The sequence below is a fragment of the Macaca fascicularis genome, chromosome 8, assembly GCF_037993035.2.
Source record: "Macaca fascicularis isolate 582-1 chromosome 8, T2T-MFA8v1.1".
In the NCBI taxonomy this organism is placed as follows: domain Eukaryota; kingdom Metazoa; phylum Chordata; class Mammalia; order Primates; family Cercopithecidae; genus Macaca; species Macaca fascicularis.
The window spans coordinates 84,615,496-84,687,584 of NC_088382.1; the positions used below are offsets into that span (position 1 = coordinate 84,615,496).

General features: G+C 36.3%; 1 protein-coding gene across 3 annotated transcripts; it reads left to right on the forward strand.

The window, feature by feature from the left end:
• Positions 1-10,994: 10,994 nt before the first annotated feature.
• Positions 10,995-40,544, forward strand: PI15 (peptidase inhibitor 15). 3 transcript variants are annotated; one of them, XM_005563567.5, is made up of 6 exons: positions 10,995-11,136; positions 11,651-11,991; positions 29,669-29,787; positions 30,794-30,926; positions 31,048-31,163; positions 34,587-40,544. In XM_005563567.5, the coding sequence occupies exons 2-6, from the start codon at positions 11,719-11,721 to the stop codon at positions 34,720-34,722; spliced, it is 777 nt and encodes a 258-aa protein (XP_005563624.1). In that variant the 5' UTR covers positions 10,995-11,136; positions 11,651-11,718; the 3' UTR covers positions 34,723-40,544. The 3 variants fall into 3 exon arrangements, with proteins under 3 accessions (XP_005563624.1, XP_005563625.1, XP_073856122.1); XM_005563568.5 differs by having other exon boundaries at positions 11,679-11,991; XM_074000021.1 differs by having other exon boundaries at positions 11,726-11,991; positions 34,587-37,387.
• Positions 40,545-72,089: the final 31,545 nt, after the last annotated feature.

Below are 72,089 nucleotides of genomic sequence, written 5' to 3' on the forward strand. Positions count from 1 at the left end.
GATTTCTTAAGATGAAATCCTCTCATGGGAAAGATGTGAATATTGTTGAAATGAAATCAAATAATTTACAATATTTCATAAACTTAGTTTATACAGCAGCATCAGGATTTGAGAGAATTGACATCAATTATAAAAGAAGTTCTACCATGAGTAACATGCTATCAAACAGTATTGCATGCTACAGAGAGAAATCTTTTGTGAAAGGAAGAGTCAACTGAGGGGACAAACTTTATTGTTGTCCTATTTTAAGAAATTGCCACAGTAACCCCAGACTTCAGCAACCACCACCCTGATCAATCAGCAACTGTCAACATTGACATAAGACCCTCCACCAAAATTTTTCCATGTCACTAAAGGCTTACATGGTAGGGAGCATTTTTTAGCAATGAAGTATTTTTAAATTAAGGTATGCATATTTTTAGGCATGATGCTATCGAACATTTAATATAATATAGTATAGTGTAAACATAACTTTTTACATGCACTGGGAAAACAAAAAATTCATGTGACTCGTTTTATTGTAATATCCACTTTAATGTGGTGATCTGAAACTGAATCTACAATATCTCAGTAGTATGCCTGTAGTCTATTCTGGTATTATTGAGTTTGAAGTTATCTCTTAGAAGGTAGTGTGGAGTATGAGGTTGGGATTTGAGTGAAAAGTTTAGTCTAAAGATAAAGACCTTTAGACGACTTTCTTAGAGAAGTACTGTTGAGAGATAAGGGACCCAAGGCCTGAGATTTAAGGCAGTGATCCCCAACCTTTTTGGCACCAGAGACTGGTTTCGTGCAAGACAATTTTTCCATGGACCAGGGAAGGGGTTGATTCAAGGACATATTGTACACTTTATTTCTGTTATTATTGCATTATAATATATAATGAAATAAGTATACAATTTACCATGATGTAGGATCAGTGGGAGCCCTGAGCCTGTTTTCCTGCAGCTAGATGGTCCCATCTGGGGTTGGCGGGAAACAGTGACAGATCATCAGGCATTGGATTCTCATAAGGAGTGTACAACCTAGATCCTTCGCATGCACAGTTAACAATAGGGTTCACGCTCCTATGAGAATCTAATGCTGCTGTTGATCTGACAGGAGGCAGGGCTCATGCAGTAATATAAGAGATGGTGAGCCATTGTAAATACACATGAAGCTTTGCCAGCTCGCCTGCCGTTCACCTCCTGCTGTGGGGCCCTGTTCCTAATGGGCCATGGACTGGATCCAGTGGGGGAACCCTGATTTAAGGCATACCAAAAGTTACAAGGTGAAAGTGAGGAGGGACAAATTAAACTTATTCAAAAACTGTTCTGAAATAAGTAGAACTTGTGAAAAATTTCAGTCAGGGAAAAGTAAAACTTGTAGAGAAAATATACTGAAAAGGCTGGAAAGGGAAGGAATACTTGTAGATGTGATATGCCTCATTGTGAATGAGATGCCTCCCTTCCACATTTATTTCTTCCAGAAATGCAGGAAATCAAGGTTGCAAGTTTGAAGATTTAATTTTAAGAGAAAAGAAGATGTATTTCTCTAAGAATGGGGATGAGGGATACTAAATTCGATATAGGCACACACACACACAAACCATGTTGTGAGACAGGAATGAGAGTAAATTTGTTCGTTTATTCATTAATTCAGCCCATGCTTATTATTGTGCTAGGTATGTGTCAGCCCAGGGGGAGTCCAGGGATAAATGAGACAGTCTTCTCCTTATCATATTATCTGGTGAAGGAGGTAAATGTGAAATTAACTGGTGACTCTCACTATAAACAACAACAATATTCTTCTAAGCCAGTTATTCTTGTGGTCCCCAGACCAGCAGTGTCACCAACAACTGAGAATAAGTTAGAAGAGCAAATTCTTGAGCCCACTCCAGTCCTACTAAATCAGAAACTCTAAACCAGTTAATGGTGTGTTAAGCCCTCCAGGTAATGCTGATAAATGCTCAAGTTTGATAGCCTCTGCTCTAAGAGAATTGAAAAGGTAAGGCTAATTACAAGGTGCGGGTGGAGTGGGGATTGAGAGGTCCTCGGGGAGCAAATCATGTATGGCTTTCAAGGTATATGTAGGAAGAATTTACTTATGGTATCTGTGTATGGATGGGAAAAAAAGGTGGAAAGTATCATAAATGCATTGTAATATTGGCCTTTTGTACACATTTGCATTGCATTTCTTGACTATGTCATGAGGGACTCTAAATTTGGGCATTGTCATTGGTGAAAAGGCAGGGAGGGAGGGGGTGAATAGTGGGGAGATTAGGTAGTAAGTAGAATCTTGAAATTTCTTCAAAACACATTACAATTAGTCACTATATATCCATGGATCACCAGCCTAACACAATGACATCTTCACAATATTCAAGGCCATTATTTCTAGGATATTATATTAAACAGCTTATTATACTATATTTATTTATTTTTATATATCTTTAAATGCAGATAAGGTAAAATGAAACATAATGAGTACGATCATAGTTGCAAAAATGCCAACATAGTTCCTTCTTTTTCTCTGTCATTCCTTCATTTATTTCCCCTGCTTTTCTTCTTACTTCCTAACTCCTTTCATTTTCCAAGGACTGTTCTCTGACCTATACATTTCTCTTTCTACCATCACTTCTTAAATGGCTAGTAGCTGTTCAAGAATTTTATGAGCCTTTAAATATTAGCTATTTTTATGTATAGTCTTTTAAGAGTATTTTTGAGGGTCTAATGCTCTTTATAATAATCATAGCTTCTGAAATCTCATAGGATGCAGTCTTTGCTTCCAAATGTACACACTTTTATTTAATCACTCCTCTATAGCTAGCAACATATGACTAGGGCCTCAGATGAGAGATTGTACATTCTGATTTTGCTTTTTGTCCTTTAGATTGATTTCCACTTCTTTCTCCCACCCATATAGACTTCTTACATTTTAAATCTGTTTCCTTGCCTGAGCTAAGAAGATGTACTTACTTATTCACATATTCATTAATGCTCTGGTGTTGACTGGTTTCTAGACAGAACCTGACCTTCAGTGTATTCTATGTGTTGGTCTCATCTGTCCCAGTGTAATAAATCCTGACCATTACTCAATTCCCAGTATAATGTCTCCAGCTCTGCAACTTGGTATTTCCAACTGGGTATCATTTTAAACTGAACACATGCAAATTAAGCTTCTCATTTTATTCTTCAGATTTATTACCCAAATTCTTGGTCAAATTTTGTTTCCAAGCATCTAGGCTTAGAACTTTTGATGCATTTAAACCTTCCTATCAATCTACTTAATAAATCCTGTTTCTTGGATATGCCCATCACTCTCCCCCTCAAAAACACTGTATTTTACTTTCGCCTCTGTGCTTAATTTCGAACTATTTCCTTTATGTGGAAGTCTCTGTCTTCACCTCCTTCAATTTTATTCTTAGGATCCTTCAGATTCAGATTCAGCTTAATTTTCATCTCCTGAGAAGAAATGCCCAGTTGACTTAATATTTGCAGATTTCACTTTAAAATTTTCAAATGACTTTCTTGTATGACTTAATACATGAACCACATATTTAGGTATAAATTCTCTTCTATGGTTTTTAACAGTTCACCATATATGTCTTATTTCCACAACTAATATATAAGACATTTAAGAACACAGGTGGATGGGTTATCATTATTATTATTGCTACTATTGTTGTTATATTTAGTGCTAAATGAATTAAAATAATTAAGTATCTATCATTGTTTAATAATTATTTATTTAATCATCACTTAAAAGGATTTTTAAGTGATTTTGCTTTGCTCCAAATTAATGGTATATATAGCAATAAGGAAATCAGGTTCTTCTCTTAGATACAGGTTTGCATCCCAGCTCAAGTATTTTCTAGCTTTGTGAATTTGAGTAAATTGCATAATCTCACTAAACCACAGTATTTTTATTAGTAAAAGTAGAAATGTATAGAAACTTTCTCAAAGGTTATGAGTTGTCATGAGGATGAAACTTTATCTTAGAAGAGTTTCTGTCATAGGAAGCCTCAACATGCCATGGCAGCTATTATTTGTATCATTATTTGCTGTCATTAAAGAATATTGAGTAACATATAAAAATAAATCAGAACAATATTAAAAGAAAAAGCAATAATTTAAAATCGGGACTAGTAAGAACACAAATAGACTGGGGGACATAAAATCTGAAGGAAATGTAGATATGCAATACTAGAGTGGCAGCTTATGGGACTTTCCCACTAAGTTCATCCAGTCCTTCTTCATAGTGAAATGACTGGAGAGAATTGATGATTCTGGCGAGAACGCACATGGCTTTTGGACAGCCTAAGTTTATCCTGGCTGTGTGCCCAGGGCTTGGATTAGAAAAAGGCCATGCTGATATAGCTTTTGTTTATTTATAAAATTTAACAAACATCTTTTGAATGCCTACTATAGGCAAAATCTGAAATGATGCCATGAATAAGTGCGTTAACATCTCTCAGTCTACTTGACTACTGAATAGACATCCTATTGGGCTTTATTTTGACATATTCTTGGCCTGTGGAAAACAAATACCCTATCCTTGTGTCACTATTGCTTTTCTTTTCTAGCATCGACTTTATCTTAAGCACAGGCCAGAGTAGAACTTTACAGCTTATCATTTCTGTAGGGTAACCACATAATTTCTGCATGATCCTAACATCCTAGTCTTTTCCCCTCCACCATATGACCAACAATCACACCCCAACTCCAACCATCTGCCCTTAAAGTGCCTTTGGTTTATTGTGGGTTTCACCAGATATAACCAATATTTCCTATCAGAATTGTCCACTGATACCATAACTCATCTACTCACTCTGAATGCGATTTTGCATATTTTCTAAGCCAGATGATTATAAATTCAATTATACAGTCTTTCAAACCTATTAAAGCCCAATGGTTCCACAATCATTTTAGTGGAGAACAGCATAGCTCTCCAACTGGCTGTTTTGCTGACAGCAACACAAATGCACTAGCTACTTGAAGAGTTCCTTGATGCTTATTCTTCTTCAGGGCTGGCAAAATCCAGATTCATCAAATTTAGTTCAGCTTTGAGATTCTGCTTGACTCACCAGACACTTTGCTCTTTTTAAGAGCCTTTGGTTTATTGCCCAGGCTTTCTGAAGGATGTCTAGTAAACAGAGAGAAAAAGATGTGTGCATTTTAAGTATTGATTAGAAAACTGAAGAGTGAAGGTTACCCCCTCTTTATCTGGGGCCATGCTACTGTACTGAGGAACAGCCATGTACATGCTAATTCAGGGCCTCATTTCCTCCATTGAACTGGAAGATAAAAGGATAGTCTCAAGCTCAGTAGAACAAGGAAGTTAGACAAGGATCATTTAAAACATTGAAGACGTTGAAGGGTTATTCTCAGAGTAAGGCGACTGAATTAAGATTAAAGCTCCAGCCAGTTAGAAACTTCTGTAACATAACCAAACCCAGTGAGAGAGATACCAGGCAAACTCAAATGTGGTTTCAGTTTTATCTACATCTCCAGTTCAGTTGTGTGTTTATTAGTTCATTAAACATACTTTAATCTGCACTGTTTACCAAATTAATTTCTATTAATTAGTAATTACCTTTTACATTAAAGTTGCAAATACATATATTTTTCAAAGTCAAATAGTTCTGTAAAGTTAAAATAAAAATTACGATAATCCCATGTTGCTCAATCCCATCTATATTTCTGCTTTCAGGAAGCAACCACTTTCACCTCTTTAAAAATTTTCTTATTGGTAGTTAACTCCATATTTCCAAGTAATATAGATATTTCTTTATTTTTTTAGATAGCTATTTTCATTAAAAAATACTTTCAAATTTTGTTTAGATTTGGGGGTACATGCGAGGGTTTTTTACATGGTTCTATTAAGTGATGTTGAGGTTGGGGTATGGATGATCCCATCACCCAGGTAGTGAGCACGTACCCAATTGGTAATTTTTCAGCCCATGGCTCCCTTTCTTCCTCCGTAGACTCTAGTGTCTATTATTCCTGTCTTCATGTTCATGTGAACTCCGTGTTTAGCTCCCACTTATAAGAGAGAACATGTGGTATTTGGTGTTCTGTTACTGTGTTAATTGGCTTAGGATAATGACCTGCAGCTGCATCCATGTTGCTGTAAAGGACATGATTTCATTCTTCTTATGCCTGGGTAGTATTTCATAGAGTATGCCTCGGTAGTATTTCATGGAGTATATGGACCACATTTTCTTTATCCAGTCCACCATTGTTGGGCATCTAGGTTGATTGCATATCTTTGCTATTGTAATAGTGCTGCAATGAACATATGAGTGCACGTGTGTTTTCTGTAGATTTTTGTTTTCCTTTGGGTATATATCCAGTAATGGGATCGCTGGGTTTAACTGTAGTTCTGTTTCAGCTATTTTCCAAAATTTCCTGTTGTCGCCAGCCTTCAAGATGACCCTCAAGAATTCTCAATTACTGGTTCATGGCTTTGTGTAGTACTCTCTCACATTGAATAGGTTCGAGTGACCCATGTTAACAATAAGATGTTGTGAAAATGCTGGTGTGTGACTTGTACAGGCCATACAACACTGTATCTTCTACCTTGCTCCCGCTTCACCCTGGAGGAAGCCAGCTTCAATGTGGTGAGGATGATCAAACAGCTCAATGGAGAGGTCTATGCGGTTGGGTCCATGTATGCTGCTTTCCTGCCAGAAGCACTCAGTTGCCGATTGTGTGGATGAGCCATCCTGGAAGTTAATCCTCCAGCCCCATTTATGCTGCATGCATAGTAATAGGTTGTAATACATATATATTTTATAAAATTTCTCAAATATTTTGGTAATACAGTATTTTGGCATTTTATAATTATATATCTATTATATAAATGTGTAATATATATAATATGTAAATATGTAATGATATATAATATATTTATACCCTAAAATATATAATGTGAATTACACAGAGCACTCAAAATTTAAAAATATGCTTTTGTGTTAATAGTCAAGGCTCTTGTAAGGCAGGTCAAGGCAGATGAACTTGGGCCTGTGGACAATGGAGAGCCAGTAGAGGGTTATATGTAGATGAGTTAAATGATTCAGCTTTTTTTATAGGAAGGTAGCTGAAAGCAGTGTGGATAATGGATAAGAGAGTCACTAGAGTGAGAAATATCAGCTAGAAGGTGATTATTCTAATTCTAGAAAAAGATAATGGCATTAACTTTAAGCAGTCACAATAATAATGATGATGATAAAAATAGTAGATTGGCAAAACAGGTCAGAGATAAAAATACACATGTTTTCCAGAGTTATTGATTGTATGAAACAAGGTGAGAGAGTGAGGAACAAAGGATGATTTGGGCCTTTGTCTTAGGGAGACCGAATAAAATAATAGTTTTTTTATTTATATGCCACATCACAGTTTATGAGTCCTTTCACATATACTGAATTTTGTTGTTTCAGCAATCTTGTGATGAATTAATCTGTATTAAATTAAAAATATGGCTTACATAGTAATCTTGCAAAGATTCTCACCACTGCTAAATAACTTCTTTGTAAGATGCTGTGTGTTCTTTTCCCGGTCTTTTTTTTTTTTTTTTTTTTTTTTTTTTGAGACTGAGTCTCCCTCTGTCACCCAGGCTGGAGTGCAGTGGCGCCATCTTGGCTTATCGCAACCTCTGCCTTCCAGGTTCAAGCAATTCTCCTTCCTCGGCCTCCCAAGTAGCTGGGACTACGGGCTCTGCCACCATACCTGGCTAATTTTTGTATTTTTAGTAGAGACCGGGTTTCACCACGTTGGTCAGGCTGGTCTTGAACTCCTGACCTCAGGTGATCCTCCCGCCTCAGCCTCCCAAAGTATTGGGATTACAGGAGTGAGCCACCGTGCCCAATCCATTTTTTTTCATATAAAATAAAGGTTGACTTGTGTTCTCTGCTTCAAAGACACTTGGGCATACTTCTATTGTCTTTAGTTCTCTCTATGTTGCTAGATAGATCGACTTTTCCAATAGCTAATGCAATGGGCATGTGTGTAGTAGATTGTGTCTCTGTGTCTCTGAAAGCAAAGTAATTTAGATAGTACTTCTCAAACCTTAATGTGCATATAAATCATCTGAGGTTCCTGATAAAATGAAGATTCTGATTTAGTAGGTCTTGGCTGGACCTGAAATTCTGCATTTCTAGCAAGTTTCCAGGTGATCTCAAGGGTACTAGTCCACAGAACATATTTCAATTAGAAAAGAATTAGACTAAAGTCAAATGCATATGTGGCACATACACACACACACAAACACACACATCAAAGTAGCTTTGCTTAAGCAGGTGTACCATTCTGGAATGCTTACATGTGATTTCCATTTTAAAATAACAACCACTCAACTACTTTCTCACAGGTTTCAAGATGCTGCCAAATGCATATGCATTTCTTCTCAGTAATATAACTAAATTCCATTTCTGTCTCTGTTGGCAAGCAGGACCTAAAGGTTTCAAAACATGTCAATGGTCTTTTTCAAGAAGAATCCTCATAAAAAACCACCTCATTGTTAGTTGTTCGTTAATAGTCCTCTTACTGACAACTTGGATGTATGCCTCTTAATTTTGCGAGGATTTTAAAATTAAAACTACTTCCAAAGCATTTCAAATAGTTCTTCTGGCAATAATGTCTGCTTGGAAGCAGAATTCTTAACTCTCCTCCCACAGGTCTTTTCTTTTATGATTCCATAGCCTTGTGGGTTTCCTTAATAGTCCGAAATTCCACAATATAATCCATGTGTGCTGAAAGACATCTGAAATCATTGACATGCCTCAGGGTCTCCGGATTAAGCAACTATCAGCTCTGCCCTTCTGTAATTGGACTCAGAGGTGATCTCCTGTTTAGATGTATCTCAGAAATTCCTTCTCCTCCTCCTCCATCCCACCACTTCCTGCACTTACAGGAAATCCATTTTTGGTTTAGACAAGTTTCTCAAGCATCACATTTTTATCCCTATGGAAATCTTTCAAGTCAAACCCCAAGAGGTAGACAATACCTCTTTGTGTGTATGACAAAGGGTGTAGTCTTAAATATAACTTTTGATTCTTATGAGGTTCTAAGCAAGAACTCAGTCACCCTGGAGAATGAAAGGCTCATGACTGCTGTTCAGGTATTAAAAGTCCTTTAGTTCCTCAGATAGCTGGGAAGCTGTATGAGATATGTAGAGAGTAAAGGCTAATGTGTGCTGCCACTAATTTCTCAAAAAGCCCACAGATCTTAGAGCTGGATGGCCTACAGAGAGTTTCTCATCCAACCTCTGATTTGATTCAGGAGTCCTTAATAAAGCATATTTGAGATTCATTTAAGGTGCCATGAATACTTTCTGAAGTGGTGTGACCCTAGTTGGACAGCTCCACTTGTTAAGATCTGCAGCTGTGAACAACCACGTGAATTTCCTCTAGTTGCTCCAATGTTTCATAATATCCTTGCTCACTTCCTGAGTTTATATTATCTGTGTATGCCTTTTCAATTTTAGTGTTAATTCCTTGTTTAAAGCTCTCAATATTTCACCTACGGTTCTCCTAAAATGATTTCACTTTAGTTAGGAGTTGAATAGTCATCAAAATGTGTCAAAACTTGAACTTTGGTACATATTATTGTAAAGTCTGTATCTCACTGTAGTTTGAATTTTAGTGACACTTCTGGTATACCTCACTGCCCTCTTAAAGTACTTGATGGTGTCTGTCTCACCACAGAACATGAATCTTTTCTCTCCCATTTTTAGGTGCACCAATGAAGAGTTAAACAGTATGCATTTGGCCACACATACTACTCGTGATCCAACTGGGAATATATCCTAGGAAACTTGGCTCCCTGTCCAGTGTGCCACATGACCATCATTTCTGATGACTGTAAATTCACATAGTATTTCTTCTGCTGAAACATGTGGGAGACAATCACATTAGCAAGCTGGAAAAAATCAGTGTAAGTTAAATAAGTTTCTAAACTGAAGAGTGTGTATTTTCCAGGATTCCTATTGCTACTGACTGTAAATGGTCCACATTTTGTTAATGAGATCATAAAGCATTTGGGGGAGGGTCCTTTCATTACAGAGCACCAATGTTCACATTCTTTTTGCTTTGTCGGACACAGATTTTTGCCCCTATGACATCCTCCTAACAAGGCACTTCTAATTGTTGGCAGCTGCTGCTGCTGTTAAAATTCTTCATGGCCTCTGTGTTGTGCCCTCTAATATGTTTCCTGAGAGGCTGAGCTATTCTTTGCTTAAAATTTCAGCTATATGCTTCTAAACCTGAAACAGATGTTATCTTGGCTGCTGTCATTTGCCATAAGCTTCTCTATTCACATTTTATACAAGGCAGGTAAAAGATTATACATTTTATACAAGGCAAGTAATTTCTGACTTCATTCTGTAGAGAAAGAAAAAAAGGGAGAGAAGGTAAAATGAGAGAGAAGAAGAAATCTATAGAGTACAGGAATGCAGCCGCATGGAAACAGAGAACACAGCCACTTGAGCATCTATTATCCTAATATCGTATGCTATAGTTTGGTTACTACTGATTTGCCTGGCATCCCTCTCAAATCATATTTGTGGCCACCCAGATTAACTATGTTAGCTGATCTCTTGATTTAATATCAGCTTGTTCTTTTTAGCTCCCATGTCATTTACTGTCTTAAAAAAATGTACTGCTTGTTACTCAACCGTCTGTGCTTTTATGAACCCACAGCCTTTTTTTTTTTTTCTTTGTTTCTTCTTTTTTGTATGGGAACCAGGAACTAGAAAGCATAAAATGAGAGAAATTACTCACAGCAAAGGTGGAAGCCCAGAGAAAAAGGGATTTGTCTTTTATGGCTTGTACTTTGTAAGCTGTGGGTGTGACTCAATTTCCTCACCACCCACATAAAAAGGTTGCCACCCAATCACTGTTTTTTTTCTACCCCAAACCCCTCCCCTTTGATTTTGGCTAAGAGAGACCCTTAGAAAGACTGCCCTTTCTGGACGTTGCAAACTGTGACATATAAAAGCTGTTAGCTGCTCCTGTAGCCAGCAGCATTCAAACCTTGCAGGGCTTTGCTCTCAGAGAGTTTGTAATAAGACACACTCCTCTTACAGGAGTTCATGCTACAACATAGCAAAGAACCTTAAATTTTTGGAAGAACCATATATTCATTTTGGCATTGTGCAGAGGTAAGCTATTTAGCTCAACAAGTTTCTACTGCATGCATTGATTTTAAAGTAGCTCACATTATTTTTAAAGAAATGAGATTGGAGTACTATGACTTTTTTGTATGTGTTCTATCACTTGTTGTGTCTGTATGTCTGGCAGACATTTTCAGCACATTCTCTGTTGTTACCTGTGATTGATTTATTCTTCACTCTCAAGGTGAATTTCAATTTCTGAAAATTTCCCACTGAAAATAAATATGCAGTAATGCATTTTGTGGTTCAGACATTGGAGACAAATGGTTCACATTCATTTCAGGGTTAATGGTCATGCTGTTTATTTTTCTCTGCTGTGCAAAGTTCCTCTTAGGGGTCTGCCTCATGACACTACACAAAATGAATAGAGATTCTACTGTAGGTTATCTCCTAAGCTTGAGTTCAACATTTGTTTGGATTTTTGGAGAAAGTCAAATCAAGCAATGCTCCCAAATGATGACTTTGTAAATTCATACCCTCTGGCCCTATTTTTTTTTCATAGACCCTAACTCTACCTTTCTGCTTTAAAGCAAAGTAAACTCGGTGGCCTCTTCTTCTCCACCCCTCAAAATGATAGCAATCTCTACCGTCAGCAGTGCACTCCTGTTCTCCCTTCTCTGTGAAGCAAGTACCGTCGTCCTACTCAATTCCACTGACTCATCCCCGCCAACCAATAATTTCACTGATATTGAAGCAGCTCTGAAAGCACAACTAGATTCGGCGGATATTCCCAAAGCCAGGCGGAAGCGCTACATTTCGCAGAATGACATGATCGCCATTCTTGATTATCATAATCAAGTTCGGGGCAAAGTGTTCCCACCGGCAGCAAATATGGAATATATGGTAAGAAGAATTCTTTTTATTTCTCTTTTAAGTTCTGAGGGAGGAAGTTTTATATTGTACATTAGCAGAATCTCAAACGACCATGAGTGTTTCTATGTCTGGGTATATGGACTTTTTACATATGTTAACCTAAGGTTCTTATGTGCCTAATAATGTTGAGTATTGTTGCATCATAGAATCAGAGAGACAGAGAGGTCCAGAGAGACAGAGACAAAGACAGAGACAGAGAGAGAGAGAGAGAGAGAGAGAGAGAGAGAGAGAGAGTCTACATAGACTTTCTTCTGTGAGTTCCATAGCTACTGGTGAATTGTATCTTATGTAAGAATCATACATAAAAAGTAGAGTATGTTGACTGATCAAATTTGGAAGGTCCACTTAAAAGAAAAGTCACATGAACTTTTTCTGTGCTTTCTTTATCTCATAGTCATATTATCAGCTATAACATTTCTTGAAAATACTTCTTTAAATTATAGGTTTCATATTCATGATGTATTCTCTGGGTAGGTGTCTTTTCCCTTTCTTGGACAAAGCTCTTACTGACGCTAATCTATTTGTATTCTAAGAGAACACGCTGACTTTTCCCTCCTTGTGATTTAATGCTTTGCCGTCCAGATAACAGTGAAGCCAGTTCACTTCCACACTGTTCCAACTTGCCGTGAACACATTCTTTGCTGTCTCTTAAAAATAGACAATGTTTAAATCATTTTACTTAAAAAGGAAAAAAAAAAGTTAGTATTGAAAGGAAAAAGTCTTGTTAAAGTTTGTATTTGGTTTTGAATTTATGCAAGGTTATGATTTAAAGTCCAGCGTCTTACAAGAGTACAACTTGGAGCCTGTTTAAGGCAATGAAGACCATGAATATGGTATTTCCAAACTGGGATGAGGGGAGGGGGTACCACTAACAGTTTTATACGTGCTGAATTAAAATTTGGGATTTTTATCATATTCTAGATTTACTTGTTTTATATAAATACGTTTTATATTAAAAAGTTTGGCTAGTTGCAGATGCCAACGTCACAGGAAAACTAACGACTTGCTAAATGATGTAAGAGAGTCATAGTTCATAGAAGTAAAATTTAGACTCCATGAAAATGCATTTTCCTAGAATTAATAAAGAAAGAGAAGACGTAATCAGTCCTGGTGTGTGAGGAGGAGTATAGTCTCATGATTAAGAATATGGGCTATGTAATCTAAATGCTTGGGTTTGAATCCTAGTCCTGAAGTATATGCTGAATGAACTCATTACCACACTGTTTCATTTTCATCATCTCTAATATGAAGATAAAGGTGGTATCTGCCACATAGCGTTGTTGTGATAAGTGTATGAGTTGGGGAGTAATCAGACCAGAACCTGTCACTAACTCGATGATCAACAAACATTAGTTTTGATGGTTTCTTTGAACGTCTTGTAAAAGGTGCCCGGTGAAAACTCATTCAAGATCTAAAGACAAAAGGTTACCCATACAGAAGAGATGTTTTTAGAAGGTGATGTAAATATGTAAAAAGTAGAGGAACAAATACATTTTTAAAATCACTAAAATGATGAAATAAATATGCCTAAGATACCACGCAAGCTCAGAAAGGTGTAATATCCCAACTATGAGTTTAGAGAATTTGTAGCAATCACATGACTCTAAAGTGAGAACCAAGACTGCCCAGCCAGCTTTGAAGGCAAGCTCATCTGGGTTCAAATCCTAACTCTGCTGCTTACTTTGTGGCCTTGCACAAGTTATTTAATGTGTCTAAGACCCAATTTATTTATCTGTAAAATGAGAATAACAGTACATGTAATAACCAATCAAAGAATGCAATTCACTATTTTTATCATATTGAGGTCACAGGGTTCACCATGAGGAAAGGCATAGTTAGGTAAACACAGTATAAGTAGGTTGAAAAAAGCCACATCTTTTTCTAGCTCAATTTTCCCTCACTTATCAAGAATTAATTCATTCCACATGCATTTATTTAATTGCTTCCGTATGCCAATGACTTGACTAATTGTTTCCATAGATGATCTCATCTGATAGCTCACATTCTCCGTGTGAGGTTAACATTGTGATCTTCATTTTACAAATGAAATCACTAAGACCCAGAGATGCTAACGACTAGGCCAAGGTGGTAAGGATAATGAATGGCACTGCCGGAATTAGAATTTAGGTCTGTGTACTTTCAAAGCCCATGCTTCTATTGGGGAGCATCTTCTCATTTGCTGCATTGAGGAAATGCTCCATGGTGGGACCCCTGAAGATGTCAAGGTAAAATGCTAGCTGAAGTCCTATAATATTCATACTCTATTTATTATTCCATTCTTCTTCTTATTTATTTTGTAAGAACTAGTTCCAGTGCTGATTACATAGTAGATGCTTTGTAAATCCTCCTTAATTCGGTAAGAGTGATGAGAACAGTAAGTGCTAGAAATTAAAATAGGGTTTGTTTCAAATACTCATGTAAATACTGTGCATATACTTCATTCACACCTGTATTTGTTAATTTAATATTTATTAAATATTTAATATTTGTTGAGCATTGACTATATGTTAGGCTACATAACTGAGGATACGTTCATGAGTAAAATAGACATCTTTGGCTCCCGGTGGGGGTGGGGAATCAGACAATAAGCCAGGTAAATAAATATGTTACATAGGATGTAAGATGATGAGGTTATGAAGAAAAATAAAGTGGTTTGTGGTGAGGGTTTGATTTTTAATAAATGGTCAAGGAGGAGCTCACTGAAAGGGCCTGGAGGCAGGCGAGGGAGTGAGCCACTCTCAAAGATGAGGGAAGAGAGACAGACTGAGGAGTCTTGGACAAAGGCCTGGAGGTGGGAGAACATCCATCAGTTCAGTTAGAAAAATGTGCTCAATTGAGTGAAATCATAAGTTAGAAGGACTCTTTGAGTAAATTGATCACTGGAAAGAGTTCATCTAAATCCCCCATGAAGACCCAGAGGAACTTGGAGGGAAGTACAGTATAGTAGGTAGCTTGGAGATTGAAGCAGGGACTGTAAGTGACTTGAATTCTCTAGGCTAGATAGAAAATGCAGATCTTAGTTTGACACTATTTCCTTTAGTTATACTTGTTCAACATTGATTTGGATTGTGAGCATGTGAAATATAGTAGAGTTCCTAACCTGTTCTATATACCTCAGAAACTTAGGACACCCCTCACTTGATATCTCACAAATATATGTGCTCTGATCACCAGCCATGTGTTGGCAAATTCTCCTCAGTGAGTGATATCACCCAAGAGAACTTAATAAAAGATGGTCTTTGGCTCAGGGCTTTGAATTGCACCAGCCTGGTTTGTAATTCCTTTCACCTACAACTCTTTGAGCCTTTTGCCACTCCATTTTCTCTCCCTCTAAAGTCTCTTCCTTAGTTTATTCCTTTATTTATAATACTACACTTCAAGCTTTTGATGTCAGAATGCTTCTAATATCCATGACCACAGATGATTTCTCCTAGTTTTGAGCTGGGGTAGCCCTTCATGTCTACTTTCATCATGTTTTGCTCTCATGAAGTGACTTACCGTTACTTCGTGCATTTCTTGCAAACTTTAATTTTGAGCTTTCTGGGTGCTGTGTCTATATTTATTCATTTTTGTATCTGTGTTTTCTTGGGCAATTTATTGTGTATAGAAAGTGATCAACCATTATCTGTCGAATTTAGTTGAAATCCTTGTGAATTGTTATATGTTTATAATTAGCATCAATTTTGATATTATAAATGCTTTAATAGAGTTTTTCTCATCATTTGTAATAATATTTGATTCTACACCTGAATTAAAAACTTTTTCTTAAATTCTAAAAGCAAAACATATAGATAGAACTTAAAATTTGTAAGTAAAACTTTTTTACTCTTGGCTTCTGTTTTACAATTAGTTTATTGACTAATTTCCAGAGCTCCTTGGACACCAGCTGTTTTTTATTCTTCCTGAGGGTAGCTTAAACCATGACTCTAAACCACAAACCACACTAGTTTCTTAGAATAAGTATTATCTCCAAAAGAATAAAATTGCAAGACCCACACGTAGAGTAAAATTTGTAGGATGTTCTCTGAATTCAAGTCAATTGAATAAATTAATTTGAAAAACTTTGAGGTCCCTCCATGAGAGAAAGAGATCCAAAGAAAACCAAAATTTTTGTCTTTAGAGTCTAAACAATGCGATAAAAACAAAACAAATGGAAAAAAAAATCCACTAAGGATATAATTCAGTATAATATACTGCTGTATAAGACTGATGTAATAAAAGAGGTACAGACAAATACCATGGAGGAGTTGAAGAAGGGAGTGATAATCTCTAGTTGGCAGATCATGAAAGGCTCCTTGGAGAAGGGGCATGTGAAATAGATGCCCAGGAAGGGTCAGGGTTGGCTGTTACAGCAGGCAAAGCAATGCATGAACAAAATCTCCAGCAGAGAAAAACCATGACACTTGAGCTGTGTTTTTGAGGAGTTTGAGAAAAGGTTGAGGATTCCTTACTCCAAAGGCAATTAGGAAGACTGTGAAGGTTTTAGAGAAGGATTAGGGATGCATTTTAGAAAGATGATCCTGGCAGTTGATGGAGCTGATATTGGCAGTGAAAGTGACCAGAGAGGTGATGACTCCTGAGTAAGCAATGCCAATCCTTCAGCCAAAGGTAAGGAAGAACCACACAGCTGCACCAACATAAAGCGGCAGGCAGGACAACTCCCTGAAGTGTCATGGGTGAGATGGCAGCCTTTACAGATGGTATGGAGTGGTGGAAAGGCAGATGAGGGGCAATGTGAATATAATGATGGAAATGAACTGATCACTTTAAAACTGAAAAAAAAATGTGTAATGTAATTTTAAGAAGCCAAAATAACTATATTGATAATACAGTATCTATATTATTTATTTGGTGCCCACAAATATTATTTGCAGAGCTATAGATATAAGGTTTCCTACAGTGTTTTGGAAAAAAGAAAAATACTGGATACCAAATCAGAGCAGGTAGTAAAGTTACAGAAAGCATGACTTAAATGAATGAATGGAGAACATATTAATCCATGCTTGAAAAGAGTCCGTGAACTATTTGCCTAGGATGATAATTTATGACTTGGGAATAAAGAAAAATGCTGATTTTCTTTATTTGGGCTTCATGTGGAAGAGAATGTGGATAAGGTAAACTACTTTTTGTTTTTCTTTCTTCAGTAGTTGATTGAACACTTGTAGTATCTATCTTTATATATACACGTATATATCTATTTTTTAACAAAGCCATATACCATCCCACATGGCACATTTCCTGTCTTTTGGGAAGGATAACTCAATTTTCTTGCTATAAACATGAGAATTTTAATGTGTATAATGTAAACCTCTCCAATGCATGCTTTCATGACCACTAGAAGGCCTCCTGAGAGCCTCTGCCAGCAGGCAATGTACTGAGAACAATTGCTGGCAGGAGGCATTTCTCCAGCACATTCAGAACTCTGCATTCCTGCTCTCCTGGATGCAAAACCTTTTCAATGTCTTGGCTTCAGAAAGAGACTGGGCACATTTTGTAGGAATTTTCTTCCAAGGTGCACGTTGCTTAGTATCACTTGGATACGCCTGAAGAAGGTAGTAACCTTAAAGGTTCTTTCCTTTTGTTCTGTTCTCTCCATAGGGAGCCAGCCGCTGAAGGTAAGAACATTTTGTTTGTCACCATTTTCAATATAGGCTCTAAAACATGCAAATGTAAAAGCAGTAACAGGATGTGATTTGAAACCTCAGCATCAAGAGGCAGGCAGAAAAGTTGTGAATCACATAGGTAGTGACTGTCCTTCCCAATATTGGACACAGTTTTTTGGTGGAAAATGATATTTGACCAAATGCAACAGCGTAGAAAAATAATTGTACTGTGTTTCTCCTGAATGTTTATAGAGCCTAGCATCATGTCGGCTCCACAGAGAATATGTAGTAACTACTCAGTAACTATTTGTGGAACAATTAAATGAGGTCCTTTAACTTTTTCTTGTTAGAGTGTAACTGTGGTGCTCTGGGGGGCAAGAGTTGTACAACATTCAATCACTCACTCCATAATTTTTACTCATATGTCTGGCACTGTGTGCTGAGGGAGTCAGTGGGGAGCAAAGGGACTCTCTTTGGGAGGAAGTACTGTGAACAGACAAGTCAGGTGCAAGGCAGCATGCTAAATGCTGAACTAGGATAGATACAGGGTGCTTTGGAATCCCATGGGAATACCTAGTTCAGATGTGGAGTGGGAGTAAGAAGGTAGGGAAGGCTTCCAGAAGGAATGATTTTAAATAGGAAATATACAAAATAAATAAAGTTATACCGGCGTGAGTTAAGGAAAGAGGGATCTGTAGTGGGTATAGGAGGATGTTCTAAGACAGTATGTAGTACACTGGAGACATGGATAAAAATTCAGTGAGGCTTGGATTAGTGTAGAGAAGAAAGACTGATGTTTGATGAGGTTGAGGAAGGCACTCAAAAATTTGTTTGAATTCCATTTTAAGATCCAGGGTAATCATTGAAGGTTTTAAGCAGGGAAGTCATATAGTCAAAGAAGTGAAGAAAAGATGCAGTCAAGAGGCTGTTAGGATAGTCTAGGTAGCCTCAGCTATGCTTAAGGCAATAAGGATATTAAAAAAAACACACACACATAAATTAGAGCCGAGAAATATGTAAGGTACAAGTCCATAGGAGTAAGTGGTTTACATGATGAAATAGAATGAGGATTTATATGATGAGGCAGCCAAGGAGGACGCCTCCATTTTTGACAAAGACAATTAAGTTCCTCTGAGTTAGAGAACACAAAATAAAGAGCAGAATTCTGGAAGCCATTAGTGGCTGCAGGTTTATCACCCAGGATACACACCTTTGGAGGTTGAAAAAAGGAGCTAGTGTGGGGGAAGGAGCATTCTTCTACTAAAGAATTTTGGATGGGTATATCCTTTGGTAGTCAAAATGAATCACTTTGCATGCTAGAGGTTGGGTAGTGTCATGGAGACAGCATAGATGCATTATTTTATACCTGGGAATCTACTCAACAAATATGCAAGAAAATACCCCCCTCTGTTTTTTAAGTGGTGTCATGAATTTAGCATTTATGAAAACCATTTACCCTTAAATAGCTATGAACTTGAGGTATTTGCTTATCTATAAGAATTTCTGAAAAAGACTATGAAGTGGGCACAGAAGATATAAACTAACAGTTTAAAATGGTCAAGAAAGATGTTTGGCATAAAATGCAATCTAGACTGAGGCTTGGAGGGATGGGATTTGAATTCTTCCAGTCTATGTTATCCATAGCATCTGAAATCAGGTGCCAGTCATTTTTCTTGACACACATATGGAAGAATGCCCAACAAGTTGTGTTTTTAGACTAAACTTTTCATAAAATCTCTTAAAATTTCACACCTCATACTCCAAACTGAAGTAGTCCAAAAATGTTACTTAAGGACACAATATTGTTTTCTAGTAAAAAGTGCATCGAATTCACTTTTCATAATTTGGTTAAATATGAACATTCTATCAAATCTGTCTCTCTGCATTCCAGAGAGATCATGTTTGCAGCAGGCCGTAGGTAGGCGGAAAGGCATTTGAATCCTTCTGAGCAAGTGGGCAATGGCAAGATATGAGGTTTGCAAGAGTGTCACAGGAGAGTTCAACAATCTAGAAATTAGTTATTAAAATATAATATTGAGTTGGTGAAAACAATTAAACACATGTATAAATCTCTTCCTGTCTTATAATTTTAATATTAAATGATAGCTGGTGGGTATTATATTTCCCTGGAGAGTGGGATGATTGTTAGACTCTATCAACAAGTGGTTTTAAAATTTAAAGATAAAACATATATTAAAGAAGGATCTAAGGAGGTGAATTAATGTGTTTTAAAACGTCTAAAATGTTCTCTAATTTTCAGCTTCTTTTACCTGTAAGCAAGCTCCTTAGAATCTCCTTACAATTCTATTTCTGATTATTTAGTTGCTTCAGGGTTTATCTCTTTTCACTTTAGCTGATTGCCTGCTTAGTTGAGATTAATTCTTGATGTCTCTTAAACTTCAGACTGTCAGATAATGTGATCAAAAGTGCACCTCACTGCTTTTCATTTTAAGTGACGGACTCTACCACCATTCCCAAATCTCCAACAATAATAATAGCTACCATTAAATACACCTTTGCCCTGCTAGAGCTATGCTAAATATACTTCAGTCACTACCTCACCTAACCCTCTCAAGTCTTGCGAGATGAGAAAATTTTCCTCCTTTGGAAATAGAGAATCTTAAGTTTGGAGAGCATAAGTAACTTCCCCAAGGTCATAGAGCAAGTAAATGAAAATGTTAAGAACACAATTCTATCTGACAAGCGCATGCTTTCAATCAGGGGTCTCCCCAATTCCCAGGCTGCAGACCAGTGCCCATCTGTGGCCTGTTAAGAACTGGGCTGCACAGCAGCAGATGAGCGAGCATTGCTGCCTGAGCTCCACCTCCTGTCAGATCAGTAGCAGGATTAGATTTTCACAGGAGTGCCAACCCTACTGTGAACTGTGCATGAGAAGGATCCAGGTTGTGCACTCCTTATCAGAATCTAATGCTCTAAAGCCTGATGATCTGAGATGGAGCAGTTTCTTCCCAAAATCATCCTTCCCCGCATTCTTCCCTGGAAGAATTGTCTTCCACAAAACTGGTCCCTCGTGCCAAAAACATTGGGAGCACTGCTTTAAATAGCAATATAAAGTACCTGTTCCTCTTCCCATGTTCATCTCTCCTGTTCCTGAGCCCTTTGGATAGAGAATTTCCCTACAGGCATTTCATCTGAGGGCATTGCTGAATACTAGGAAGAATTTCTTCTAGTGGAATCAATTATTTCTCTTTGTACTATATATATCCTTGGAAATCTCACAGGCCAGAAAAACTCACAGGCCAGAGCATACAGTCTCAGAATGGATATTAAGAGGGAAGAGAACCTCTATGTCATAGATCCTTGACTCAGTGGATCCTGTCACCAAACCCCTTCTTAGCCTCAAGACCCTTTGTATTAAACACCTATACACACAATCCTTTCCATTCAGATGTTGCCAATATAAGCTGTCAGGGGAGGCTACACAAAGACAGTGGATTTCTGAAGATCCTGGAAAAGGTAAGAAGTTTATAATTAAGGAAATGGAAAGTCAAGGCACTCCCCACCTGCCTCTTACTCTACATATGCACGAATGAATAGTGACAGTGAGATCATCTTGGGACCTGGAAGCCGTGCAGCCCTGAGCAAGGAATTCCCATCACGGGTTGCACTTTCTGGTTGGGTTACAACATGTGTGTGTTCTTCTGACAGGCAGATGTCTAGAATTTATGTGACAAATTACTCTCCAATTGCTCTACTTTTGTCGAGGTATCCTAAAGCTAACTTGGCAGAGTCAGTGGGCACATTCTCCTGATGATTCACATTCTCATGAACTAAGCTGCTTGTAGGTCAAATAAACGTGTGTTTTAAATGCAGATGATGTTGTTATAATGGAAAGGGATTCGTTGTTTTTCATCGTTGTTTCATTTATATTCACTGCTGCTGTAAACTCATCCAGTCTTACTGATTGAAATACCACTTACATGCTGATGATATTTCAAATTGTATTTAGAGACCTCTCAGTTGAATTTCAGACTAATTTATTCACCTACGTACTTTTCAAAAATTGAGCTCCAGATATTCAGCGGTGGTGGTGATCAGTGGTTATAGTCTAGATATACAGTATTTTGAAGGTAGGGTCAACAAGATTTGCTCACTGAGCAGATATAGACTAAAAAAATAGAGTAGATGACTAGATTTTTGGCCTGAGCAATAAAGAACAGCAACCAGTAAACTTCTTCTGTAAAGGGCCTGATAGTAAATATGTTCAGCTTTGCAGGTCTTATGGTTTATGTTGCAACTACCCAGCTCTGCCTCTGTAGCAGGAAAACATCATAGACAATATGTCACAGGCAGTAGAGGTGACGTGACCTGTCCACCATAGTTAGCTGATTCCTGGACTAGAGAAAGGGCATTGTCATTCACGGATACCAGGAAGACAGCAGGAATAATTGGTTTGGAGGGATGGGGGTAAGGTTATGAATATTTGGAATTCAATTTTGGAAAAGTAGGTACTTGAATAAATTAGTCTGAAATTCAACTGAGAGTCTAGAAATATAATTTGGAATAATACCAGCAGCATATAGTTGGTGCTTCAATCCATGAGACTGGATGAGTTTACCTGGGCAGTGAATATAAATGAAACAAGGATGGAAAAAAAAAGAGAAGTGGATATGGGGACTTGGGCTGAGCCCTGGGAACTTTCCAGCACACAGAGGTTGTGGAGATAAGGAGGAATCAGCAAAGGGATAGAGAAGAAGCAGCCAGAGGAAAAAAGACAAGTGTAGAGTCATGAAACCAAGGGATGAAAGTGTGTCCAGAAAGAGCAAGGGGTCAGGCATGCCAAAAGCTGTTGATAGACCAAGGAAGGTGATGACCAGGAGATGACCTTTGATGACCTTGAAGACAGCTGCTTGGGTGGAGTGGGGATAGGGTGGAAAATCTGCCTTGGGTGGGCTCAAGAGAGAATGGGGAAAGCAAAACTGGAAATTCCCAGTGAAGACAACTCTCTCGAGGAATTTTGTTGTAAAAGAAAAGAGAAGAATGGCATAGCAGTTGGAATAGGAAAAGGGTTCAAAAGAGGATTTTTACAATTATCTATGTGCTTTTAAGATATTTATGTTGCTGGCAATGATTCAGTTCAGAGCCCCTAAAAATAGTGCAACTTGCATCATCTCTTTATAGATAAAGAAATTTACATGAAAGATAATACTCATCTTATTTAAGGAAATAATTCATTATCTTTCTTCAAACATTACAAAAATCCTCTGGATCTCACCTTTATATATTTTGATATACATAATATAGTGTCATATTTTGTAGTTATTTTTGAGGTTGAAGGGAATGCTTTTTAAATCAAGTTTCTTTAATCCTCTTCTACTCTTACAAAGAACTATTTTAACATCATCTAATTAATCTAATCACCACTCTCAAATTCTCCTATGAAAGCCCTTTCTCATCCTCTGCGCCACCCTCCCCTTCCCTGGCCTAACAAGGCTCAGTACTGCCCTCCTGTCTGGTTTAACACAAGTTCTTGTGAATTCAGCTGTCAGCTTCCCTTATTGGCCATTTCACAAGCATTTCTATGTAATGAGGATAAATCCACTAATTTTAAAACAGAACCGTAATCATGCCTATGAAGTGTTTTTAAGCCTTTGGCTGCCCTAAAGGAAAATAATTTTGGCATCACTTAATTTTTAATGCCTTTTTTTTCCCACTTCTATAGGTTAGCACTCTTTTCCCAATCTAAGAAAAAGATCAAATAGCCCTAGCTAAATTATTTTAAAAATAAAAACTTGTCTATGTAAGATGTTTTTGCTTTTTATATTATATATGTGAAATGACACATAAACATCCAAGAAAAAATAAATGTCTATAGGACATGCCATACTATCTCCAATGCCATTGATATGGCATCTAGAAAATAACTGTATATCTGTCCCCCAAAATTCAACGTCTGATATTTTTATTTTCAGCATTTTGTGTATTTGAAAATGGTTTCCATGTGTAGAATAGACTTCTCAAAGGTCACTTTAATTTTCAAAATTAATATTCTTGTTTTTTCCTTAACATTTTAACTTTATAAATTTTTGTTCTTTTCATAAGTATAGTAAGTTTTGACAATCACATTTATTTAATGTTTGTTACCACTTGCAAATTAAATTTCTTAAACTGCATGTACGGGTTTAATAGATTTGATTTTCTTTTTTAGTATTTCAATATATTTATTGATAGTAATACTTTCCATATAGTTAAATAAGTTATATAATTCTAAGAAATGTAGTGATTCAATTCACCTAAATTTTGCAAAACTGTAGAAAAAATTAACAGATTTTCTTATCATTTTCAATGTAAAATCATAAATTCAAGTATTTATATCCATATATATTTAAATTGAAAATGTAAGACTAACATGTTACTGTAATAGGGCATTTTTGTAACCATTACATATATTAGTAATATCAAATAAGATCAGAGTCCTAACCCTAAAAACCCATTCTTTTTAATGTTTTTTAAAACGTAATTTCAACTTTCATATTTTAGGGGGTATATGGGTAGGTTTGTTACCTGGGTATATTTCATGATGCTGAGGTTTGGAGTAAATTGATCCCATCACACAGGTAGTGAGCATAAGACCCAACAGTTTTTCTACTGTTCCCACCTTCCTCCCACCCCTCTCAAGTAGTTCCCAGTGTCTATTTTTCGCATCTTTGTGTCTATGTGTACTCAATGTTTAGCTCCCACTTATAAGTGAAAATGGGCATTATTTGGATTTTTACCTTAAATTTTATCATTTTAAACATCTCTACATTTAATTTTTATATTTGGAGTTAGAGGATCTTACCCAATTAAAAAGGAAAATAAGTCATCTCAATCAGGTTTAGGAATAGAGTCCCAAGTAATTTTGGCGGTTGCCCTCCATTTCTTATTGCATTTCTTATTAGCCAGAGATAGTGGCTGGGATTTAGGACAACATCTTCAGATGTCAGTGGGCTTCATGGTCCTGGCTGCCACTGTGTTGAGGATCCCAAAACTTAGAAAAACAATTGATAAGACAGCCTCATATCTGGTTTGGATCAGTATTATCAAATTTTTCTGTCTACTAATGGAAGTCAGCAACCTTTGCCCATGCAGCAACATTTTTAACTCAATTTTGTATTCAACTCAAGTTATAAAGATATCTGAACTTGATGAGAATCCTGCATTCTTTTCATATTCCTTCTATCTCTTGGCATCACTACTCTTTTAGATATTTAAATGACTTCAGTGTGAATTCTGGATATGTGTCATGTCTTAGTTTGACTATGTGGTTTCAACTTCTTGTGCTTCTCAGACAAGGTACTGTGTCTACCTCAAACTCTCTAATTTTATTTATAAGCACAATAGCTTATGGTGAATATTTTAGTCCAAAGCTAAATCAACCAATGTATGAGCTGACCAACTGAATGTCTCTTAATTAAAAAAGAACGGAAGAAAACTGCTTGGAAGCAATAAAGCATCCTACAAGCATATGCATATTCTGACACCATTATGAACCATTTTAATTTTATGAATTAAAATTTATCTGATTTATCTAATTTAATCATAATATATAACTTCTAATGGGTCTTGTAAATATTTTTGCATATTTACGCATAATATTCTTAATTTTGCCTCATTTTTAAATTGAAATATTTTAAGTGTTTACAAGCAAATTATCTGTGAAAATACCTTATCTATTGAGAGGGATAAGAACTGAGATATCAGAATGTTGAATCTGGTTTAATAAGAGCTCCGTATATATTAGGTGTTTAGTTTTTTCAAGAATAGATAACAATATGTTGCATATTTACTAGGCATTTCATAGAAATAAGTACACACCTGTGCCCTTCTTTCTTCCACTGATACATCTGTAGAGTATATTAAAATCATTTTAAATAAATGCTACAGACACTCAGAGAAATTTGTCAGGTTGCCTATTAAGCATCTGGAAATTAATAAATTAAGTGAAATGTTTAAATAATTTACATCTTCATTTTCTGAACTTTCATAAGTTGTTAAATGTTTCCCATAATTACAATGGCAACATTCATTACAACTTGAAGCTTCCAGATAGGAAAGAATTAATCATAGGTTCTTACAGACCCCACTTTTTTGTTGAAAATTTCTATATTTTTTGTTTCTTAATTTTTTAAATTTTTTATTGATACATAATAGAAATACTTTAGGTACATATGATAATTTAATACATTCATATAATGTGTAAAGATCAAATCAGTGTAATTGGGATAACCATCACTTTAAATTTGTGTCTTTTCTTTATGCTAGAAACATTTGAATAACTCTCTTCTATTTACTTTGAGATATACACTAGATTATTGTAAACTAAAGTCTAGTTATCTATCAAGCACTGGGTCTTATTCTTTCTATCAAACTCTATATTTGTACCCATTAATCAACTTCTCTTCATGTGGTTCTGATAGTTATTAAATAAAGTTATCATTGCTTGTCAGTTTCAAACTTAGTTATTAATATTAATAATTAATATTAATAATAAAACTCATTAATAAATTTAAATAACTGGAGACTAAGGGGATAAATCACTTACTGATCTTTCCCTGGGAATTGTAACCAGTGGAGAAAGACAGAGAAAGTAAATGTAGGTCTCAGTTTTAACAGAGGATACGATGTAATTCCCAAATTTTAGAGCTCACTACCTAAGCCAGACCTTCCCTCTCTCTCGAGTAGATGTGAGTTCTGCCTGGAGACAGAGAGGCAAGAAAGAGCATGGGGCCCTCTGACTTCCCCCGCAGTGAGCATCAGAGGGTAGGTCAGTCCTGTCTCCATGTGGGAGTCTGACAGTGCCTGCCAGACTTTCCAGAATCTTCCTTTAGGGACATGGAGACAGATAGAAACCCTCTCAGTTTCCTAAAAGCAAACACAGTGAGAGAAAGCAATTATCCCTCCTTCCCTGTAACTACCTTCTCTAATATATAATATTTGTACATAGAAATATCTAAAAGCATGGACGTCAGTGAACACATTTTCTTCATATCAAAATTCCCTATAACAGTTAACAAAGGATGGTCTTGTAAGATATTTTTCAGGCATGAACTTTTTAGTTTATCTTTTTGACATACTCAATATTTAGCTTTTAAATATATGAATGAGTATAAATATAGGATTACATATGGTAAATTACTTTTAAAATTGTTAAATGCCTTAATTTTTTATTACTTATTTTTTATTGTACATATTTAAGGTACACAATGTGATGTTTCAATATACATATAGAGAGTGAGATAACGAAAAAGAAATGTCTTGAATATTTTTAATTATTTTGAAAGTAATCTAGATTTGCTTTCTCCATGATATGGAAAATACTAGAACTGAGGAAGTCCCAGGCCATTAGAATATAGATCTTCCTGGCTCTGACGCTAGGGCTACTCAAGTGTATCGAAATCACAAAAAGTTAAAGATGAAAGGGACCCTGAGGATGACCTCATTCAATCTCATTTTACAGATGAGTTAACTGGGAGATCATAAGTGACATGGCCTCAGTCGCAGATGACCTTAGCAGTGGAATTAGGGTTAGAGCACAGGATCCTTGATTAGTCACTGATCCAGGTCAGCACTATGTGTGCGTGGTGTGCCAATATTTCAACATAGGATTATAAGGAAGTGATTTTAGCAGTTATAGATCTGAGTGTGCGCTCTAGTCCAATATGTACAGAATGGATACATGTACTTTTTCCCAAGTAACTACAATTTGTTAGTGACCATGTAGGGGACATAATTTGTTGAAGCTACTACGTCTGAAATGCCTTTATAAGTTAATTGTAGTGTTTTGTATTGTGGTGAACTGCAATCAATATTTTATGAATCCATATTTTGTTAATATTTGGTCAGAAGAAAAAATATTTGATAAATCAATTTTCAACCAAATGAAATGTTTTTTAAAGTTCATTTCAGCCCCAGAGTGCTATAATTTTTGCATGAACTCTGTGAGTGAGTTTATTTTATGCCATCCTAGGTCAATATGTGTAAGATGACTTTGTTTTTCCTAATTTAAAACTATTTCTGAGTAACTAACAAATGTCTTTTGAAAGTAGGCCTCCTGAGGTAACAGGGTCTCTTGAAGAGTTCATCTTTTTTTTTTCTTATTTTGTTTAAAATCGCTAAATTAGTTTCTTTCAATTAAATATGTTGTTATATTAAATAAATCTATGCAATTCATTATCCTCAAGGGAAATGAAGCCTTTTCAGTGATATGGTCAAGCATTCCCATGAGTTTGCTTGAAAGCTTGTAACTTACAGTGAATGCATAGCTACTAATCCTTGCTTAGCTGAACACAATCTGATGGAAGAAAAGTAGGACAAAAAGATCAATAGGACATTTACATACCTCCTCATATAAGCTCCATGTAAATATAAGTGATTATAAAACTGTTGCTTCCTTCTTCACACAAGGTCTCAATTTCTAAAATATACTGCTAACCACTGTCTAGTCACAATGTGAACACTATTTTTCCAGGTAGAATAATATATAAATATTATAAATAGTTTAGGAAATAATGCCATGACATTGAACTATGAAACCAATTTTAAAATAATTATTCTCAACAGGTAAATACATCACTAAATTATGTTAAAAGAGAAAATTTTTAAACTTCTTTTTCTATAATATGTATAAGAATTATAAATATTCTCTATTCTGTATTTTTGCACCTTATGACTTGCTGGAAAATAGATTACCATTTCAGAGCTGATTTATTACTGACAGGTCCACAAATGCTCGACTTGGTTTCGTCTTGTGGCTATGGAAATGAGTATGCCAATCCATATGGTAACTAATATGAATGTATGTTAAATCCATGGCTCATTCAAATTTTGTCATACAATAGTTTTCAATTAAAGAAAATTTACCAGACATCACTAACATCCTTATTAACTTAGCTTTCTCTATAAAGGAAAGCAACAGTTGCTATTTTTCTTAATTTATTTAATTGAGCCATGAAGTACTATGTTTTTATAACACTATGTAGCAGTGTTACTTGTATTAGTTTGTTTCTAGTTTACGCCAACAAAAATGTAAATTCTCATAGTATTATTGTTATTACCACTAATAATTCAAATTATATTATGTATGTAGACTCTATGGGATTTATTATATCATAATAGGGTATGACCTTAAATGTTGCAATATAAAATTAGACATTGTTAATTTTGGTAAAATCAGTTTGAATAAATTGGATCATCTTTGTTTCTTAAAATATATTAATATAATGGCTCCCGATGGCTGTGAAAATTATCTCTAGGAAAACCAATGGACTTTGTTGGATTCAAACTTCAGTAGTCAAGATGAGCTGTCCCCAAGTTACAACTAGTTATGGTATTTTTGTTAACCTTTTCTTTACTAAAGCTGATGTATGAATGTTGGATCTAGATGACACTGAAAAGGCAGTAATTTTTTGTAGTATAACCATATTGCATTACAGAACTTTGAATAACAGTGGCCTGAATTTGCTTTCTTTTAGTTATAGCAGTCTCAGGAATCAGAATTAAAAGAACTCTAGGAGGCCTGGAGCGGTGGCTCATGCCTGTAATCCCCACACTTTGGGAGGCTGAGGCAGGCTGATCACTTGAGGTCAGAAGTTCCAGACCAGCCTGACCAACTTGGTGAAGCCCTGTCTCTACTAAAAAATCACAAAAATTAGCCAGGTGTGGTAGCGCACACCTGTAATCCCAGCAATTTGGGAGGTGGAGGTGGGTGGATCACTTGAGGCTAGGAGTTCAAGACTGGCCTGGCCAACATGGTGAAACCCCATCACTAGGAAAAATACAAAAATTAGCTGGGTGTGGTGGTGTGCGCCTGTAATCCTAGCTACTCAGGAGACTGAGACAGGAGAATTGCTTGAGCCCGGAAGGCGGAGGTTTCAGTGAGCCAAGTTTGCACCATTGCACTCCACTCCAGCCCAGGAAAAAAAAGAAAAGAAAAGAAAAGAAAAGAAAAAACACTCTAGGAAATAGTAACAACATTTATTTCGTCTTACTTTTTGTTTATTATTAGCAAATCCCGTAATGCTGAAGACTTTTTACCTCTACAGGTTTGGGATGAAAATCTTGCGAAATCGGCAGAGGCTTGGGCCGCTACTTGCATTTGGGACCATGGACCTTCTTACTTACTGAGATTTTTGGGCCAAAATCTATCTGTACGCACTGGAAGGTAGGAAGTAGTTTCACTGATGCAGTTTATCCATATGGCTTTATTAATTATGGACTCTAGGAGGGAATTACATCAGTTTCAAATAATATCAACAAATACCTATTGATGCTCACTATGTGTCAGGTACTAATGCTTGGTCTACGAATATTTTAGATGTCTTCCAGAATTATTTAATTGGGTTAAAGGGCCAGTTCCCCTTTTCACCCCTGGAACACCTTCCCTTAGCCTGGACTTTTCTTTGAGCTCACAGAATCTTAGAAAGGGTTAAGCCTGTGCTGTATCTTGCCCCCTCCATCTCAGGAAAAAGCTCCATGACTGTGCAGAGGTTGTGTGTGTGCATGTGTGTGCATATGTACATGCATGAAACTTTCCCATAGTTGCATATACCTGCATATACCTAAATGTATACAATAAAAATGTATGCATTTACATATATTTATACACACACCTATACATGCAGGTATAGGCAGCTATGGGAAAAGCTATTCCAATTTGCTAGGATAATTTTTCTGCCACTGTGCAATGTCATTATCCAACATTTCAAAGACCCATCTCCCCCAAATAAGGAAGGAAAATCAACTGTGCTATTATTAAAACTAAGGGAATTCAAACTGAAGTGAAAAAATGCACTGGGTTCTACTATTGTGACTACTTTTATACATCTAATTCTGAATTGCTTATAAATTTCTGATGGAGGAAGTTTTCGACATGGATTAAACAAGACATTGATGATTCCTGAAATTATTTGCATTTTCTTTGTGGAATGACCAGACACATGTTTAGACAAATACAGAATCACTTACTCCAGCCCTGGCCATTTCCATGCTTGGCCCCACTTGGAGGAATAGAGGACCTGACTAGGTGGTGATGGTGATTGTGAGGGGTGGACGTGCTCTTGGATCTTCATGAATAATCTGTAAAAAGAATAATCAATTTACAGTGTAACATGAGTCCCTTATATATTACCACTGCTGCACTCTGATTTCTTTATTTTCTTGATATGCAGATATCGCTCTATTCTCCAGTTGGTCAAGCCATGGTATGATGAAGTGAAAGATTATGCTTTTCCATATCCCCAGGATTGCAACCCCAGATGTCCTATGAGATGTTTTGGTCCCATGTGCACACATTATACGCAGGTTATTTCAATGACCTTGTTCATTTTTGATTCATACTTTTAAAATATGCTAATACTATTTTGGTGGACATGCATTGTCTTAGCTCTGACGTCTGTAATAGTATATTGTTTTATTTTCACAGATGGTTTGGGCCACTTCCAATCGGATAGGATGTGCAATTCATACTTGCCAAAACATGAATGTTTGGGGATCTGTCTGGCGACGTGCAGTTTACTTGGTATGCAACTATGCCCCAAAGTAAGTACCAGTTTGGATTCTGTTTCCTGGATCCTTTAAAGATGGCAAATATCCCTAGGCTGATAGGTATCTGTGACAGGTAAGTGAGTAGGACTTAGCTATAATGGCCTCTAATCTTCAAATCCACTATCCTTCCAATATTTCTGAAAAAAGGATTAGCTGAAAGATTACTTTTCACAAAGACGGGGATTCTAGTCTAAAATTGTAGGCAAAGCAATTTGAAATGCTGGGGCTCGCTAAATTCTCCTTACCATAGGTTTTAATTATGGCAATTGTAAAATAAACACTGTACCACACAAGCTTTTAATAACTATATAAAATAAATGAAGAATCTTCCGTGATATTCTCATCTATCAGTACAAAAATGTTGGCTTACCTTTTTAGCAAAGCATTGGAAGTCAATTCCTTCTTCCTTCTCTTATTTTTTATATTTAAAAAATTCATAATTTAATCCTAGGGCATACATAAAATGGATTATGGAAATTTATCAAACATTATAAGATATAGCCATATTCGTGAACATTCTTTATGAGGATAAACATTTATCAGCATTTGGTAAAATGCCTCTTGATTACAATAACTCTTCAGATGATAAAATGTTCCAATATTTATACACAATTCTGTTCCCATTTGGAATAAATACCAAAATGTGCAAAGGATTTATGACATTGCTAGTGTCTTCCAAAGTAAGTCTCAAACAAAGATTTTCTCCAGCTATTCCAACATGGGGAGGGAATGAGAAAATGTTTCACAAATAACTGCATTACTCATTTATATGGTAGTATGCCAGTGGCAGTGTTTTTACAAAGTCAGAAAAATAGTGATTCTCCCTATGTTCCCCTCTTCATAATTATTAGAATAGGAAGATTCAGAAAGTAGACTGTGTCTACATTATTTAAAAAAGCATTAAAATTGTACATTTATATGAAAGTTTTAGTTTTACACGTTGTATTTTCCTATGAAACCTTTACCCTTTCTCCCTGACATAAATAGGCCAGTTGGTACCCAAATAGTCTGAGAGATTTTTGTTTCATTTATGTAACTATTCATTTTTGGCCCATAGTTATAATTTTCTAATGTTATCGGTGAGATATATTATTGCTTTATAGGTCCAAGAGATTAAGATATTACATTAACATGCTACATTTCAGTTGTAATAAAGAACAATTTTTCTGAAAACTAAGTAATGAAGAAGGTTTTCAAGTCCTGATTGGTAGCTGAATAATTCTTCCAAACCTAATATGAAATTATGTCAAGTCTAACTGTTATTCAGTGGGAAAAAGAGAGAGGGAGAGAGAGAAAGAGAGAGAGAGAGATAGAGAAGAAGGAATTGAAGGAGGCAAAGAGATAAGTGAAAGAGAGAGAAAGAGAAAGAATTTAGTTAGAATAGCATAAAATGAAAGAATGAATAGTATAAATGTATAAATTGGCTGATTCACTGTTTTGAATATAATTATCCTCTATTCAATAAAATCGGACATTTACGTAAAAGTTTATAGTATAAAATATGTAATAATTTTACTTATAATACAATTTTATTTCCAAGTTTCTGTTTCTAAAAATATGTGCTTCAAAAAAGTGTGAAAAACAAATCGACAAAAAAGATGAAATTAAGATAGCATTGGCTTGGCCCATATGCTTTTATAGCCTTTGGTAAATGCATAGAGGGAGGGCCGGGTGCAATGGCTCACTCTTATAATCCCAGCACTTTGGGAGGCCAAGGCGGGTGATCACCCGAGGTCAGGAGTTCGAGACCAGTCTGACCAACATGGTGAAAGCCTTTCTCTACTAAAAATACAAAATTAGCTTGGTGTGGTGGTGTGTATCTGTAATCCCAGTTACTCAGGAGGCTGAGGCAGGAGAATTGCTTGAGCCTGGGTGGTGGAGGTTGCAGTGAACTGAGATTGCACCATTGCACTCCAACCTGGGCAACAAGAGCAAAACTCTGTCTCAAAAAACAAAACAAAACAAAACAAACAAACAAACAAAAAAAAACATAGAGGGAAATAAGATTATGAATGGTACAGGATTAGAATAAGAGAGCGAGCTACACTCATAAGATAATGCGTTCCTCTGGAACCTTTTTGAGCAAGCCTGTGATGGCATCAAAAGTATGCATGAGGAAGCTTATCCTTAGAGCATAGTGTAGAATAAATTTAATAGAGGTGGGCAGTCTTAAAATCCCATCTCGTTTTGTAATATGAATAAAAGTTTTTCATTTTGAAGATAGATTTTCCTGTATAGATTTTTTTATAGATAAAAGTCTGAATTTTTAATGACTGGTTGATCAAGATATTTTCATGTCTTACAGACTTTATGAGTCACTGCTGGGTCTTAGTTGGGTCTTCAGGAAGATGAGGACCACTTGTTTTACGTTTTAGCCTCTTACCTATTGTTGTCTTATCTTCAACCCTGACTTTTTACCACCGATAAACAAATTTTCTCCCGACCATTCAATTGTCTTCACATTGCTGTCTATATTGCTATTTCTTAGTATTCTAGTTACTTATCACCACGCTACTGAAAACACATTTATTAACTTTTCCTTTATAATTAAAAGAGCAAAATAACAGTATGACGTTATGGCTGTTTAACACTGTAAAGTGGAGATTTTGGTTTATTGTTATGATAATGGTTATCAACACAGTGAAGGAAAAATATTGATAACACAAAGTAATTCAACTAGATAGGCTCAGTATTATCAAAAATCTAATAGCACTAATTTAAAACAATTAGTAGCTATGAATTTGCATATGAAATAAAACTTTTGAAATCATCTTTAATTGTTCCTGAGAGACATTATTCTCTTAATATGAGAATAATGGTATATTGGTTTATACCATTATACCATATATGAGGTTTTTCACGTCTCATTTTATGAAGATTGGGAATCTAAAATACTTTACAGCTTTAGAAGCAAATCTCCTTTTATTGATGATAATATATATTTTGTGTATATGATAACTTGTTACTCATTCCATTACTTTTAAGTCTCCTAGAAAATATTAGCTTCTTTTTTAAATCATCCTTAGATGAGCATTAGTATGAGTTTAAAAGGAGTAAGTTTAAGGGAATATGGCCTGAGTATGTGCTCCAGAAATCTGCTGTAGAAGGAGAGCGATTTGAGTGGAATGAGCCTGGTGTCCCAGGACTCTGTGTCATCAGGTGTTGCAGGGAGAAACTTCTTATCTGTAAATTAACATAGCATCAACAATACTCAGATTACATTTTAAAAGCAAGATATACAGAATAAGTTACTATTGAAATAAGAAATGATTATAACTTTCAGTGACTTTCTAAAGCAACTTCTCAAACAGATCATGACATGTTAATACATATGAACATATGGCTTAAGGACAATCTACTTGTAAAAAATGGATGGGTTGCATTAAGGCTATCTTTTTTCTTTCCCCCCCCTTCTAGAGGCAACTGGATTGGAGAAGCACCATATAAAGTAGGGGTACCATGTTCATCTTGTCCTCCCAGTTATGGGGGATCTTGTACTGACAATCTGTGTTTTCCAGGAGTTACATCAAACTACCTGTACTGGTTTAAATAAGCTTACCTTTTCCTCCAGGAAATATAATGATTTCTGGGAACGTGGGCATGTGTGTGTATATATATATATATTGAATTTTGCACATATTATACATATTTTGTGCTAATCTTGTTTTCCTTTTAGTATTCCTTTGTATAAATTAGTATTTGTCTAGCATGTTTGTTTAATCCTTTGAGATATTTGAAACATCAATTTCTATTTTCTGACCTCTAAGCCTAAATTAAAATATTATATATGTAATGATGACATAGTTGATGCATCCAATCCTAAAATTTACATTCCAAAGGAATTATATCATTATGTTCCTAAGGAATAAGTATATATTTGACCTGTAAGTGTGTATATGTATACATATACATATATATGTGTATGGATTTATATATGCACACAAACATATAATATGTGACGTTACACGTAGATAGTAATATGATTCAGTAGTCAACTTGAGGGAAATTTTTAAAAAACTATTTTCAGATATACATGAGGTGATGGGACTTCTTTAGCACCCATTTCTATAATACCCACAAAATGTTAATTTGTAAAATAGCACTTAGTGATATCTGGAAATAATAATTTAATCAAGTAACGATGAATTTCATTCTGGAGATATTTTTTCTTATTTGAGTCTGCCAAAGGATAATGCCAACGTATATCTTATGTAAATTCTCAGATCATGCCTTCCACTTAGTCTCATTTTATTGAATCAGTCATCATGAGTTGAACGCTTACTACATGCAAGGCACTCTGCTAGTTATGTTCTGATAATGCAGAGATAATTAGACATGGTTCCTGCCCTCAAGAAGCTCACAAAATATTCCGGAAATAATGCTGACTGGTGATTTTGCTATAAAATTATTTTTGAAGGAAGCAGACACAGCAGTATTTACCTGTACGTGGAGCAAGTAATAAGCCATGCAGTGCAATATATACATAAGGCTTCTGCTTCTCATGGAAATTTAGTTACGGTGCTTGGAATGAGAAGGGGAAGGGAAGAATTAACAAGTGCCAAGATTTCTGGAGCAGATCGTAGAGCTGTGACTTTGGAAAAGAGAAAGTAAGACCGTCAGAAAACTAATGAAGTTCAAGAGAAATAAAATTCAGGGAACAGGTATGAAAAGTGTAATTGCACCTAACTACCAGATGGAGAGCTTCAGAATGGGCTATGCTTAGGGTCTAGTACATCTTGAGGCCTGTCAGCAGGAGGCGAAGGATTTCAGAAAGAGATGTGGAGGTGCTGAGGCCACCTCTATCTCTTTGTTGTTTAGCCTGTCATTGACTCAATCTATGTATCTTCTTGGGTCTTTGAGTATTGTACGAAAGATCCTTCGTGCACACCACACGCAGTCATGATTTTGTTAAAGTAGCCTTTTTCAGATGCTTTTCTAAGGGCTAGTTACCAGCTTTATTTTTGTGTTTCTGTAGAAGAAACATTTTCAGTTCTTCGTTGAGTCTGATCATGGAAATCCATTCAAAGTCACTATGAAAATTTTCCTCATGTAATTTGGAAATGCAACATTTTCCTATCATGAAATCTCTTTCAGAGAGGAGAATACAACATATTGGTCCAGACATTTAACATATTGCACTTCAAGTACGTGTGTGTGTGTTTTATTCAGGTTGTGTAATGCTTCCATAGAATTACAGAACAATTAAATATGGTTAGTTCCAGAGTGCAAATAACAGAAGGAAGCTACTTGTTTAAAATTCCATACACATTTGCAGTTTCTTAGGTTGGATACTTTGAAAGATGACAGATCATTAAATCCATTCAATGGTGAAGAAATACACCATCTGGAGATTGAGTTATTATTCTTATAAAATTATTATTATAAATTATTATTATAAATTATTATTATAAATTGAATATGGTGACCAAATGCTTTGATATCATACCACTCTGCCTCTGTGGGCACATATGCAGATGCTACTAAAGATAAATAATTTTGAGATTAAAATGGAGAATAGAAGTAATTACATTATTTAGGTCTTAATCCAACTTTTTTCTAATATATCTAGACAATTGTAGGGGAAGCTCATTCATTGGATATTTGCTTGATTTTATCTAGAAAGTTTTTCCTTCTTCGATTTTTCTATATTCATTCTACAGAAACAGCAATAAGTACTATTAAACAGAAGATGGCTACACTAAGTTCCAGTTTTGTTGCTGAATTGCTTCTGTGAGTTCACTTTTCAGTTATAAGGAAGAATAATATTTACTACATATTTCACAGGAGTTCTTATGAAGGTAAAATTACCAGATTAATAAAAATTCATGAAAATTAAAATTTTCATTAATATTATGAAACGTTTATTTGAGATTAAATTAAATTTTTCACGAGCCCGTCTTTGGCAGGAACTCTGTTTAATCTTGTATTTATCCCAGCTTCTTAAATGGTGTAACATAATAAATGTTTAATAAATGCTTATATGAATGGATTTTTAGAATTAACTAAAAAGCCAAGAATGGCAACAATTTACAGAAATCCCATCTTTCCATGCTTAAGACAAAAATGTCTTAAATACAAAGTTTTGATTGTATCAAAAATCCAGATAAATCATCAAATATATCAGATTAAGACTAGGGTCTACACACTTAGGCAACAATCCTTTCTAAACCATGACAAGAACTACAAGTTTATTTATAATTTAACAACTCAGCTGAAAATATAACGGGTATATTTGTTATTCTAACTCTTTTTTTTAAAGTTAATAATATAAAGTGGCCATGTAAAATATTTTATTTTCCAGGCTAAAGCAAATGAAAGTTTGCTAGTATCAACACAGCCTGCCATATTTTTCACAGCATGCAACAATGGTGCTAAGATAACTATTTCTCACTGTAATTGCCAAAGGCAGAAAGGGTCTGGGTATAAGCTATTTCATAAGAGCAGCTTTAAATTGTCAGTATTAAGGTTTTCATGTGGAAAGGTATCACTAAAAAAAAAAAAAAAAGTAATTGGCATACGTATTTCATAGCATCAATCCTCTCTATGGTGTTGATTTTTTTATATGACCAGTAGAAAAATTTTAATATTCCCACAATACAGGTTTTGGGGCTTCCATATCATCAAGAGGCTTAATTATAATTTTAGAATTAAACTGATGGATTTTATTATAGAATTATCTGTGAGTTGTGTAGGCACAGTCTTAATGTTTCTGGTTATGATAGATAAGTTTGCTCAAAAAATGTGGATGAAGTCATTATTGTTCTTACTGTTTTTGCTTCTGTTCAGTTGTCTAAGCATCATCCCTTCTGTGGCCCATCACCCAACAGAGTTTCCCTACAAATTTCATTTGGCAGCGCCATAACATTCATTTGAAAAGTTCATGGAAACATTCATTTGAAAGTTCCATGCAGCTTTAGCACAGAGTTGACCAAACACTAGGGCAAGTTCAGTTTACACAGAATATTTGAATTGAAACAATAGATATTTTTCTCATAATATGCACTTGTGTGAAACCAACTTATCTATGTAATGAAATCGAATACATATTTAAGCCAGTTTATTTGTTCTGTGTTGATGCCGTGCTTGTGAAATATATGCACAAGCTAAACACATAATTTGAATGGGACTATGAAGGAAAAATAATGCTTAGACTTTGGTGTAGGTTCTTCCTGTGTAGCCATATACCCAGGTTCTGCAGTATCAAAGGATGCCAATCTTGACATAGATGGAAGCCCTTACCTACCAAAGTGATTAGGGAGAATAAAGTTACATTTGTCTTAATGTCTAACATTATCTTTGCTTTTATGTTTCATAAAAATTTGTCATTATTTGTGTTGGTGAAACATATAATCACGTCCAATCATTGGGACACAAGCAAAATAATTTTTAAAATGATGTTATTGTTTAAATTTGACTTATGGGAGATCAGTAAAAAACTTAGAAGGTTTAACACTTCATTGATTAATGGTGCTGAAAACACATTACAATTACCACATATCCTTGCTATCAGTTTTGAAGTTTCTTAGCAATTAAAGTTTTTTTATTCAGTGTGAACTGTCAGTATCTGTTCTGGTGCTAAATATATGGTGCTAAATGAATTGTTAGTGTTGATGGCTTTAGTAATGCTCCTTTTATGCATTGTTAAAAGTGTTATCCATTCAATTCCTGATTCAGAAATATTAATAAAATCCTGTGTTAAATTAATCTTTACCAAAAATAGGCAAATTAACTCTTGTTTTAATTCAACAGTCGAAAATTATTTAGGTGTTACAGAATGTAAATATATTTCTTTGGGAGTTATTGATTTTCTTTTTTAAATTTTTTTATAGCTTGGCAATGTCCAAAGTCACATATCACCTAAACTGGTTAGATTGTCTACAACTAATAATGTTGCAGGCACTGGCGCCCTCTGGTGGTTATGAGGACAAATTCTTAATGGCTGCTTGACTTACAGCAAAAGCCATTTCTGTTCCATAAAAATTTGTTGCGCGATATTAGAATTCTCATATATTTCCTAAATCTGACAGCACCTAAAAATGTTTGATAATATTAACATGTATCTAAGAGGAAAGGCGAGTTAATATATTCTGGCACCCACTTTCCTAATTAATAATGTTTTCCATGATTTTCCAGGTCTGAGGCACTTATTAAAATGCTCCTTTTTTTTTTTTTTTTTTTTTTGAATTAGGTATTGCTAAAATATATTTTTAAATTTAATTAGCTTTATAAATACAATTAGAATTACATTTAATTAACAAAATTATAACTGTCTCACTTTCAGAAGTGATCATTTGTTTTTATTTAGCACAGTTCATAAGATAAAAAACATATAGAAAAATAATCAATTTCATATATAAAAGGATTATTTCCCCACTTTTAATTATTGGCCTATAATTTGACAATGTTATTTGGTCATATTATTGAACTAATGTATTATTCCATTCAAAGTCCTTCTAGATTGAAAAATGTATGCAAAAGTTTAGGATTATATCATCTGTAACTAATATAGATAATACTCTCCTGTAAACCTTCAGTTTAGGTATATAATTGGGTGTATCTCTTTTGTGATCTGGGTGTAATCTCTTTTGTAATCTGTTTTGACAGATTTCTGGAATTATGTTAGCATGATCAAGTAAGATTTACCTTGAAGCACTTTCCAAATTGATATTTCCAAACTTATTTTAAAGCAGTAGAACCTTTTCTATGAACTAAATCCCATGCAAAACTCCAACTTGTAGCATACATAAAATGGACTTACTTGTTCCCCGCACCTTCTCCAGTGCCTAGGAATATTCTCTGAGCCCTAGGATTGATTCTACTACACAGAGCAACATTAATCTAAATGGTTTAGCTCCCTCTTTTTTCTCTAAGAACAATCAGCTAATGAAAAAAAAATTTGAGGGCCTAAATGATTCCAATGGTTGTTTGAAATACTCAGTTCAGTTTGTACATGTTAGCAGTCTTTTAGTTTGGAGGAGAATTAAATACTGTGCTAAACTGGTGCTTGGATACATACTGCAGCATCTGATGTTTTATTTGACAAACAGAATTTTGGTACCATAATATTTTGAGAATTAGAGATGATTGTGATGCATATATATAAACACTATTTTTAAAAAATATCTAAATATGTCTCATATATTTATATAATCCTCAAATATACTGTATCATTTTAGATATTTTTTTAAACAGATTAATTTGGAGTTGTATTCATTACCTAATGCTGTGGCAAAAACGGTGCTTCTGATGTTGTGATATAGTGTTGTGAGTGTGTACATATATAAAACCTGTGTAAACCTCTGTCCTTATGAACCATAACAAATGTAGCTTTTTAAACTCCATCGTATTACTTTTCTTTCAATAAAAGAGTATAATTAATTGTGTTGTTTTTGAAGTATATCTAATTGTTTTCTTTATTTTCATAATTTTAAAGTAGATTAGACACTAGATGAACTGGCCTGTTGGATGGACCATCTACCAGTTTTGATGAGAGATAATTCACTATTCTAAAGCAACAATGATTGTATCTTTAATGCATCACTGAACACCAACTTTTCTATTTTTCTTTCTTCCTTCCCTTTCTTATTTTCTTCCCTCCTTCTTTCCTTCTTTTGCCACTAAATCCCCCAAAATATTTTGAGGTATCATTACAAAAGATATTTCCATGGAGGGAGAAGAAAAGAACATCAAGAAGTCCTGACTCAGGAAAACTGCAGCAGTTGACCATGAATATTTTTTTGTTCCTTCCTAGAGAGGGCGTCTAAGCCTTTCTAAGGGAGAGGCACCATCTCAGGCCACCAATCTGCCCAAGGCTGGAGACTCCCAGGGTGGCTCTTTCTTGTAGAGGGGTAACTCCTTCATCTCTAATGAGATGGTTGATCTCACAGACCAGCTGAGAAAGACCAGAATCTAAGACTTCATTTAAATTTTTCCTTACCATTGAGAGAGCCTCACAAACTGAAGCCTTTTCAAAGAGCATCTCCCCCCAACCCTGCAGCTCTCTCTCAGCTTCTCTTTCTCTTGCTAGTTGTCCTTGCTCACTTCACTTCCTCCTATTTGAAGCCTCTGGTTTTCCACTCACAATTTTGCGAAGTTCTGTCATCTCCAGAGGATGTGGGGTTCCATTCACTGATCGGTGCGTGTGTATGTGCATGCATGCATGTGCAGGTGTGTGAGGTGTGTGTGCTGCAATTTCTAGCCCCGCAGAGGCCTGACTGATGCTAGCAAAATCTCATCCTTCTATTCTTGGACATCTCTGAAGGTGAAGAAATGGGGCGGGGGGTGATGACCGCATTCAGTCTTACCCACTGGTGATCACTAATTAGCCTACGCTCTCATGAGAGGCAATGCCCCCTGACGAGGCAGACACTGGCTTTCCCAGATACAGCATTACTGTGCTCTTATGAGCAACACCTATTCCTGCTGTCATTTGACTCTGCCCTAGGTCCTTCTGAGACAGCAACCTTGGCACTGTGGTCCCACAGAGCACTGACTCTCTCCTGGGCCGTGCTTACCTTTTGCAGGAGTGATTGGTCCCACCTGATCCTGTCTTAGCAAAATAGAGAGGTGGCACACATCCTCAGTTGAATATGTGTGACCCCAACTTTCTCCTTTGATGAAGGACAAGTGAAGTCCTGGCATGTTTCCTTCATTGATAGCCTAATAATTGAAGGGAACATGCCAGCTTATGAAGGAACACATGGACTTTACCAAACTTAAGGGCGGACAGAAATTCATTCTGTGACTTTCTACATAACACATTGAACAATGTAGTTAATTATTTCAAAAATGATTTTTTACTGACAATATGCATATGAAAATGGTATAACTATACTTTATTCTAAAAGCGAAAAGGTATGTAAAAATTCTACGGCTCTAGAACCCATCAGTATCCTGAAAAATTGTGTATGCATTTATGCTTTAACTCAGCAATTCCTCTTCTACACATCCATTCCAGAGATACACTGGCAAAATATGAAATGGTATGTGTGCAGTGTGAATCATTATACCATGATTTGTAACTATTTGTAATAGTGTTAGCAAAACATCTATTCTAGACAGGGAGAGGTTGACAAGAGACACAAAGTAAGACATGGAATATGTCAGAGGGTAATCAACACTATGGAGAAAAAATAAGGCAGGATGAGGCAGAGGAAGAACAGGGAAGGAGGATGCTTAATTTTACCTAAGGAAAGCCCTAAGGAAAGTAACACTTCAGCAAAGATATGAAAGATTTGCTGGAGATAGATAGCCATGTGGCAATTACACCTGGCCATCTACCATGTGGAGGCTGGGAAGAAGTTTCCAGGCAGTGGAAGGTGGAGGGCAAAGGCCTTGTGGCAGGACCTTGCCTATCTGGTCCGCAGGTATGCAGCAGAGGGGGAGAATAAAATAGTATTAAAAAGGGGGGCCAGGTGCAGTGGCTCATGCCTGTAATTCCAGCACTTTGGGAGGCCAAGTTGGGTGGATCACCTGAGGTCGAGAGTTTGAGACCACCCTGGTCAACATGGTGAAGCCTGTCTCTACTAAAAATACAAGAAATTAGCCAGACGTGGTGGCAGGTGCCTGTAATCTTGGCTACTTGGGAGACTAAGGCAGGAGAATCGCTTGAACTCTGGAGGCAGAGGTTGCAGTGAGCTGAGATCACGCCATTGCACGCCAGCCCGGGCGACAGAGTCAAACTCTGTCTCAAAAACAAAAACAAACAAAAAAGTAAAAAATAAAAAAATAAAAAAAGAAGAAAAAAGAAAAGGGGCCAGAGATTTCTTAAAGGATGTAGAATTATGGCTAGGTAATAGGAATAAGTTTTATGTTCTATACCACCATAGGATTACCATGGTTAACAATAACATAGAGTTTCAAATAACTACAAGGAAGATATTGAATATTGCCAACACAAAAACTGGTGTTTGAGATCATTACCCTGATCAGATCACAATATATTACATGTATCAAAAAACCTCACTGTGTGCCCCATAAAACGTACACTTATGTGTCAATTAAAAAAAAAAAGAAGAAAATGAGGACAGGGAGGTCACAAAATACTGTGTGGACTAGATTATTGTAAGGACTTTGACTTTTATTCTGAGTGAAACAGAAAGTCATTGAGAGTTTTAAGCAGAAAAGTGCCATGATTTGACACATTTCAGAAGGATCACTATTTTCACCGTGCTTAAAATAGACTGTAAAGAGGCAGAGAGGTCACCTTCATTAGGATCTTGCTCTGTCAATCATCTTTTCTTTCTCTGGTAGTTTTACTCTTCTTCCAAGCCCAGAAGAGCATACACAAAACAGCCACTGTCTTATCCACTGTTTGGTCCCTGACCACTCAGACTCATGAATGTGCCTCACATAGTCATTGACTTCATTTTTTGATCCGATTATTAGATTTTTCCTATAGAGTTGTTTGAGCTCCTTATATATTCCAGTTATTGATCCCTTGTTGAATGGGTAGTTCAAAAATATTTTCTCTCATTCTTCAGGTTATCCCAATTGCCTGCTTAATCCCTGGCCTCTTGCAATTCATTCATTCTACAAACATTTTTTAGCATGTTTTACATGTTAGGTACTGTTTAAAATAAAAATCAGGCATGTGTATACCTGCCAGAAACTTATGTTGTGGTAGGTGGCAGAAATATAGAAATCACTAAGTGTATAATAAAATGTCCAGTGGAGATCATTGCTAGGAGGAAAAATGAAATGGGAGGACAGAGAGGATGAGGGGCCCATGGGTACCTGAGCTGGTCAAGAAGGGCCTCGCTGAAGAGGTAAAATTTGAGCCAACACCTGAGTGATGTCGACTCTTCCTCAAATGCAACTGTGCCTTGAAAGAACTGTGTGATTTCACTGAAAATAACTAGAACTTTTATTGTGTTTCTTCATTGTTTCTGTTGAATTTAAGGCAGTTTTCATTTGATTTTTCTTGAAATTCTTTTTCAGTTCTGTACTATCCTAGTTGAGCTCTATTATCTCTGGGACTTTGAGTGGTTTAATGAGGAATCCATATCCCCAAGGCCAAGCCTGACATGTCACTCTGTGGTTCAAATACTTTTCTTTGCTTCTTTCTCCTTATAGAATAAATGCAAACAGCCTTTATTTTCATTTAACTACCCTCATGCTGAGGCCAGAATTTATATTTACAGCTTATTGCTGCTATGCTTCACATTTTTTTCTAAGGATAAACTGATACTTGGTATCACTTATATCCTCTTCCATACTTCCCAACATCTCTGCTGAGTCTCATACAATTGACATTGCCTGGGCATGCGTGGGACAGCACGCATCTGTCATGGCTTTGATTTTACCTCTTCTGGGGGTCTTTGACTTCCCCATTTACAAGCATACTTTCCTTTGAGCCCAAACAGCACTTGAATGATATCTCTATTCTTGCATTTGCCTTCTAGTTTCCCTTACTGCATAATCATAAACATCCTAAAAATATCTGTAGTACACAACAAGGTCTGTGCTAGGGTCATCTTTGTATTACAAACTATTAGCACAGAATAGCCATTTGCCATTGAAAGAATTGATTCTTTTGTTCAGGACTGTGGTCAAGCTGTCATATTTTTTCTGCCATAGTCATATACCTGCAGGTACATGAGTGACTAACAGATGCCACTCTTGTAGCTATCTGCAGTGGCATACTTCTGTTGCAAACTTATGGGAACTTAGAGTAGCTACATTATAGGAATATTAAATATATTTTTTCCATTAGTCATATTAAATGTAGAGAAATAGACAATGTTTGTCAAAGAAATGTCTGTCAAATGCAGAGAATATGTGAATGGTTTTTAGTTTTCCAATCTTTGACAAACTAATGTAATTCATACTTCAAGTGGACCAGTGAGTGTGTGGTGATGTTTTCAAAGATGCTTGAGAATAAAGTTGAAGAGAAACACTGAATAAATAAGAGTAAGAAACAGATATAAGGGTTGTACATTTTTTCAAAAATCGTTCAAGGCTCTTCTTTAATTAAAAGTATTTTCGGGTGGGGTGGCTAATGCCTGTAATTTTAGCACTTTGGGAGGCCAAGATGGGTGGATCACCTGAGGTCAGAAGTTCGAGACCAGCCTGACCAACATGGTGAAACCCCATCTCTACTACAAATACAAAAGATTAGCCGGGCGTGGTGACGCATGCCTGTAATCCCAGCTATTTGGGAAGCTGAGGCAGGAGACTCCCTTGAACCTGGAAGGCGGAGGTTGTTGTGAGCTGAGATGGCGCCATTGCACTCCAGCCTGGGTGACAGAGTGAGACGCTGTCTCAGAAAAAAACAAAACAAAACAAAACAACAACAAAAAAGTATTTTCAAAGATCATTTCTACTTAGTATAAATTTAAATACCAATTATAATAGAATAGCTGATCCCCTTGTTAAGTAAATATTTATGGCAAAATATAACTTTATAATTCAAATAATTCTTAATACCCTCCAGTAAATAAATATTTTTTATGGCATTTCAAAGCACCTATTCTATTTCCTAGTTTTTTTTTTTCTTAAGCACAATGCACAAACAAAACATTAAATAAAAAGTATAAAGGTATCACCTTCTATGTGTTTCATATACATGCATATTTTTACATATTAAAAAACAGTCCACATTATTTGCATTCTACTCATTTCACTAGTGGAAAAGCTAGCCAGCTACATTCTAGAACGAAATGTACTGTAACGCATTTTTTTTTTTTTTTTTTTGAGATAATGTCTCCCTCTGTTGCATAGGCTGGAGTGCAGTGGCATGATCTCAACTCACTGCAACCTCTGCCTCATGAGTTCAAGCGAATCTCATGCCTCAGCCTCCCAAGTAGTTGCTATTACAGACTTGCACCACAACACCCAGCTATTTTTTGTATTTTTAGTAGAGATGGGGGTTTCACCACGTTGGCCGGGCTGGTCTCAAACTCCTGACCTCTGTTGATCTGCCAACCTCAGCCTCCCAAAGTGCTGGGATTACAGGTGTGAGTCACTACGTCTGGCCTATAATGCAATATAAAATGAGAATATCAAGTATACCTTAGGAAGACCTGGGGTTTGTGGGTAGGTATGGACTCTTGGACTTTCTGACTGAGATGATCTCTGAAACAAATCCTCTCTTCCTATTCCTGTTCTCCATAATCATGAGATTTTTTTCCCAAATTGATGTAAGACATTTGGTAATATATTTAAAGTTTTAAAACTCGAATCACAACATATTAAAAGAAAATGGCACCTGAGTACATCATATTACTAAAAATCAAAGGCAATGAAAGGCTTTAAAGCAGCTGAAACAAAGGACAATAGTCATTAATGGTACAAGAAGTAGACCAAAGGGTGGTTTTCAGTAGAAACTTTGAATGATGGAAGGCAAAAGAATAACATCCTTAAAGTATTAAAAGTAGAAAATCTCCAAACTGAAATTCCAAACCTGTAGACCTTATCATTCAAAAATAAAAATGAAATAACATATTTGCAGATTGAAAGAAAAAAGTTGAGAGAATTATTACCTGAATACACTAATGGGTGTTCTTCAGACACAAGGAAGATGATACTAGATGAAAAAAGTAAACTATAAGAATAAATAAATAATGCCAGAAAGGTGAATACAAAGGGAATATAAATGAGTATTAACTGTTTAAAATGAGAACAATAATGGTGTCTTACGGGGTTTATAATGTATATACAATAATATGTATGACAACAATAATACAAAGTGGGGAGGAAAATAGAGTGTCTTGCATTGATTAGGAAATGGTAGCTGTATTAATTTAAGTAATAAGTTAAGAAACCATATAATCTCTAGAACAATTATTGAAGGAATAATAGAAGAATGTAAAAATAAAAATCTAATGGAGCAGGAAAATGAGAAAAATGGATTACTCAAAAGAAGTCAAAAAGAAAGAATTAGGAAACAAAGATGAGACACAGAGAACCAATGGCTGGATTTTACAATTCAACTTGTATATCAGTAATTACATTAAAAAGTTATTTTATCTTGATTTTATGGAAAAATATAACAATTATAAAGTTTTAGGCAACAAACCATATATTTTCAATGTAAAGATATGGCAGAACTAAAAGAAAAAATGTAGAATTCAACAATCATCGGGGGAGGTTGGAGCACTTGTCTCAATAATTGACAGAATCAGCAGTCAAAAAAATTCAAGAGAGACCTAGAAGATCGGACTCACCTGTATGACTTATTTGTACATATAGAAGACTTTATCCAACAACTGCTTAACAATGTTCTATATGTGTGTCAATGGATCACTTATCAAATTGGACCCTATAATAGGCCAGAAAGCAAGACTAAGCAAATTTCAAAAGATTGCAGTCACACAGATTCTGTATTCTTTATATATATATATTTATATATATATATATGAACAGCTTATTATGTATTTTATGGCCAAAATATATTTATTCCAGAAATTTGAAAAAATTTGAAACCAATAAATCCAAAACCAATTTGAAGTTGGTTTGCCATCCAGAAGTCAATTAATATAATTCTAATCATTGTCACAATAAAGACAAAAATTCATATATCATTTAAATAGAAGTAGAAAAATCATTTGATAAAATTAATGAACTATCATAAAGCAATAATAAAAACCTCTCATTGTTTGGAAAAGTAACCCTCCTTAATCTGATAAAAGATATTAACAAATGTCTTACTGCTACCATCATATTTAATCTGGTTAAATATTGAACAATTTTCTATGGAAGCCAAGAATGAAACAACTATATGTATTATCATCACTTTTATTCAACATTGTACTGAAGTCTTATCCAGTGTAACATGGCAAAGAAAAAAATATATATATATAAAGAAAGGAAAGGGAATATTTGAGTTGCACTATTAATGTAAGACATGATTATGCACATATAAAATCTAGAAGAATATACAAATAATTAGAATTAATAAGTATGTTTGACAAGGTCATTGAATATGCAAATGTAAGTTTTACTTTCTGCTATCAGCAACAAAAGCTAAACATTAAATTAAAAAATATTTATAATAATGCCAAAATACCAAATACTTAGTTACAAATTTAATAAAATACATGTAAGACTTTTACTCTGAAATTTAAAAAATCAATTGAAATTTATAAATCATTTTTAAGCATTGAAAAGCCCAGTATTTTTTTTTTTTTTTTTTTTTTGAGACGGAGTATCGCTCTGTCGCCCAGGCTGGAGTGCAGTGGCCGGATCTCAGCTCACTGCAAGCTCTGCCTCTCGGGTTTACGCCATTCTCCTGCCTCAGCCTCCCGAGTAGCTGGGACTACAGGCGCCCGCCACCTCGCCCGGCTAGTTTTTTGTATTTTTTTAGTAGAGATGGGGGTTTCACCGTGTGAGCCAGGATGGTCTCGATCTCCTGATTTCGTGATCCGCCTGTCTTGGCCTCCCAAAGTGCTGGGATTACAGGCTTGAGCCACCGCGCCCAGCCCCGAAAAGCCCAGTATTTTTAAGATGCCAGTACCCTCCTAGTTGATCTGTAAATTCAATGTAGTACCTACTAAAGTTACTCTGTGTGTGTGTGTGTGTGTGTGTGTGTGTGTGTGTGTGTAAATTGACCAACTGAATATGAAATTTACAGGAAAATGCAAAGACCTAGAATAGCCAAAAGTCTTGAACTGAACTAACAAAATTGAAAGTACTTTACCAGATCTCAGGATTAATTTTACAATTAGAGTAGGTAAGTCAGTGTAGTATTGGCATAAGAATACTCAAATTCAAATAGAGTGACCAGAAACAAACTCATATGTATATGTGTGTTTGTGTGTGTGTGTCTGTGTTTCCTGATTTATGACATAAGTACTACTGCAATTTACTGGGGAAAGGTTGATATTTTCTATAAATTCTTCCTTATAATTTGACTATCCATTTGAAAACAAACCAATAATATTAAGCCTTACCTCACACCATACACAAAAATTAATGTGATTTACAGAACTGTAAGCAAAAATTAAACATCAAGTTTCTGGAAGAAAACCTAAGAAAATATCTTCATAACTTTGGGATAGGCAAACACTCCTTAAATAGGACACCATAAACATTTACTCAAAAAATAGAATTATTTATTAATATAAATGAATTTTATTAAAATTAAGACCTTTGCCTATCAAAAGATGGCATCAAGAGAATAAAAAGGTAAAGCATAAACCAGGAGAAAAAACTTATAGTGCACTTCCAAAAAAGTATTTATATTCAGAATTGTTGAATAAATCAAAAAGAAAAAGATATTCAAATTCTAAAAAATCTGACAAAAATTTAAATTTTTATCTTCCAAGATTTAATTGGTTTTTACTCAAAATTGCTTGGTTATTATTTATAGTATCTTATTCTATTTATATTTTTTATAGGCTTCTTTTAATTTTTTGAATAAATGAAAGGTAGTTATTTTATAGTCTGCATTTGCTAATTCTAATATCTGTATTAATTGCAGGTTTGTTTTAGTTGTGATTTTTTACGTAAAGCCCTCCCTTGCCTACACACAAACAACACACACACACACACACACACACACACACGCACCCCAGGAACTTTACCTGTAGATTATTTGAGGCCTGGGCTGAAGCTGAGTTTCTCTAATAGGGCTTTGCTTCAGTTACCACTTTAAATTAAGTTCCTGGATTCAAATTTTTCAGACTGCCAAGATAGAGTGGATTCAGACTGAAACGTTGGTCATGTAAGGGCTAACTTGTGGTTATAAAGTCTCAAGGACGATTTTATTATCTTACCACTTACTGCCAAGATCAAGTCAACTAAGATTTCCTGCTGTTCATTTCTGTGTGCTGGGTTTATTTCTCATCTGCTCTTATACTGCTGGGGTCCAGATTTACCTGAAGTCTCCTATGAGAATATTCAGTTGCTTCCCCTTTTATTAAATTGTTCTTCAGATTCCTTCATTTTTTATCAGTCCAGTGATGCGCTAAAGCAAGTAAGTATTTTATACAGAATTTTAATGATTTTAAGTATGAGGGTTTCTGAAGATATTTATTTTGTTATTTGGCTAGAAGCAAGGTTGCATCTTTGCACTAACTTTAAATCTAAATAGGGTTTGGATGAATAGTTGTGTTAGAATATGTTCTTAACCAATACGAAATTTCTTCACCTGATGACTAATGAACTAATGAAATTTGATAAATGTTGAATAATGACATTGCCCTTAGTTAAATATTGAATAATTAGTTGAAAATACTGCATAGAGATGTAATAAAACTCAAGTGAATGTAGTTGGAGTAAAGAAAATTAAGGAATCTTGTCTTAGGTGAATTCTCCATAGGTTGCTATGTTTACTCATAATTACATGAGGAGAAATGATCTGGTTTTGGATCTAACATTTGACACTAAATCATCAAACACTTTTGCATTAATGTTTTTGATTCTCCCTTGAAGGTAGGAGTTTTGCTATAGATAATTTAATTTTTGATGTACTCTTAAAAATTTTTAAGTAATTTTTTTTTACAGTTTTTTAATTCTTCCAAATCAGAATAAAGGTTTCATTTTTGCTATTTTAATTTTGTAAATAAAAGTATTAAACCACTAGAGTTTTCCCACCTCCTCCATTGAAAGATTGGTAGGTTATTTTCCTACTTAAATTATTCTCTTTTAGAGATTTTATCAAATTTATACCAGTCTTGTCAAACAGAGATTCCCTTCCTCAAGTTTAAAAGAGTCTTTGTTTCAGTAGTTCGAGTTTTCATTGATAGATGGTTGATAAAGACTCCAATATATATTTTAAATATAACAATGAAAGTGCATTTGCTTTTATGTACAGCTAAAATACCTCTGGCACCTACCATGTATAACACACACACACACACACACAAAACTTGGTTTTAGTTTTCTTAGATAACTTTTTTGATTCTAGAATTTTGTGCAAGTAGGAATAGTTTTCTAATTCACAATTTTAGATGCTGAAGTTAACTAAATTCCAATATGAATTTAAAAATAGAAATAATATGTGATTTAAGTACAATGCAGTAAAATGAAAATGGGTATAGGTTTTTGAATAAATGCTATTTTGTTACTCCAGAAGGCGAATTGGATGTTCAGATTTGCGCAAAGGGCAGACCGAAAGTTGGGGAACATTAAATAGAAGTCAAAGAATATGTAAGGTAACATTTTTATAACAACAAACATAAGCTAATGTTAACTTTTGCTTTGTCAACTAGGTTCACTTTTTCTTTAGAATACTTTTGTTGTTGTTTTGTCACAAGATGGAGTTTGTCTACTGGTTATCTAAGGTTCACAAGTAGTTACAGAAAGTGGCCTAATTTGAGATTTGCCTTGCAAGCCCCGGATTTTGTATTGATGAATCATTCAGCAGAAACTTGGATAGAAGTGATTTGAGAAACAATGTAAGGAGAGAACACAAAATACCTTTATTGCTATCGTTTCGTGTTATAAAACATTAACTTATTTTATAAAAGTGAATTAAATCTTCAGTACACTTCCACTTAAGGCTTTCACATGAACAAAAAGGAAAAAAATATTTCAAAGAAATTTTCATGGAATCCTGAGAGAACTTTAGAAAAAAATAAATATTTCTGGTAAAAAAAATATGTTACCAAGACTTGTTATTGCTATGGGAAGAAGAGCCTATGAAACTAGAACAGTAATACACACTTGATTCAATACGAGCAATAAGTAGGAAAGGCTGTTTTTTCTGTTCTAATTTGTAGTGTTTTGTCTTTTTCACCCATATTTGCTAAATGGGAAACAACAGGGCGCTTCTGGGCATGGACTATGAATGGACAAATTCCACACTGATGTTTCCCCTAAAATGTAAGTATGTTCATTAGTAAGACCATGTTAGCCCCTGGAAGGGATCCTCTTGAGTCAAGTTTAGCTCAGTTTAGAAACCGGCCATGCCTACAATTAGTTTCAGTCCTTATTTTTTAATGTGATTATTCTTGCATGTGAAGCCAAAGGAACCCAGAATTAGTTGACAGCCTTTTTACTTAAAATGGTTGTCTTTAAAGCAATTTCTCCAGTTAATTTGTTTTACTGCCATCAGTTAAACTGAGGTTAAAAGAAGAAATATCTCCAATAAACTACTGCCAATCAAGCACAATTATCCACTGCTATGGCAGCAATTCTAGAACATAAAAGAACTTCCAATGCTTCTTGAAATCAAAATATGAGAGGATGAAATTATTTTCCATTCAGTCATTATTATCTTCTTTGGATGAAAAGTTTCAATTTCACCAGATTCCTCAGATTTGTTTCTTTTTAGTGTTTTGTTCAAAAGTTGACCCCCACCCCACCCGGATGGTTTCATTTCCAAGAACAAATAAGCATTCCCACTAACCACCGCCGGCAGCTGGGCTTGTTCTTGGGCAGAGGTCTCAGTGCCTGCTTGTACACAATAATTTTTCAAAAGGTAGGAAACCAATTTCTGGCTCAGAGAGAACTTAGGGAAAAGAAAACAAACAAACAAAAAAACTAAACACAAATTACCTTCTCTTTGACCTATTTATAACATATCTGTGCATTCAGTATGTAAGTCCATTAATACTTTGAGCCCTTAATAAACAAGGGAAGCCCACCCAGCTTCACTGCACATACGCTTATGGGCTCACCTGATTTTAATATAACTAGCCCCCTTTCTGTACTCTCTCCACCACATTGAATGGAAAACTGGACGACTTCTTCACTCTAAAGTTCCACTAGCTCTTTGTGTCTTTTAAGGAGCCATTTACTTTATTGAAACAGTGATTGGAAAAGTGTTTCAGTGCCTAAAAGATTTGCTCTGGTTCAGAGTTTAAACAAGAGGTGGAGGCTTTGCTAAGGCACTGAGGGGAGTATGGCTGTAATAAACCCATTCTCTCATTCTCATTTGGGGTTGGCCTCAGTGTTGGCACAGTCTTTCTAAGGAGCATGTGAGTTTTTCACACACTACAGATAGCACCCTTGTCTTCATATTCTGTCTTTTTGCACACATGAGTATATCAGGGACATTTTTATGGAGGCTTCTGCAGTCTCAGCTCATACCAATACAAAAAAAAAAATACCTTCTTTGGGTGTTGTGGAAGAATAAGAATCTTATTCTTATTCTCCACTCCAGTGGTTTTTCCAGTGGAGTCTGCCACTCTGACCTTCTTTGTAACAGGTGGGAAAAGTTTTCTTTTATACTTTGCCCTTCTTCCACAGAGGTTCAACACCACTGGCAGGACTAGGTGATGAGAGAATGAACTGAAGATTTCTGGAAAGTGAGTTTGTGTGAGTGAAGACAAAGGAATATGAGCCATTGTGATATCCTGGCAATCTCTCATGCTTGGGTCTTTTGCTGTTCTATGTTCCCAATATTTTGGCATCGATTCATTCAGGAATGTCTAATTGGCAGAACATGTTGTATACATGGATTGTTTTGGTTTATTTTTGGCTACAGTATTTATGATACTTACTTCTCCTCCTATTTGTAAGAATTCAGCTCGAAGAAAGACAGTCAATGAGGCTTGTCTGAGGAGTTGGCCACAGAGGATCCCATATTCTAGACCAGTTTCTGCCACATGGTGGGCTGCAAAATAGGCCTGTGGATTGGACAGTCTCTTTTGTGTTGCTCTGTAATACCAACTGCTCTTTCAGTCTTTAAGTCCCGTAACTCTCAGATAGTGTCACTTAAGACTTAGGCTAACACTAAAGGTCTGGGGCCTTCTACTTAAGCAAGAAGACAACAAGAGAACTTAGATCAGTGCTAGGTGAACTTCCATAGGACTACATGATATAGTTTGGATCTGTGTCCCCACCAAATCTCCATCAAATTGTAATCCCCAGTGTTGGAGGTGGGGCCTGGCAAGAGGTGATTAACTCATGGGAGCGGATTTCTCATGAATACTTTAGGATTCTCCCTCTTGGTACTGTCCCTGTGATAGTGAGTTCTCATGAGATCTGTTCGTTTAAAAGTGTGTGGCACCTTCCCCTTCTCTCTCTCCTGCTTCTGCTCCTGCCAGCTAAGAAGCCTGACCCCCTTCACTTTCTGCCATGATTGTAAATTTCCTTAGGCCTCCCTGGAAGCCAAGCGGATGCCAGCACCATGCTTCCTGCACAGCCTGCAGAACTGTGAGCCAATTAAACCTCTTTTCTTTACAAATTACCCTGTTTCAGGTAATTCTTTATAGCAATGTGAGAATGGACTAATGCACAACTGGTGTCAAATTTTCCTCTAATTTGGTCTTGAGGTCTCGCTCTCCGGAGAGTGACTATAATTCTAGCCCTGACCTGATGGCTCCAGGGGAGATGGTCGTGGATGTTTACAGAATGCCTTTCATGGGATGCTCCTTTATCCTGGTGGATGGCCTAATACCTAAGTGTCTAACCTCTGATCAGGTGTTTCTCTTACAGGAAACTTGTTTATACTAGCAGGTGCCCTTGAAGCTCTTGGCTGGCCTGTGTTCAGTTTATTCCAACAAAGATAGCCACTCTCTAGGAGGGCCCTGAGCAGGAGGAGAGTTGTGCTCGGGTGTGCCCAACAGGTGAGATGCAAAGAAGGCCACACAACAAAACACATGAAATAACACAAATGGTGTATTACTTAACAGATTCAGAGAGAAGATGGCAGCACACTTTGCAGGGCCAATGTGAAGGGGAGAACGGGGACACTCGGCTCAACCAGAAGGTGAGAAGCAAATGAGAGAGAAAGAAGGACTGTGGTGCAAAGTCTTCACTGGGGTCCAGGGCATTACCCAAGCAGATTACCTGCAGGGAGTTCTAATTAGTTGACTTACAGCAAGCAGGCACAAGTTTGGTGAATCACTGTGACCTGTCTGAATAGTCCATGCAAGGTGTGGGGATCAGTGGGGTGAGTCAAGAGAATTGTATCCATCTGTCCTTAGGGAGGTGGTTTTACTGGGAGGTGGTTGTCTAAGGCAGATATCTGGATTGATCCTATTGAAAATTGGGAGGAGTTGAAGAACGGGAAACTGTGTTCAAAAGTGACTAAGCTCTACTTTTGTTATGAGAAAGTACAAGTCTTATTCAAAATTACAAGAATTCATTCCAACCAGTCACTCTAGGACCTTGGTATTCTAGCCCTCCAGGACTTGAGTTTGCCTTTTCTGCTGGCTTTTCCTTTTTATCCTTAGGTCTCCATTCACCAGGCTCCTAATTGGTTCTTCTAGTCCTTCCACTGAATGAAGTTCCACCTCTGAACTCCAGTCATCTTGTGACTTTGTATACATTATCATGGAAAATCTCCTGTGAAACTACATATGTACAGTTCAACTTGAAACTTTAAGGTTGATTGACTGCATTTTTTTGGCTCAAGCCACCACTGCTGAATAAATGAAATTCTAGGTACCAGAATGTGAAATGCCTAACAGTTCCTGTGTACGCATGTGTTTTTCTCTCTTAATTGATATCCTGACTTTAGACCAACTTCAGACTTGCATCTATTGGACAAATAACCCTGATGCTCTCATTTTCTTTATCCTTAGTCCTGGAGAGGGGTGAGGAAGGGAGGAGAGTAGGTAGGAGAGAGGCTTTTATGAACTTTTAGCTTATCCCCTCCTAAACCCTTCTGCTCCATCCCAGTACTGTCCAAGCAAGCTTCATACTGGCTTTCTAAAACCTCCAGAACATAGAAGAGGCAGTATAGCATAATGGTATTCACTCTGGAGCCAAAGGTCTTGATTGACTCTGACTCTGAGACTTCGAAAATTATTTATTCTCATTCTGTGTAAAAAGGTTCTTAGTAAAAATCCTGCTGATAAAACTGCTGGAAGCCTGGAAGAACAGTCTTCTCTTTCATCTTGAACAACCCACTAAAACACATTTTTAATCTTTTCATTGTAAATATTTCATTTCTGTTTAGTGGATCTCAGATTTTCCATATTCTGATCGAAATTATCAAATTCTTCAATGGCAGGCAATTCTACACTCCTATATCATATATTTAGATATTTTTAAAATTATTATGTATTCCTATAATAATAACGGTAACTATTATTCTAACTTTTTATTCTGCTTTGTACAATGCCTGACAGGTAGCTATTCAATGACTACCGATTAACTGATTATATATAAGCATAAATCAATTAACTAGTTAATCCACTCTGGATTCACTAATCCTGTAGTCAATGTGAAATCTCAATCTAACGATCATCAAATTATATCTCAACCTATCTCAGTCTAAAGATGTTGATCATAGTTTCTGTCCCTAAAACTTCCAAATCTGCCTGGAAGCATTGGTGACTCCTAATGAGCCTCTTTTTAAATTATAGAAGTAAGAAACTGCACAGGTTTCAGGACAAATTATCCACCAACCACAAAGAATGGAAATAAAGAGAAAATCAGATCTGAGTTGTTATGCTTCTGATCGAAAAATCAGTAACAGAGGAAAGCTTAGTGTTTTATAGGAGCACAGATGTGCATTAAATTTTGTATGGCCATGCTATCCGAGAAGCAGAGGTAGGTCATGAAATGAACTGCAAATGATAAGAGTTTCGCCAGTCAAAGGGAAGCGCATTCCAGGCAAAAGAAATAGCAAGTATAAACAATGAATTTGTAAAATTTACAGAATTAATCTCCTAACCAGTGATACAATTCTTCTTAGACTTTGTAAACTTTTGTAGAATGCTTTGTTAAAATTTCTTAAAGTTATATTTCATTCACTAGCATTAAAAAAGTACTTTAACTAATTAATTAATCTATGTCACTTCTTCAATATTAAGAGTAGATATTTTCTCCTAGAAATGTTGCCAGTATCCTGCTGAGTTTAGCCACCTGTCACCCACTTTCTCCCTGTGTTCAATCACACATGCCTGTGAAATGTCTAACAGTGATTTTGCCCTAATGAGAGGAAATCCATAGAACGTTTACTCAAATAAACGAACTTTACACAACTATGGGAGATAATTAGGTACAGGTCTATTTTCACAGGCTTTGTGAATCATATTGGAAACGAGAGGGAGTGAAAGGGCCAAGAATCAATTTTGGAACTTCCTGGTATTTGAGGTCTAGGATTGGGGAGTGGTTGGGAGTCAGGACCAGAGTGTATACTGGACTTGGGAACTCTGGGGTGTCAGAGGTCAGTTGGCGTTTCACTTGCACCCAGCATCCATGTTCCCCGGAGGAAAAATGTCAGGTGAGTTGGGGTTCACTGTCAGACTCTCAGAACACCAAAAGTAAGACTTTCGAACACTTTAAATTCCACTAGAGAGTAAATATATATATGTATTTTATATATAGAGATATATATATAAAATGTTTATAGATAATATATGATATATAATAATTGAATGATGTATTACATAATAAATTTACTTTCTACATATATTACCTATAATATATAAACACATACATTACATATAATATATAAAAACTACAAACATATATTGCATTATATATTGTGTGTGTATATATATATATGTATTACTAAATACAACTTAAATACAACTCTAAATACAACTGAAATACTGACATACTTATTTGTGATTGTGGTCTACAGTTTTACCATTAATGGAAAGGAAAAGTTTGAGTATAAGACACTTAGGTTTTCTCCATTCCAGTCTTATCTTTGAAAATCTCCATATTATTAAAGACACAAAATTATTATCTGAACAGAGACTACAGCAGGGTAGTGATCATGTGTGTGTGATGGCGACCATCCTTACCCCTTCTCCTGCTTTATTGTTCTGCCACATGACAAATGATATTATCCTGTTTGATTCTAGTTTCCCTCCCTTTCTAGAATAAAGTTCCATGAATTTTTTAAAAATTTTTCTTTCTTTTTTTTTTTTTGTTCACTGCTGCATTCCCACTTCCTAGAATAGTGCCTGGCATATGTTAAGTCCCTGATAAGGTTTTATGGAATTAATAATGAATATATATTAATAGTATGTGGGGCTGGGCAAGGTGGCTAGTGCCTGTAATCTCAGCACTTTGGGAGGCTGAGGTGGCAGATCACGAGGTCAAGAGATCGAGACCATCCTGGCCAAAATGGTGAAACCCTGTCTCTACTAAAAATACAAAAATTAGCTGGGTGGTGTGTGCCTGTTTTCCCAGCTACTCGGGATGCTGAGGCAGGAGAATCTCTTGAACCTGGGAGGCAGAAGTTGCAGTGAGCCAAGATTGTGCAACTGCACTCAAGCCTGGCGACACAGCGAGACTCTTATCTCAAAATAAATAAGTAAATAAATTAATAAATAGTGTGTGTGGGTGTGTGTGTGTGTGTGAGAGAGAGAGTGTATGTATATGTGTTCAAAGGTTGATGGAAGCTCATTACAAAAATCACCAAGGTTATATATGTCCTTGTCTCCAGGTTCCACCCCTCCCTTTCACAGCACTGAACCCTCAAAAAAGGGCTGAGAGAGGAACAAATTGCTTGTAATTATTTGAAATATAAGAGAACCTGCAACATGATGATAGACAAACTCAGATACATAATTTATGATATACATTACAGTTCCATTTTGTTTCTTGTTAAAGTTGATGGACTAAGAGTGAAAGAAAACTATCAGAGCCTAAAAGAAAAAAGAGGAGGAAGGAGGAAGAGGAGGAGAAGAAAAGGAAGACAAGAAGAGAGGAGAGGAGAAGAGAGGAGAGGAGAGGGGAGTAGCAAAAACTTTCACACAGACTAGAGAGACAGCTGATGGGCAGATAGTCAGGTTGGTAGGTTATTGCAATTTTTTTTTTTTTTTTTTTTTGAGACGGAGTCTCGCTCTGTTGCCCAGGCTGGAGTGCAGTGGCGGGATCTCGGCTCACTGCAAGCTCCGCCTCCTGGGTTCACGTCATTCTCCTGCCTCAGCCTCCGGAGTAGCTGGGACTACAGGCGCCCGCCACCTCGCCCGGCTAGTTTTTTGTATTTATTTTAGTAGAGACGGGGTTTCACGGTTATTGCAATTTGTACAAATACTTAGATTACTTGATGACATTGGTAATAAAAAAGACAGCTTTAATTTCAGAATCAAACAGCTGTTGGATCTTACCAAGAAAACTGGAGATACAGGTGCAGGTACTTCTCCATGCCCCAGTTTACTTTGGGTGTCCCTATTCATGCAACACCACCCAATAGCCTCATTAGGCTGTGTATACTTCAAGGATGATTTCTTTTGTATGTATTCCCTGTATGCAACGTTCCTCAAAAACATGTCTGTATTTTCTCACCAAACTGTATTTTGTTTTTTTCCTGGGGGAATTCCCTCCCTTTGTGCCCAGCTTGTGCTCTTCTGAGTTCCCAGAACCAGCTTCCCTTCTCCTTTGTTCGATTTAATAACTGCCTGACTTCCCATGAGCTAACTTTCTATTTCTACCTCTTGCACAAAGCCTTGCTTTTGCCCACCAGTTTGCAGAGCCTTCAGCCTTCTCTTGGTCTCCTGTGGCACCACAGTGTGTCCCTCTCAGTTCATCATTTACCGGTAGTCTGCTCTACAACGTCCCGGTCAGGATTTATGGGTCTCCTCAGCTAGATTGCAAGTTTCTGAATGGCAGGGATAAATGAAGTTCCCTATCTTTTATAAAAATGATTCCTATAACACATCAAATAATTTGTTGTATCCTCAACATATATTTGATGAATAAATGAATGAGTGAGGGAAGATCAGTTTTGAGCACCATCCGAGAGAAAATCTACCACTTCAAGATAGGATTATGCTTTGCTTTCTGGTATTAACACTTCAAGTGGTGATGTCAACGTTTGGGGTGTGCTACAGTTTAAATGTATTCCCTCCAAAGTTTATGTTGAAAGCTAATACCCATTGTGGTGGTAATAAGAGGTAGGGCGTTTGGGGGAGTTGATACGTTGTGACGGTTCCACTTTCATGAATAGATTAATGCCTTACAAAAGCGCTGAAGGCATCCAGCTTTGGCTCTTTTTGCCCTTCTCCTCTTCGTCATATGAGGACATAGCATTAGTCCCCTTTTCTTTGTTCTTTCATTCTTTGGCCATGTGAGGATGTGGCAAGATGTCCCTCACCAGACACAAAATCCGCCAGTGTCTTGATCTTGGACTTCCCAGCCTTCAGAACTGTAAGATAATAAATTTCTATTATTTGTAAGTTACCCAGTCTCAGATATTTGTTATAGCAGCACAAATGAACTAAAGCAGGGTGTATATGCTGGAGTTGGGGGAGGTGTTGTGATAGCGCCCTCTTCCCTGGTGAGAGCACCAGAAGGAACAAGGAATGGAGTTACTGTAGTCTTGTAAGGCCTGGTGCAGCAGCAGAGGAGTAGAATATGGTCCTAACTGTCTTGACAAAAGTAGTCACTACAACACCTCTTCCGCAGAGGGAATGCAAGAGCAACCTCAAGAGAGAAATAGATAGAGGGGAGAAGAAACTAGAGAATTTAGGAACAAGTGTGTGGGAGCTTGAGCCAAACACCCGACCTACAGTCTGGATGTTTAACTCCTCCAATTCCAGTAGGTATTGGGGAAAGTAAAGTTATTTACAAGTGGCTGGTCTTTAGTAACCAAAGCGGTTTACTATCTGATAATTAATAGTTAATATTTATTGAGCACTTACTGTGTGCTTGGTTCAGCTCAAGGCTCTTAAATATATTTTATATATATAGGTAACATTGTATAATTTTGCTCATTTTCAAGATAAGGAAACTGAGTTACAGAGATATTAAGTTACTTGCTTAAGGTTAAATAACTGGTAACTAGCAGAAGCAGCATGTGAACCCAAGTCAGAACAGAAAATCTATTACTCTGAATGTAGATTTAAAATGTGCTAGAAAGCTAACTGTGGAAAACACAGTGACAAATAAATGGCAATTAGATGGTAATCTACTTCTCCTCTCGGTTTTTCAGTCCTGCTCTACCAGATTTCACGATTAATGCCAAACTATAAACTTTAGGGATAGGCAAAACTATTGGCAGTTAGAATTCTTCAAATAGCCTGACTTTTCTTTTTTTTTTTTTTTTTTAATGTTTTGGGTTTGGCAAAGCCTCCTAATTCATTTTGCCAAGCCATTTGCTCCTTAATGTTTAAATCCCAGTGTATTTCAATGGAAATATAATATGTGTGCTCTGATTCATTTACACTTAAGTCATCAAAACTTCATTTGGTAAGAGTTACCTTACAGCCAAAGCCCTTTTCTCTGAGGAAGACATGTTTCCCTGACATCCAACAAGCAACCAACGGACCAGGCTCAGGATCTCTTCTAACGTTTAGCAAATAAAGCTAAAGCGAATTCTAAAACTGGAAAGCAAATCAACTACTGGGTTAATTTGCAGTGGCCACATCACTGGGAAAACCGCAAATGGACCATGGCCTTGTTTGAACCTGTGACCTATGGTGTTTTCTATTGATGCTTAAGTAAAAAAAGAAACAGTGTTAAAAAGAAGTATAGTCTGGGCGCGGTGGCTCACGCCTGTAATCCCAGCACTTCGGGAGGCCGAGGCAGGTGGATCACCTGAGGTCAGGAATTGGAGACCATCCTGGCCAACATGGTGGAACCCCATCTCTACTAAAAATACAAAAATTACCCAGGCGTGGTGGTGGGTACCTGTAGTCCCAGCTACTTGGGAGGCTGAGGCAGGAGAATCGCTTGAATCTGGGAGGCAGAGGTTGCAGTGAGCGGGGATCGTGCCCCTGCACTCCAGCCTGGGCAACAAGAACAAAACTCTGTCTCAAAAAAAAAAAGAAGGAAGTGCATAAAAAGAAGCATTTTCATACAAAAGACTTGATTTGTGTTCAAATCTACCTGAAATGTAGTCAGTTGTAAGGTAACTTAACTGTCCAAAATCAGACCCTTCCCCAAAACATCAAATTAATAGTTAAGTAAATGTTTTAAAAAATTGCCTTAAAATGTACAGAGAAAAAATGTATTCTTTTCACACTTAGACACTCAAAAACAATGTCAGATTCTAAAATTCAAAGTACTTTGGTTTATCCAAATAGTTGTCTAAGAATGACAATGGACATATTTTTCCTATTTTGTCTCAAATGAATACACAGGTATCTATTTTAATCCTATTAGGATATTAATCTTAAAAAAATGGATTGAGGTGAGCTCACTCCTGTTTATAAGACATCATTATAATTAGAATAAGAAAACTTAAAGAAGCATTAAATGACCAGACATTTTCATTTTCATTTGAAAATTCAGACATGGGGAAGTATTTATTTTTTAGAATGTAATTGTACAAAAGGAACACATGTCATTTATTCCATGTATCTTTCACTAAAGGAAAAAAAAATATGTCTGAGATTAATGACATGCAGGTTCCTAACCTAAGTTTCTGAGAGTTAGAGATGGCCTCAGAAGAAGACTTCAGCCCCACGCTCTGCTGTCTCACGGCTCCTCGGGGGTTTCAGTGGATAGTAAAGGTCCACATCTCCTCTGAATTCTGCAAACCTTCCTAGAGTGGCTTCATCATCCGACATTACCACCCCTGGGGTTGGCCTGAATTGGCGCAGAATCTAGCATTCCTTTTCCAAGGAGCCCAGTGCCTACCAAACTTCAGCCGCTCTTCTCATTTTTCCTGTCCTCCAGTGCAGGGTTATTGTACGGTCCGGGTGGTGGTGAGCACAGCTAACTTTAATATCATGGAGTTTTTTAGAAAATTATTTTTGTCTTTGGCTCAGTTAGACATTTGAGAAACAAGAATTCAGTTCAGTTATCTGTGCTCTGCTGTCGTCCCTTCACTGAGGCTGTGAAAGTGGAGCTGCTGCAATGAGGAGAAGCTGAGGTGTAGCTGGAATGCTAACAGGAGACGCGTGACTTCTCAGCTTTATACCATCGCTTTGATTATTGTTGTTATTATTTTATCTCCCATCAAATGTAAGGTTTATGAAAACAGAGGCTTTACTTGCTTCCATTGTTTCTGAAACTGCCTGACATAAAAAGGACTCAATATATTTGGAAAAAAGATGAATAAGTAAGTAAATAAATAAATACAGTTGGTCAATACCTAATCATGCACACTGACTTTTCAGTTTTCTATTTTCTTTAGGTCAAAAATAAGTTACTAATTGAATAATTCATGCCTTAGCTTATCCATGCTGCTATAACAAAATACCATACACTAGGTGATTTAAATAAATAAATCTATTTCTCACGGTTCTAGAGGGTAGGCAAGCAAAGATTGAGGTACCAGCAGATTCAGTGCCTGGTGAGCACCCACTTTGTGGTTCATAGATGGTACCTTCTCACTGTGTCCTTACATGGTGGAAGGGGCAAGGAGTCTCTCTCTCAGGCCTCTTTTGTAAGGACACTGACCCCATTCCCAAAGACTCTACTCCCATGACATAATTACCCAAAGGCCCTACCTTCTAATACCATCATTTTGGGATTTAGGATTTCAGCATATGAATTTTGTGGGGAACACAAACATTCAAACTACCGCAAGTTGTGTATTACTTTTTATGTCCTTGGGGGTTGCCTCCTTTACCTCTCCCTCTACATGAATAGACTTTATCTTTTAGATTAATTTTAGGTTTAGATTAGTAAAAAGCACAAAGAGTTACCATGTACCTCCTCATTCCACAAAGTTTCGCTTATGCTGGAGTACAGTGGCGCAATCTTGGCTCACTGCAGCCTCCATTTCCCAGGCTCAGGCGATTCTCCCGCTTTAGCCTCCCAAGCAGCCAGGACTACAGGTGTGTGTCATCATGTCTGCTAATATTTTGTATTTTTGTAGAGATGGGATTTCATCATGCTGCCCAGGCTGATCTCTAGCTCCTGAGCTCAAGCCATCCACCCTCCTCAGCCTCCCAAATTGCTGGATTACAGGGGTGAGCTAATACGCCTGACTAGTTTCCCCTATTATTAACACCTTGCATTACTGTGGTACATTTATTACAGTTGATGAGTCAATATAAATTATTATTATCTAAAGTCCATCATTTACATTGGAGATCCCTCATTGTGATGTATATTCTATGGGTTTTGACAAACGTAAAATGACATGTATCTACTACTACAAAATCAAACAGAGTAGTTTCACTGCCTGAAAAATCCTTTGTGCTCCACCTCATTATCCCTCCCTCACTCCAACCCCTGACAACCACTCATGTTTTTAGTGTCTTCACCGATTTTCTTTTTCCAGAGTGTCGTGTAGTTGAAATCATACAGTATGTTTGCTTCCAAGTTTTAGCCATTATGAATAAAACTGCTATAAACATTCATGTGCAGGTTTTTATGTGAACATGTGTTTTCAACTCGAATACCTAGCAGTGCAGTGACTAGGTCATATGTGCCTTCTTTACTGTATAATGCCCAAAGTGCCTTCTTTACTGTATAATGGTTACTTATTTAAATGCCTTCTAATTCACTTGTAGGAGAGTAATTAGAAAATGTTAACTTTCATGTCTCACTCTTTTTTTCTTTGTGAATTGCATAATTATGTGTGTGTGTCATAGTGTGTTTCACAATGGGAATGATGTACTCACAGCCCCCATGCCCTCCATCTTCCCTCTCCTCTTTTCTCTTTCCCTGTACTTCAGCTGGAAAATTAACAAGTATTTTAAATTTATTGCTAATAATTAGGGAGAAGCATTAGAAAAGTATAAGTGAAACTGTTTCATAGTTGATTACTTGTCTATTTAATAGCTGCTTGGTTTAATTTATGGTTGCAGAACATATTATAATTATTAAATTATTAGCATTTCGTTGAGCCTGAAAAAGCAATTGTGCTTATTCAACATTTATTCAGTAGCTACTTATTGATTTCCTACAATGTGTCACACATTACATATTTGTTCATCCTCTGATTAATAAGATTAAATGTTAGATTTTTGTAGGACCCTTTGTTATGCCCCCTGCAAAGCAAAACTACTGATTGTCATAAATAGGGATACAGGCTACTTGACTAGCTCAAAATGTAGTGTTTTATATGTGCCTCTAAGCATAGATAACATTCTAGTCTTTAATTAGCATAGGAACATTTCTTTTGTGGGTTACATTCATTTTTCATATGGAATACCACGTAGCCTTTTTCAGTGGCATTCAATTATGTGCTGTGCAAAACTGAGGATTTTCTTTGGGAAACTTCCTCCACTCTTGCTCTGTTGTTTTTCTTCCTCAGGTCACTCCTCTGTGACTTGTGTTGGCCTCTCTTCCTCTGCCTGCTTTTTAAATATTGCGTTTCCCATATTTCCTGTCTTAGTACTTCTATTCTCTCTCAAGATGATCTTACCCATTCCTCCAAATGTTGCTACACATTATAGAATCACTAACTTTGTTTTTAACCTGTAGATTCTCCCTCTTTCTCATCCTCTATACTGCAATTACAACTGCTTCTGAACGTGTATCTCTGAGGTTCCTGCAAATGGCACATATTTAACTGGTCTAAAGCTTAACTCATCACCTTCCTCTAAATATATTAGAAAATATTCACTAGTATGGATGTACACATTTTAACTTATTGATGGGCATTTCAGTTGTTTCCCATTTTTGTTACTAAAAAAATTCTTAAATGAATGTTGAAATGTACAATGTGCATTTATTTACAGGTTCGATTTATAGAAGTAACATTATTAAGTGGAAGGTGTTTACATTTAAAAGTTTAATGGGAAAAAGCATAAAAAAGCCCATGTGGGATAACATGCCACCCCACTCCAACTAAAAGAAAAAAAGAGAAAAATTAATAAGTATTACTTAATTCATCTCCAACCTACCTCCATACTCTGGACAAAATACTATTTTTATGGTTTTATGGTATATTTGACTAGAGAAAAATAATATTCCATTATAGATTTAGCTTATGTTTTTCATCTTGTGGGTAGTTTTTTACATTTATTTAAAATAACTTTAAATGTTTACCCTTTTTCCTATTTGGTTGTTAGTTGTTGTTTTCACTTTGCATAACCTTTTTGATCATTACATATATTAACTCTTTGAAACCTTTAAGAATACCTTTTTCACAGTATTTCATTTATATTTTGCAATTCGTTTTGGCTTTTTTTCATATAGTGTTTGTTAAATTTTTATGAAATAAGATTTATTTTACTCTATTTTAATAGCTTTGGTATCAGTGTTGTACTGGATTTACGAAAGAATGTGAAAGTTTTCCTATTTTTCAATATTCTGACATAGTGTAAATAATATGAGAGTTACCTATTTTTAAAACCTTGGTAGGAATTATATATCTTGCTCTTAGGGTCTGTTATTTTTAGAGGAAGTAGGTTTTTAAATACTTTGTCTATATTTGTTGGTATCTTTACATTTTCTAGCTCTTGCTGCACAGTTTTGGAAAAAACCTTTAACCTTAATTCAGACTTCCAAATATAATTGCATACTTTTTTGAACCAAACTATATCTTATATTTCTTTTCATTCTTAAGCATTTGCATTTCCTCACTGATTATCATTTGGATTCTGTGAATTTGTGATGTCTTTATTTGTTTAAATTAACTATGTTTTTAATTTTTTGACATTTTCAAAAGATCTGCTCTTGGAATTACTATATATTTAATGCTATTAAAATTCATTAATTCTTTTTTTTTTTTTTTTTTTGAGATGGGTCTCATCCTGTCACCCAAGCTGGAGTGAGGTGGGGGATCATGTTTCAGAGCAGCCTGAATTCCTGGGCTCAAGCATTCCTCCCACCTCAGTCTCTTGAGTAGCTGAAATTACAGGAACATGCCACCACAACAGGCCAATTTTTCTATTATTATTATTATTACAACAGGCCAATTTTTCTATTATTATTATTATTATTATTGTTTTGTAGAGATGGGATTTTACCATGTTGCCCAGGCTGGTCTTGAATTCTTCTATGCTTTTGGTTGATTTTGTTATTTTTATCAATCTTTATTTAAAATCATATTTATCTTTTATACTTCTTTTATTAATGTAAATGAGTAAAGCTATTTATCTCCTCTGATTTTTCTGTATCTATTAGATTTTAACAGATAGGGTTTCCATTGTCAAATTCCATGTATTTCTCACTTTATTCCCACATTGACATGGTATTTAAGAAAGTATTTTATTTAAAATTTCCAGGTGAAAGGTTATGTATTGTCTATTTTAACTCATTTTGGTATTGATTCCTACTTATATTTTTTTATGGTCAGAAGAATATTTACACCATTTCTACTCTTAAAAAAAATGACCGTGTTCTAGGCTGGGTGTGGTGGCTCAAGCCTGGAATCTCAGCACTTTGGGAGGCCAAGGCAGGTCGATCACCTGAGGTCAGGAGTTTGAGACCAGCCTGATCAACATGGTGAAATTCTGTCTCTACAGAAAATACAAAAAAATTAGCTGGGTGTGGTGGCTCAAGCCTGTAATCCCAACTACTCAGGAGGCTGAGGAAGGACAATCGCTTGAACCTAGGAGGCGGAGGTTTCAGTGAGCCGAGATTGTGTCATTGAACTCCAGCCTGGGTGACAGAGCAAGACTCCATCTCCAAAAAAAATAAATAAACAAATAAAAGTCCATGTTCTTTATGACCAATTTTTAACAGTCTCTTTTTGTAACTTTTGAGTCAACTCTCAATTTTTCCCCCAACCCCTTTTCCTTTCCTATACCAAGGGATGTGTGGGAGAATTACGAAGTGTCCTGAAATAATGACAGTAGGGTATCTGATATGTGTGTCACCATTTGTTCTTTCTGACCTTCAACAAGGTAAAGATTTGTCCTCTAAGTCTTCACCATTAGCCTTGGTCTATTAGTTTTAGTGCGTTTTGCTGGAATTTATAGTCTTCTCACGGCCTCTACTTGCTTCACTCACATACACTTTCATCTTTCTCATAACCACTAAAAGATCTAATTGAAAGTGACTTGTTTAAATACCAAATGTTTTCACTTATAAGTGGGAGTTAAATGATAAGAACACAAGGACACATAAAGGGGAACAACAGACACTGGGGCCAATTGGAGGGTGGAGGATAGGAGGAGGGGAGGATCAGGAAACAAATAACTAATGGGTACTAGGCTTAATACCTTGGTGATGAAATAATCTGTACAACAAACCCCCATGAAACAAGTTTACCTAAATAACAAACCTGCACATTTACCCCCAAACTTAAAATAAAAGTAAGAAAAAGGAAGTGATTTGTTTATTGAAATTGGTTTACTCAACATATATACTGAGAGAGATGAACAAATAGAAACATAAATGCATAGGATGGATGGATAAGTAAATTAAAATAAGTATGGATCCATGTTAGCAATTAATGTCAATGCACTGACATTCAACATGGCCCTGGAGTCCCAGAGTAGCTAAGTCTGTGGGAGGAATCTAGAGTATGGGCCTACAGACTTCAGCTCAGACCAGCAAGTTGCACAAAAAACACTGGGTAATTCTAAAACACTTTCAGCAAGGTGTGGAAATAGTTTTAAGGACCAGTTGAGGAGTAAGCTTTCCCCAAGGAAAGGAGGATGAATAACATGTGGGTCTAAGACATAAGGATTGTTGCAGGACTATGGACATTGGCAGCAGATTGGGATTGAGGCTACTGTGCAAGACAGGAAGGTACAAGCTGAGGCCAGCAGGGACGGATGAGTACCAGAGAACGAACACAGCTCTCTCAATGCCAGAACAATTCACAAGCCACCCTGCCTACCTCTGCTTCCTCACTAACTATCCTTTTAACCAGGATCCTACCTCACTCCCTTGTCCTGGAAATAGGGGAAAGAGAAGGGAGAGCAGGAAACAAATCCATGAGGAGTTCTATGTTATATGCAGTTATCCAAAGGACATTGGATATATATCCATTATTATATATTTGCAGTTATCCAAAGGACACTGAGCTCTAATAGGATCTGACTGAATTACATTAAAGTAGCAAGGTTACATTTTCTGTTACAACTGGAATTGATGTCTTATGAACAAAGTGACTTTTCAGATATTGAGATATAAACAGAACTGCTTTTCACACATCTGACTTTCTGACTGTTTAAAGTACATGCCCATGTCACCCCTCTGGATGTGTGACCCACTTTGGAAAAATGCATGTTCTGTTGATTATCTCAAAAATCTGCAGCAATGGAATTACAGTAGTCCCTCCCTCTTTATCCACAAGGAATATGTTCCAAGACCCCCAGTGGATGCCTGACAGCATGGACAGTATTGAATTCTATATAAATATTATGTTTTTTTTCTATACACATCAACTTTGCTAAAGTTTAATTTGTAAATTAGGCACATAAGGGATTAAAAACAATAACCAATGATAAAACAGAAGAATTACAACAATACACTGTCGTAAACACTATGTGAATTGATCTCTCTCTGTCTCTATCTCTCTCTCTCTCTCTCTCTCTCTCACTCTCTATCACTTAAAATATTCTATTGGCGGGCCGAGCACAGTGGCTCACGCCTGTAATTCCAGCACTTTGGAAGGCCGAGGTGGGCGGATCACAAGGTCAGGAGATCGAGACCATCCTGGCTAACACGGTGAAACCCCGTCTCCACTAAAAATACAAAAAAATTAGCCATGCGTGATGGCGGGCGCCTGTAGTCCCAGCTACTCAGGAGGCTGAGGCAGGAGAATCACGTGAACCCAGGAGGTGGAGCTTGCAGTGAGCCGAGATCATGCCACTGCACTCCAGCCTGGGTGACAGAGTGAGACTCAGTCTCAAAAAAAAAAAAAAAAAAAAAAAGAAAAATTCCTATTGGCTGGGCGCGGTGGCTCATGCCTCTAATCCCAGCACTTTGGGAGGCTGAGGCAGGTGGATCACAAGGTCAAGAGTTCGAGACCAGCCTGGTCAACGTGGTGAAAACCTGTCTCTACTAAAAAATACAAAAATTAGCCAGGTGTGGTGGCATGCATCTGTAATCCCAGCTACTTGGGAGGCTAAGGCGGGAGAACTGCTTCAATCCGGGAGGCAGAGCTTGCAGTGAGCTGAGATTGTGCCACTGCATTCCAGCCTGGGTGACAGAGCAAGAAAAAAAAATCCTATTGTACTGTACTCAGCCATTTCCATCTCCAAAAAAAAAAAAAAAAAAAAAAAAAAAAATCCTCTTGTACTGTACTCACCCATTTTCAGACTGAGGTTGACTGTGAATATCTGAAACTATGCAAAGTGAAGCCATGTATAAAGGGATGACAACTGTATCTCCTCCACTTTTTTCTAGTCTCAATTTTATGGGTCACCAATGTCTCAGTCTCTCTTGTTAGAAAGCTTGGAATTACACTAGAATATTCCCTCATTCTTCACATCCAATCTTTCATGAAGTTTTATCTCACAAATATTTTCCAAATATAACCTTTATCTAAGGTCTCTGTGACCGTCATACTGTCTCAAAACTTTGTAACCGCTACTCACTATTCTCCCTTCCAAAACTTTTCTTCTCCCATCTGGTGCTAGGTATCTTTCCAAAAAAATAAATTTAATTTTCTTTCTCCTCTATTTGCAACCCAAGATTGCTTTTTTCTGACCACAGTGTAAAGTTCCAACAACTCACCATGATGTTGAAGGCCTGTCACCACCTGCCTGATGACTGGTCTCCTCCATCAACACCCAAGGATCCCACACAGAAAACTTCTCATCATTCCTCATCTGCAAAACATATTAATATTTTCTGACAACAGGGCTGTCTGGCTGACGAGTTCTACAAGGCAGATCATCTGCACTGTCTGTTCCATTTATTTAATAGTTAGCCAATGTGATCTGAAGTTTTGTAGATTTACTAAAATAAATTTTTCATTTTTAATTTTTTTTTTTTTTTTTTTTTTTTTTTTTTTGAGACGGAGTCTCGCTCTGCCGCCCAGGCTGGAGTGCAGTGGCCGGATCTCAGCTCACTGCAAGCTCCGCCTCCTGGGTTCACGCCATTCTCCTGCCTCAGCCTCCTGAGTAGCTGGGACTACAGGCGCCCGCCACTGCGCCCGGCTAGTTTTTTGTATTTTTTAGTAGAGACGGGGTTTCACCGTGTTAGCCAGGATGGTCTCGATCTCCTGACCTCGTGATCCGCCCATCTCGGCCTCCCAAAGTGCTGGGATTACAGGCTTGAGCCACCGCGCCCGGCCAATTTTTCATTTTTATCAGAGTAATATAGACATTTCATTAAAAAGACAAGCATTATTGAAAGGCTCCTGTTAAAACAGACCAAGAATAAGACAAACAGCGTCCTTTCAGTCCTGCTCCACAGAGGAAACCACTTTTAACTCTCTTCTCTGTTTGTTGTTATTGATCTTCATTCTTATACCAATGCTGGATAACTGTGACGAAACCACTGCCTTTACCTGCATCATTGCAAAATAATAATCACAACATTTTTTATTCAATGATGGTCCAATACTTTACTATAATATTAATGTTCAAATTAATGCTGGAAAATACATGATCACCTTTTACTTTTTGTGAAATTACTTCTGTTTTCTTTTGCTTTCTTTTTGATGTACTTAAAATTAATTTTTGGAAGTATTCCAAGATATTTGTCAATGTCCAGCAAAACTTTTTTCAAATAATTGCATCCATTTGATAATCTATTATTTCCTTTTTTCTCCTCCTCTCCTCCTTCTCCTTTTCCTTCTTTTTGATTCCCTCCTCACTCATATCTCTATATTTCTGCACCACTTTGGGTTGCTGATTCCACATTAAGTGGCTCATAGCTCAGTCCTAGAAATTCCCTGAACTGTTCTCTAGCAAATCCCTGTATCCTCTGTTCCATTCCAAGGCTTCTTCCTTCTTGTATTACCACATATTTTGTTGAAACACTTACCCAAAGGTTTCCTACCAGTATGCAAAAGAAAGAACACTTTTTTGAGTTCCTGTGTATTTTAAAAAACATCTTCATTCTACTGTTATGTTTGATCAATAGTTGTCTGAGTAGAATTTTGGGTTGGAAAACATCTTCCTCAGAATTTTTGATGGTATCATTTGTATTTTTTTTTAGCATTTGGCATAGCTGTTGAGAAGTTTTTCTGGAGGGATTAGGACCCAATATTTATCCTCAATGTTTTGGAATTTCCTTATAATATACTTCAATACTGATCTTTTTTGTTGGACGTTTATTTGGCCTTCTTAATATGAAGACTCATGTTATTCAGTCCTAGGATATTTCCCAAGCGTATTTCTTTAGTATTTTTTATCCATCTATTTTTGTGTT

Bases quoted from the DNA above. Each gene is read 5' to 3' on its own strand.
- PI15 (XM_005563567.5), top strand. From the start codon at position 11,719: ATGATAGCAATCTCTACCGTCAGCAGTGCACTCCTGTTCTCCCTTCTC. The intron at 11,992-29,668 runs GTAAGAAGAATT...TTACCTCTACAG, and splicing joins CAGCAAATATGGAATATATG to GTTTGGGATGAAAATCTTGC. The intron at 29,788-30,793 runs GTAGGAAGTAGT...CTTGATATGCAG, and splicing joins CTATCTGTACGCACTGGAAG to ATATCGCTCTATTCTCCAGT.